The sequence below is a fragment of the Mustela nivalis genome, assembly GCF_964662115.1.
Source record: "Mustela nivalis genome assembly, contig: HAP1_SCAFFOLD_749, whole genome shotgun sequence".
Classification (NCBI taxonomy): domain Eukaryota; kingdom Metazoa; phylum Chordata; class Mammalia; order Carnivora; family Mustelidae; genus Mustela; species Mustela nivalis.
This window is the reverse complement of record NW_028135914.1, coordinates 3,971-75,693: the sequence shown is the minus strand read 5'-3', so window position 1 is coordinate 75,693 and position 71,723 is coordinate 3,971. Positions and strand designations below refer to the sequence as shown.

At 40.4% G+C, this 71,723-nt stretch overlaps 1 protein-coding gene and 3 pseudogenes across 5 annotated transcripts; 2 read left to right on the top strand and 2 right to left on the bottom strand.

The window, feature by feature from the left end:
- Window positions 1-235: 235 nt before the first annotated feature.
- On the bottom strand, window positions 236-1,866 carry LOC309857464 (mitochondrial import receptor subunit TOM20 homolog pseudogene; annotated as a pseudogene). Its single transcript has 2 exons — window positions 1,815-1,866; window positions 236-802 (listed from the first exon to the last, which is right to left on the bottom strand). The product of its transcript is annotated as a mitochondrial import receptor subunit TOM20 homolog pseudogene (transcript).
- Window positions 1,867-4,725: 2,859 nt separating this feature from the next.
- LOC309857468 (14-3-3 protein theta pseudogene) lies at window positions 4,726-6,122 on the top strand (annotated as a pseudogene). Its single transcript has one exon. The product of its transcript is annotated as a 14-3-3 protein theta pseudogene (transcript).
- A 23,668-nt stretch (window positions 6,123-29,790) lies between these two features.
- Window positions 29,791-64,564, top strand: LOC309857466 (ligand of Numb protein X 2-like; annotated as a pseudogene). The gene is made up of 15 exons (XR_014316521.1): window positions 29,791-30,121; window positions 33,055-33,244; window positions 34,721-34,756; window positions 35,192-35,239; window positions 37,050-37,199; window positions 37,842-37,979; window positions 39,826-39,938; window positions 44,348-44,370; window positions 45,493-45,558; window positions 48,715-48,962; window positions 50,221-50,426; window positions 54,327-54,698; window positions 58,126-58,266; window positions 62,102-62,279; window positions 63,375-64,564. The product of XR_014316521.1 is annotated as a ligand of Numb protein X 2-like (transcript).
- A 783-nt stretch (window positions 64,565-65,347) lies between these two features.
- On the bottom strand, window positions 65,348-71,401 carry LOC309857467 (ral guanine nucleotide dissociation stimulator-like). Of its 2 annotated transcripts, none has more exons than XM_082750157.1 (6): window positions 70,586-71,401; window positions 70,079-70,186; window positions 68,506-68,699; window positions 67,864-67,923; window positions 66,734-66,933; window positions 65,348-66,482 (listed from the first exon to the last, which is right to left on the bottom strand). In XM_082750157.1, the coding sequence occupies exons 1-6, from the start codon at window positions 70,721-70,723 to the stop codon at window positions 66,172-66,174; spliced, it is 1,011 nt and encodes a 336-aa protein (XP_082606283.1). In that variant the 5' UTR covers window positions 70,724-71,401; the 3' UTR covers window positions 65,348-66,171. The 2 variants fall into 2 exon arrangements, with proteins under 2 accessions (XP_082606283.1, XP_082606284.1); XM_082750158.1 differs by having other exon boundaries at window positions 71,059-71,401.
- Between the last annotated feature and the right edge of the window lie 322 nt (window positions 71,402-71,723).

Genomic DNA, 71,723 nt, shown 5'->3' with positions numbered 1-71,723 from the left:
ATTTTGGTAACTCAGTGTATTTATAAAATGAAAAGCTTTCTACCAAAATACACTTTTCACTGGGAAAAATAAATAAAACAGACAAATGGATCTACACAAAGTAAAAATTAACTTTGGTAGATTTCAGTGTAGGACAGTCCGTAACAAGCCTATTTGCCCTTTTTCCCCCAGAGCTGCTCATCTTCCAACTTAAGATTTTAAAAATATTTTTAATTGAGATTATGTTGACATGTTCTCATTCCACCTCATCTTCAGCCAAGCTCTGAGCACTTAACAATTCTCTGACTAATTGTTGGAAGCTTGGTCAGAAGCATCTGGAACACTGGTGGTGGGAGAGTCCGCTGTAACCCTTGCAGCAACTGCTGTGGCTGTCCACACACAGCAACGGCATTTGTCAGATGGTCTACACCTTTCTCATACTCGCCTTGGGCTAGCAACTCTTCCCCAAGTTGTATTTCTTCAAGGAAGAATTTCTGAACAGCTTCGGCATCTTTAAGGTCAGGTAACTTGCAAAGTCCGGCTCTCTCCTTGGCAAGCTTTTGTTTCTTTCTTCGTTCTCGAAGCCTGTTCTCGAAGTTGGGGTCACTCGGCCTCTTGCGGTCAAAGTAGATGCAGTACCCGCCGACGAGAGCCCCGCAGACGCCGGCGGCGACGGCGCTGTTCCGGCCACCACCTTCCCACGGCCCAGACGCAGGAGCGAGCGCGGCGGCGGCGGGGCCGGCGAAGAAGCTGTGGGCCGGGAAGCCGCCCACCACGCCGCTGCGACCGGACGCTCGCCGCGGGAGACGCGGAAAGCTGCTCTCTGTGTTTTAAGTGATTTTTCTGTAAAGTCCGTTCTTTGTTGTGGGCACTGAAGTCTCTGTTCTGGTGCCTTAGCAGTCAGCCAATGATTGATGGGAGGTTGAACTAAGAAGTCTCTCAACCTTTGCTGAGGGGCTTGGTATACTTGTCGGGGCGTTCCCTTAGTGCTCCACCGCGCAGTTCACAACCGTCCCTTGGCCTTAGCCTTCACTTTCTGCTTGCACAGAGTCTCAAAGTCAGCCAGAAAAGAGAGCTCAGAGCCTTCTCAAGTCTTTCATGGTCATGCACTAAGCTCTTTGCATGTACATGAGCCTCTAGAATCCCAGGAATATGTGGAAGTTTTTCAGGGTTCCATGTGGACATCTTAATTCTTCAAATTTCCCTTTAATTTGTGTTTGTTTGATCAGCCTCTCATTAGCCCCAAGCGTTAAAGTTCCCTCCAACAGCTTCAGTGCTAACTAATTGCCACTGATTTTCTTTCGTAAGTGCTCCAAAGTAACACTGTTTGCACAGAGGCAGCTCTTGAGTCATGAAATAAAATGCCTTGAAAATGGAACCGTTTGGTGAGATGCTAGATAGGCAAATATTGACAGTTCTTTAGGTATGGACATTTCAGGGAATTCTAAACCTACCCTAATCCTATATGTATTGATAGGCTGCTAGTTTATCCAGCTACCAGAGTGGTGAGGCTCTTTGTTTTCATTGCTACTCCAGAACCTGATAGGGGAATGGGATTAAGAGAAAAATGAGATAACTAACTGAAGTCAATTTGCAGAGTTTGGAAAAAGATGATTCTGACAGTTTTGCCATTGTTGCTATTGCTTTTACTCCACCATTCCAAACATTAAGCTCTACTTTTTTAAAGACAGATACCATATGATTCCACTTATGTGTAGAATTTAAACAACAAAATGAATAAACAAACAAAAAGCAGAATCAGACCTATAAATACAGAAAACAAACTGATGGTGGCCAGAAGGGAAGGGCTGGGGGTGGGGCGGGGATGAACAAACCGTGAAGGAGCGTGCGAAATACAGGCTTCCGGTTATGGAATGAATAAGTCATGGGAATAAAAGGTACAGTGTAGGGAATATAATCAATGATATTGTAATAGCAATGTATGGGGACAGATAGTAGCTATACTTGTGGTATGGAAAGCATAATGTATACAGTTGTTGAATTACTATACTATTTTCACCTGAAACTAATGTAATGTGTATCCACTATAGTGAAATTAAAAAAAATAATAAAAAGCAATTCAAATAGTAGAAATAGAACAAAAAAGTGTTGTAAATAAGGTTTCTACCCTAAACACCTCGACCCTGGATCCCAAACAGAATATTTTTTTAAAGATTGTGTATTTATTTATTAGAGAGAGACAGCAAGAGAGTTAACACAAGCAGGGGGAACGAGAGAGAGAGAAGCAGAGAAGCAAGCTTCCTGCTGAGCAGGGAGCCCAATGCAGAGTTTGATCCCAGGCCCCGGTACATGACCTAAGCCGAAGGCAGATGCTTAACGACTAAGCCACCCAGGTACTCCCAGAATATTAACTAGTGTTAACAGTTACTGTGTGTCTTTCATAAATACATGCCTAGAGAAGCATGTATATAGAGAGACAAAAGATCTGTATTTCCTTTTATACATATAGAAATATACTGTATTCTCTATTATTCACCATTTTTTTAAACTTGGTAATTTACCTTAGATGTTGCTACATAGAGCTATTTCAGTTTGTTATTGTGGTTGTTGATATTGTAAGATGAATAGGGCATTATTTACACATTCTCTAGTAACAGACACTTGGATTGGTCTACTATTTTGTTATTTCAAACAATGATGGGATGAACACCATGGCATTTACATCTCTTTGACCACGTGTGCTATTACTGAAGGATAGGTTCCTAACTATGAAATGTAAGGTGTGTTTGTTTTCAGATATTGATGGATGTTGGAAAATTGCCTTCAATGATGTTTCATCAGTTTATACTTCTGTTTGTGGTAAAGGAGAATGCTGTTTCTCCTCATTGCCACATTGGATTATCAAGTATGTTTTGCCAATTTCAAAGATGAAAATTTCTCCTTATTGTTTTACTTTTCTTCTCTTATAATACCTTCTCATATATTTCATATATTCATATGTTTGTGAGTCTTCTTCGCTTCACACACAGCATCTCTTTTCATATCCTTCTCTCATTTTTTTATTGAGTTTTAATTTGTAATGCTCTTTGTGAGTTAGAGTCGTTGGACTTTTGGTCTGTTTTACATATTACAAATATTCTTTTCTCTAGCTGATTATTGGTCACATGGTGTGGTTTACAGTACTTTTTTCTTTGTTAATTTTTTTTTAAGTAGTCAGATTTTCCAGTCTTTCTTCTCCATTTATAAAAATTTCATCTCTTATTTCTTCCAGGAACCTATTGTTCCATTTAGTTATTTATTTGGGTGGCTTATTGTTTGTGAGTGCTAACCAATTGTCTCTGCATCATTCCTCTCTGATTTAAAACGCCACTCTTCTTAGGTACTAAATTCCTTTATGTAGAGAGAATATTTCTGGACTCTCTATTCTTTTCCATTGATTTCTTTGCCAATTTGTCCTTTCTGTAGTGCCAACATTTTTTTTAAATTAAAGTTTTATTCATTTGACACACAGAGATCACAAGTAGGCAGAGAGAGAGAGAAGGAAGCAGGCTCCCTGCTCAGCAGAGAGCCCGATGTAGGGCCCGATCCCAGGACCCTGGGATCATGACCTAAGCCAAAGGCAGAGGCCTCAACCCACTGAGCCACCTAGGCGCCCCTGTAGTGCCAACATTTTAATGGGTATTTTTCCATATGACCTTTAGAATCAGCTTGTCTATTTCTATTTCCCTGTTGAGGAAAAATTTACGTTGTTACTTTTGTTAAAATTACACTAAAACGGGTGCCTGGGTGGCTCAGTGGTTTAAAGCCTCTGCCTTCGGCTCAGGTCATGATCCCAGGGTCCTGGGATCAAGCTGAGCATCTGGATCTCTGCTCAGCCGGGAGCCTGCTTCCCTTCCTCTCTCTCTGCCTGCTTCTCTGCCTCATTGTGATCTCTGTCAAATAAATAAATAAATAAATCTTTTTAAAAAATGACATTAAAACAGGAATCTCAGATTTTTGCATCTATCAGTCAGAATCTTGCGGAAAGCTTGCTAAAACATAGTTGGTGGGGCCTCACCTTCAGAGTTTCTAATCCACTGAGTCTGAGTTGAGGCTTGGGATTTGTGTATCCTAAAATTCAAAGGGTGATGTTGATGCTGCTGGTCTGGGACAACTCTACTTTCGTGAAGTAAAAATGTATTCATTTTAAGAGAGTTGTTATCCTTCCAATATTCATTCTAACAGCAAGGTATGTTATTCCATTTATGTTCTATTTTCTTAGTAGAGTTTCAGTGTTTTCTTTATATTGATACAACTTATTGTTTTAAATTTATTCCTCTGCAGTTTCTTTTTTGTTGCATTGTAATAAAGGTTAGTTTAGGGGCACCTGGGTGGCTCAGTGGGTTAAAGCCTCTGCCTTTGGCTCAGATCATGATCCCAGGGTCCTGGGTTCAAGCTGGGCATCTGGCTCTCTGCTCAGTGGGGAGCCTGCTTGGCTTCTTCTCTTCTCTGCCTGCCTCTCTGCCTACTTGTGATGTCTGTCAAATAAATAAATAAAATCTTAAAAAAAAAAGAGTACTAAAAACATAAAGTTTAAAAAAATAAAGGTTAGTATATAATTATTATTTAATAATTATTTGGCAATTTGTGAATTATTATTTTAAATATTTATGGTTAGCAAGTCTTCCTTGTTCAACTTATTACAATGAAAGTGGGAATAATATTGGGTTACTTTCTGAGAATTTGGAGGACATATTAGGGAAAGAGAGGAAGGTGAGCTTTTTAAAAAAAAAAAAAAAAGATTTTGGACTCGCGCCGCGGCCGCGGAGAGGTGAAGGCCGTCCGCACGCCTCCTCGCGATCCGGGTCGGTGCTTGCCCTCGCTCTCCTCTCCGCGTCCCCATGGAGAAGACGGAGCTGATCCAGAAGGCGAAGCTGGCCGAACAGGCCGAGCGCTACGACGACATGGCCACCTGCATGAAGGCCGTGACCGAGCAGGGCGCCGAGCTGTCCAACGAGGAGCGCAACCTGCTCTCGGTGGCCTACAAGAACGTGGTCGGCGGCCGCAGGTCCGCCTGGAGGGTCATCTCGAGCATCGAGCAGAAAACCGACACCTCGGACAAGAAGTTGCAGCTGATTAAGGACTATCGGGAGAAAGTGGAGTCCGAGCTGAGGTCCATCTGCACCACGGTGCTGGAATTGTTGGATAAGTATTTAATAGCCAATGCAACTAATCCAGAGAGTAAGGTCTTCTATCTGAAAATGAAGGGAGATTACTTCCGGTACCTTGCTGAAGTTGCATGTGGTGATGATCGAAAGCAAACGATAGATAATTCCCAAGGAGCTTACCAAGAAGCTTTTGATATAAGCAAGAAAGAGATGCAGCCCACGCACCCAATCCGCCTGGGGCTGGCTCTTAACTTTTCTGTATTTTACTATGAGATCCTTAATAACCCAGAGCTTGCCTGCACACTGGCTAAAACGGCTTTTGATGAGGCCATCGCATAACTTGACACACTGAATGAAGATTCCTACAAAGACAGCACCCTCATCATGCAGTTGCTTAGAGACAACCTAACATTATGGACATCAGACAGTGCAGGAGAAGAATGTGATGCGGCAGAAGGGGCAGAAAACTAAATGCATACAGGGTGGTCATCCTTCTTCCCCTCAAGAAACCTTTTTACTCATCTCCATTCCTTATTCCATTTGGATTTCCTATAGCAAAGAACCCACTCATGTATATGGAATCAACTGTTTATAGTCTTTTCACACTGCAGCTTTGGGAAAAACTCCATACCTTGATTTTGTGTTTGTCTTGGCCTTCCTGGTGTGCAGTTACTGCTGTAGAAAAGTATTAATAGCTTCATTTCATATAAACACAAGTAATTTCCAAACACTTCTATAGAGGACTAAAAATGTATCTGGTATTGAAGTAATCTGAACCAGTTTTGCAAGTGACTGTGTTTTGTATTACTGTGAAGATATGAAAATGTAGTCATTACAATTTACAAAGTGTTCTGCATAACTTCTTAATTTCTACATTCCTTCCTTCCCTCTTCAGGGGTTTCCTTTCCGTAAGCAACTTTTCCATGCTCTTAATGTATTCCTTTTTGGTAGGAATCCAGAAGTATTCGATTGAATGGAAAAGCATTTGGCATTTCTGCGCTGGGGGTCACAAATTAAAATGCCTCCTGTGTCATATATGATGGAGGTCTTGTGTATCAGGAGGTTTCCTTATTCATTCTTCATTTGCTGCTGTTTAAGTTGACAACTTCCCTTCCCAATAAAAATTCACTTACACCTTAAAAAAAAAAAAAAAAGATTTTATTTATTTATTTGACAGACAGAAATCACCAATAAGCAGAGAGGCAAGCAAAGAGAGAGGGGGAAGTAGGCTCCCCGCTGAGCAGAGAGCCCAATGCGGGGCTTGATCCCAGGACCCTGGGATCATGACCGGAGCTGAAGGCAGAGGCTTTAACCCACTGAGCCACCCAGGCGCCCCAAGGAAGGTGAGCTTTGATAAGAAAATGTTACTAAAACTTTTTCCACTCGTGGCTTAAAAAATGTTTCCTTCATGTGATTCTAGGGCTGGAAAAATTAGTTGGAATAATTAGTTTTTCTAAAGTATAGAAAAAGCTCTGAAAATCCGCAGGCTTCACTAACATGTATGAGGAATCACTAATATCAAAGATGGGTTAGGGGCGCCTGGGTGGCTCAGTGGATTAAGCCGCTGCCTTCGGCTCAGGTCATGATCTCAGGGTCCTGGGATCGAGTCCCATATCGGGCTCTCTGCTCAGCAGGGAGCCTGCTTCCTCTTCTCTCTCTGCCTGCCTCTCCTCTCTCTCTGCCTGTCAAATAAATAAATAAAATCTTTAAAAAAAAAAAAAAAAAAAAAAAAAAAAGTTTAAAAAAAAAAGATGGGTTACATTCAGATAGCTTGAATTTTGGTTATATATATAAATTAGAGGCCAAAGGACATTCCTAGGAAGGGTGAAAGTGTAAATTGCAAGGGCAAAGGGTGAAGGGATGAATGAAGACTAACGAACAGATACTTTAACTTTTATAGAAAGTAAGCACCTTTCCGGACCATAGCATATGCCCCTATGTTTTATTGCCTGGACTGAGGATATCTGAAGACTACTTTTAAGATCTGCAAGATAAATTTTAAAAATTCAGCCTAAATATTTCTGCAAATAGTATAATCCAAATTAGTATTTCCCAATCAGCGTAGTATCTTTTTCCCTCTCCTTCTATTGGTAAAAAAGAAAAAGAAAACGAAATGGAGAACACATGTTCTCCATCCTGTTCTCCAATCGTAGGAACATACTTTGCTATAGGTGAGAATTTTCTTATTTACTGTGGTATGCAGAATACAAGTTCCCCAAAGATGCCTATGTTCTGATCTCCAGAACCTGTGAGTATGTTACATTACACAGCAAAGGGGAATTAAGGTTACAGATAGGGTCAAAGTTGCTAATCAGCTAACCTTAAGAGGGAGAGTATTCTAGATTATACAGGTGGGGCCAGTGTAATTACAGGGGTTCTTTAAGGTTTTATTTATTTACTTGACAGACAGAAATCACAAGTAGGCAGAGAGGCAGACTGAGAGAGAGGGAAGCAGGCTCCCTACTGAGCAGAAAGCCTGATGCGGGCCTCGATCCCAGGACCCTGAGATCATGACCTGAGCTGAAGGCAGAGGCTTTAAACCACTGAGCCACCCAGGCGCCCAATTACAGGGGTTCTTAAAAGAGCAAGAGGAGTGCAGGAAAGAAGGTGAAATATATTTCATGTGATAAAGACTCATTCTGCTCTTGTGGCTTTAAAAATGGAGGAAAGGAACCATAAGCCAAGGAAGATGTGCCATCTCAAGAATCTGGAAAAGGAAGGTTCCCCCAAAGAGCCCATAGAAAGGAATGCAGCTGTCCCCAGCTTTAACTCAGTGAGACCTATACAAGGTTACTTGACCCTCTACAACAACAAGGTAATAAAAAGCATTGTTTTAAAGTATGAATTTATGGTAATTTGGTAACAAATTGGAAATTAATGCAATTATTAAACTATTATGACAGAGTACTCACAAATACTGATGCTACCTCTTTTTTTCTTAAATTGTTAGCATTTGTCCAAATATCTAAAAGGTTAACTTTTTTTCCCCAATTAACAGCAAATTTTTGGAAGTTGGATATCTCAGAGTTCATTTAGGGCAATACTTATCCGGAAATCTGGTCTATCTGCAAAGTGACTAAGGACCTCATTGGCATATCACCCTGGAAAACAGCTGAGTCTGAATTAAGATTAAGAGCATTGGAGTTGGAGGCTCAGAGACCTAAAACCTCTGCTAGGACTGAATATGTGACATTGGATAAGTTATTTACTCTCTCCTCTTTTTCCTTATACTAGAACTTAAATCATAAGGTTATGGTGAGGATTACCTGAGAGGATATATGTATAGCACTTAGCATGGTTCTAGCCCATAGGCAAAAAAAACACCATAAAATGAAGACACAGATTCTCAAAAAAAAAAAAAAAAATTCATAGTGCCTTTCATCATAAAAGCAAAAAAATCTAAATGACTCAACTGTTCCCAAAGGCATAAATACAGCAATTGACATTCATAATGGCATTCCTGAATGATCAAGTATAAGGTTTTTTAACAATTCTTTTAAAGATCTTTAAAATATGTGACTTTTGGTCTTTAAAGTGGCAAGATTTTTGTACCTCAAAAATTTATGCATGTGGAATTTACATCAAGAGTGTCATATGAACAAAACATTTTATAAGGTATATTTTTACTAGGACTCAAACCTTAGCTCCTCCACTTTTTGTTCATCTGTAACATATGAAACACTTCATCTTACTTAGCCTAAGTTTTCTTCTATAAAATTTGGATAATAGGAGAGGTACTTGGTAATGTGGTTGGGAAGATTAGCGATAGTACATTTGAATCACCCCCTTGAATATACCTATAAGTGATTGTTCAATAAGTGGTGGATATTCGTCATTGTTACTTTGTGATCCTCTAAAACTGCATTGACTAAAGTCAGTAGTAACCTAATTATGAAATACTCTGGGTATTTCTCTTCCTTTATTATAGTTTGTCTTACACTGGAAACTACTGAACCTCTTAAAATTCTCTCCTTTCTCCTTTTCTGGTGGTGTTCTTAGCCCTTTTTTTTCCCCTAGGTTATTTATTTATTTATTTATTTATTTATTTATTTATTTATTTGACAGACAGAGATCACAACTAGGCAGGGAGGGAGAGAGGAAGGAAATCAGGCTCTCCGCTGAGCAGAGAGCCCAATGCGGGGCTCGATCCCAGGACCCTGGGATCATGACCTGATCTGAAGGCAGAGGCTTTAACCCACTGAGCCACCCAGGCGCCCCTTTTGCTTATTCTTCTTCCTTTGCCCAAACCTTAAATATTGGTGTTTCCCAATTTCTATACCTTTTTAAATTTTTCTTTTTCCCGTGCACATTGTTTATGAGTATGATAATGCTTCTTATACTAGCTGAAACCTTTTCCCTGAGCACCAGTTGTATTGCTCAGAGACCTCTTTCTTTTTTAAAGTGAGAGAAAGGAATGCATTTTCTTTACGAGTTTGCTTCATTTATAGCCTTAAGTATTTATATGGTATGTGGGTATACATTTGTATTGTGACTTTAACCCAAAAACATTAATTAGGTGAGTCTTTTCCAAATCTTTAATCTCTACTAATCTACTAATGGTTGAAAAATGGTACATGTAACTGTGATGGACATGTCTTTAGAATTAGTTAAACACATTTGCAAGTTTCTGAACCATTTACTTATTTTTCTGGGCACTACTTTATATCCTTTGTTCCTTTGCTTCTTTCTTTCCTCCATCCTTCCTTCCTCCTCCCTTCTTCCGTCCGCCCCTCCCTTCCTCCCTTTCTTTCTTTTTTTAAATTTCAAGTTAGGTAACATAGAGTGTGGCTCTGCTTTCAAGAACAGAATCCAGTTATTCATCAGCTGCATACAACACCGAGTTCACATTCAAACCAGTGTCCTCCATAATGTCCATCACCCATCTAGCCCATTTTCCCACCCACCTCCCCTTCAGCAACTGTCAGCTTCTTGTCTACATTAAAGAGTCTCTTGTGGTTTGCCTCCTTCTGTTTTTTATCTTATTTTATTTTTCCTTCCCTTCCTCTTTGTTTATCAGTTTTTCTTAAATTGCACATATGAGTGAAATCACATAGTATTGGTCCTTCTCTGACTGACTTATTTCACATAGTGCCCTCTAGTCCCATCCATATCATTGCAAGTGGCAAGATTTCATTCATTCCGATGATACCAAGTAGTATTCGATTGTACATCTTCTTTATCCATTCATCTGTTAATGGACATCTGGGCTCTTTCCATAATTTGGCTATTATTGATAGTACTGCTATAAACTTGGGGTGCATGTGCCCCTTCTAATCAGAATTTTTGTATCCTTTGGATAAATAACTAATAATACAATTGCTGGGTCATAGGGTAGCTCTCATTTTAACTTTCTGAGGAAAATCCATACTGTTTTCCAGAGTGGATGCACCAATTTGCCTTTTAACTAACAGTACAGGAAGGTTCCCCTTTCTCTGCACCCTCACAAACACCTGTTGTTTCTGAGTTGGTAATTTTAACCATTCTGACAGGTGTGAAGAAGTATCTCATTTTGGTTTTGATTTGTATTTCCCTGATGATGCGAGATGTTGAGCCTCTTTTCATGTGTCTGTTAGCCATCTGAATGTCTTTTTGGGACAAGGTTCTATTTAAGTCTTCTGCCCATTTCTTAACTGGATTATTTGTTTTTTGGGGTGTTGAGTTTGGTAAGTTCTTTATAGATTTTGGATACTAGCCCATTATCTGATATGTCATTTGCAAAACCCTTCTCCCATTCCATCGGTTGCCTTTTGGTTTTGTTGATTGTTTCCTTCAGTGTGCAAAAGCTTTTGTCTTGATGAGGTCCTGATAGTTCATCTTTGTTTTTGTTTCCCTTGCCTCCGGTGATATGTCTACTAAGAAATTTCTATGGCTGAGGTCAAAGAGGTTGCCACCTGTGTTCTTCTCTAGAATATTGATGGTTTCCTGTGTCTCAGTTAGGTCTTTCATCCATTTTTAACTTATTTTTGTGTGTGGTGTAAGAAAGTAGTCTGGTGCCATTCTTCTGCATGTCACTGTCCAGTTTTTTCCAACACCATTTTTTGAAGATAGTGTCTTTTCTCCATTGGATATTATTTCCTGCTTTGTTGAAGATTAGTTGACCTTACACTTGTGGGTCCATTTCTGGTTTCTCTTTTCTGTTCCTTTGATCTATATGTCTGTTCTGTGCCAATACCATACTGTCTTAATGACTGCAGATTCGTAATAGAGCTTAAAGTCTGGAATTGTGATGCCTCCAGCGTTTCTTTTTTTTTTTTCTACATCACTTTAGTTATTTAGAGTTTTGTCTGGTTCCATACAAATTTTATAGTTGTTTGTTCTAGCTCAGTGAAAAATGCTGGTGTTATTTTTGATAGGGATTGCATTGAATATGTAGATTGCTTTGGGTGGAATAGACCATTTAACAATAGTTTTTTTTCTTCCAATCCATGACATGGAATGTTGTTCCATTCCTTTGTGCCTTCTTCAGTTTCTTTTATATGTGTTCACTAGCTTTCACAGTACAGAACTTTTATTTCTCTGGTTAGGTTTATTTCTAGGTATCTTATGGTCTTTGATGTAATTGTAAATGGGATTGATTCCTTGATCTCTCTTTCTGCTGTTTTATTATAATTGGTGTATAGAAATGCAGCAGATTTCTGAATGTCCATTTTGTATCCTGTGACTTTGCTGAATTCATATATCAGTTCTAGCAATTTGTTGGTGGAATCTTTCAGGTTTTCTACATAAAGTATCATGTTGTCTGAGAAGAGTGAAAGTTTGACTTCTTCTGTGCTAATTTGGATGTTTTTTATGTTTTTTTGTTGTTGTTGTTGTCTGATTGCTGAGGCTAGGATTTTCAGGACTGTGTTGAACAATAACAGTAAGAGTGGACATCCCTATCATGTTCCTGACCTTAGGGGTAAAGCTCTCAGTTTTCCCCATTGAAGATCATATTAGCTCTTAGTCTTTTGTATACAGCCTTTATGATGTTGAGGTATGTTCTTCTATCCCTACATTCTTGAGGGTTTTTTTCGAGGAGGATGCTGTATTTTTTTCAAATGCTTTTCTGCATCTGTTGAGAGGATCATATGATTCTTATCCTTTTATTAATGTGGTGTATCGTGTTGATTGACCTGCGGAAACTGAACCACCCCTGTAGCCCAGGAATAAATTGCACTTGATCTTGGTGAATAATCCTTTTAGTTTACTGTTGAAATTGATTGGGTAGAATCTTGTTGAGAATTTTTGCACATGATCATTGGCCATATTGGTCTGTAATTCTTTTTAATGAGGTGTTTGTCTGGTTTTGCAATCAAGGTGATGCTGGTTTCATAGAATGAGTTTGGAAGTTTTCCTTCCTTTTCTACTTTTTTAAACAGCTTCAGAGGAATAGGTATTAATTCTTCTTTAAATGTTTGGTAGAATTCCACTGGGAAGTCATCCAGCCCTGGACCTTGTGTTTTGGGTTATTTTTGATGATTGATTTAATTTCTTTGCTGGTTATGGGTCTGTTCAGTTTTTCTATTCCTTCCTATTTCAGTTTTGGTAGTTTATATATTTCCAGGAACTTACCCTTTTGGCATATAATTGCTTATAAGATTCTCCTCTAATTATTTGAATTTCTTCATTGCTGGTTGTGGGCTCTCCTGTTTCATTTGTGATTTTATTTATTAGTGTTCTTTCTCTTTTCTTTTTGGTAAGTCTGGCCTAGGGATTTAACAATTGTGTTAATTCTTTCAGAAAACCAGCTCCTACTTTCATTGATGTGTCCTACTTTTTTTTTTTTTACTTGTGTATCATTTATTTCTGCTCTAATCATAGTTATTTCCCTTCTTCTGCTGATTCTGGGCTTTATTTGCTGTTATTTTTCCTGCTTTTTTTAGGTGTAAGTTAAGGTTGTGTATTTGAGACATTTCTTCTCGAGAAAGGCTTATATTGCGATAAAATTCCTTATAACTGCATTTGCTGCATCCCAAAAGTTTTGGACTGTTGTGTTTTCATTTTCTTTTGCTTCCAATTTTTTTTTAAATTTCTTTAATTTCCTGCTTAACCCATTCATTCTTTAGTAGGATGTTCTTTTACCTCCATGTATTTGTGGTCCTTCTAAATTTTTTCTTGTGGTTGACTTCAAGTTTCCTAGCACTGTGGTCTGAAAATATGTATGGTATGATCTCAGTCTTCTTGTGCTTGGTGAGGCCTGAATTGTGATCCAGTATGTGATCTCTTCTGGAGAATGTTCCATGTGCACTCAAAAAGAATATGTACTCTGCTGCTTTAGGATGAAATGCTCTGAATATGTCCCTTACGTCCATCTGGTCCTGTGTGTCATTCAGTCATTATTTCCTTGTTGATCTTCTTAAGATGATCTGTCCATTGGTGTGAGTGAGGTGTCAAAGGCCCCTCCTACTATCATATTATCACTGAGTTCCTGTAAGATTGTTACTAATTGATTTATATATTTGGCTGCTCCCAAGTTGGAGGTATAAATATTTGTAACTGTTAGAGCTTGTTGGATAGACCCCTTTATTATAATACAGTACTCTTCTTCATCTCTTACTACAGTCTTTGGTTTAAAATATAGTTTTTCTGATGTAAGTATGGCTATTCCAGCTTTCTTTTGATGTCCACTAGCATGATTCATTAGCACGGTGTCCATTAGCCTGGTCCTCCACCCCCTCTCTTTCAGTCTGGAGGTGTCATTTGGTCCAAAATGAGTCTCTTGTAAGCAGCATCTTGCTGGTTTTTTTTTTTTTCTTTTTTAATCCATTCTGAAGCTGTGTGTATTTGGATTAGAGCATTGAGCCTATTTACATTCAGAGTAATTATTGATAGATATGAATTTAGTGCCATTGTATTACTTGTAAAATCGCTGTTCCTGTAGATTGTCTGTGTTCCTTTTAAAAATGGTTTAAAAAGTTCCTGTCACTTTTGGTATCTATTTCCTGCTCTAAGAATCCCTTTTAGTATTACTTGCAGAGCTGGTTTAGTGTTCATGAACTCCTTTAGTTTTTGCTTATCTTGGAAACTCTTTATCTTTCCCTCCATTCTTAATGACAGCTTTGCTGCTTGGCTGTGTTATTTTTCCCAGTCAGTGTGTTGAATATATCATGCTGCTTATTTCTGGCCTGCTACGTTTTTGTGGACAGGTCTGCAACTAACCTTATGTGTCCACCCTTGTAGGTTAAGGACCTTTTGCCCCTTGCTACTTTCAGAATTCTCACTTTATCTTTTTTGTTTTGTGAGTTTCACTCTAATATATCTTGGTGTTGAACTGTTCTTTTTGGGTTTTGAGGGGAGTTCTCTGTGACTCTTGGACATAAATGCCTGTTTCCTTCCCCCAATTAGGGAAGTTGTCAGCTATAATTTGTTCAAATAAACTTTCTGCCCCATTTTCACACTTTTATTCTTCTGAGACTCCTGTGATACAGATAATATTGCACATTGTTGAATCACTAAATTCCCTAAGTTTGTATTCATGATGTTTTCTTTCCCTCTTCTTTTCAGCTTCGTTATTTTCCATAATTTTCACTCTGTATCACCTATTTCGTTCTCTGCCTCTTCCATCCTCATTGTGATTACATCCATTTGGTTCTGCCTCTCAGCTATAGCATTTTTATTTCAGCATGACTAGTTTTATCTCTGCAGTGAGGATTTCTCTGGTGTCTTCTATGCTGCTTTGAAGCCCAGGTAGTATTCTTATGACTGTCATTCTAAATTCTTGTTCAGATATATTGCTTATATCTGTTTTGAGAAATCCCTGGCTGTGATTTCTTCTGCTATTTCTTTTAGGGAGAATCCCTCTGTCTTGTCATTATGTCTAGGTTTCTGTCTTTTGCATGTCATGAAAGAATGTTATGTTTCTTGCTCCTGAGAGGAATACTATATTAAGAAGGGGTCACACACTGTCCAGGGTCTTGCACTTCAGGAAGTGTTTCTGTTGTATGCTGTGTGCACTCTGATGTTGTGTTTTGGCTGCCCTTTTCCACAGGTCAGTTTGCTCAGACTTCCACCTTGCTTGCAGTGGGAGGTGGTTGAACCTTTCACTAGGTGTGCTTTGATTTGTTTGTTGAGATAAGCCTAATTAAAAAAAAAAACTAAAAAAAAAAAGGGGGACTGATCTAAGAAAAGAGAAAAGGAAAAGGAAGAAAAAACAGACAGACAAACAAATATAACCATGATTCCAAATAATGAGAAAGAAGAAAGGAAAAGGGGGGAAACAAAACAAACAAACAAAAAAAGGCTAATCCTACAAAGGAAAAAAAGAAACAAACCAACAAATGAACAAAAAACTATAAGCCTAATGCCAAAGGAATAAGAAAATAAAGAATAAAGAAATAAAATAATTCTTAAGAAAAGAAAACCTGGTCCTATTTCCACCAGAACTGAAGCTGATGCTTTAGAGCACTCTGTGATTAGTAGACCTGGTACATGTGGGGCAGCGTATGTTGTTCTGAGGGAGAGGCCCCCTGTGCTGGTTCACAGTCAGACCTGCCTTAGGAAACATGCCCCTGCTGGGTGCACAAGGGCAGGGTTTGATGTAAGGGACTCCAGCCTCCCCTGGAGGTTCTGTTTCTCTCTTAAGTCCAACCATGGTGGTGGGGGGAAGGGAATGTGTGGAAGATCCTATCACCCCACCCTCTCAACCTGGGGGAAAACTCACAGCTGCTACTGTTTAGGAGGCCCTGATAAAAAAGTAAACAATTTCTTCTCCTGTGTTCCAGGCTTTCATCATATCACTGCACCTCAACTTCCCTGTGCCTGGCCATCTGCACACCCTATGCCACAGTTATGTGTTTTATCTTTGTCCCATGGCTGGTATTGAAAACTCCAAATCTTAAAGGACCCAGCAAGGTGTGGACCTGCTTCTCTCCCTAGGAGGAGAGGCTTGCAGCTTGCCCAGCACCATTCTGTCCCATAAAGGCAGTCACACGGAGTGGAGTCTGTTGGGCCTCACAGTGGAAAGCTGTGACCAGCATATCTGCCCTCTACACATGCTTCTGTCCCCTGCTGCTAAACAGCCACTCAGTGGCTCCTAGGGGGCCTTTTGTCCTCAGAAAAGCAAAATCCCTCTTCCACATGTACTCCAGAAGGGGGACTGATTTCTCTCAGTGCCATTCAGGGGATCCCCTCACCCCAGCATATTGCAGGAACCCTATATGCTGTTCTTTCTCCTGCCCTCTCCCTCTCTCCCTGGCTTCACTCTAAAAAAATGGCTCCCTCCCTTTCCCAGCACCACAGCTTTTCTCTCCCCTAGTTCATAGCTCCAAACCTCACATCTGCCACTTTCTCTCCCTCCAGTTATGCAGATTATTTTCTTAATCCTCAAATCTATTTCCTAGTTGTTCAAAATGATTTGATGTTGAGATCCTCTGTTTGAGGGATAAAGTAAACCCAGGGTCCCCCTGCTACTCTTCCAATTTTATCTTTCTTCTCAGTGACCTCTTCTAATTGAGCATATTTAAAAGTGCACATAATCATTTTCTGCATACTTTTTCCCCACTCTGTACCGATGTTGATGCTACTGTTAATTCACTTGTTCAATCATTAATTAAACATATATTGAATGCCTACTATGTCCTAGGCCCTGAGGGTACAGTAGTGAAGTAAACAAATTAACAAATATTTACCCCTCAGGGAACACATCTGTAGTGGAAAAGAGAAAGCAAATAAATATGTTGTGTGTCTGATATAAATTCTGTGGGGAAAAATAGAGGAGGGAAGAGGACCAAGGAGAGCCAAGATGTGGATAGGGTTATAATTCTAAGTGGGATGCTCAGGGAAGCCATCACTATACAGTTACCATTTGAGCAAAGATCTGAGGAGGTGAGGGAGCAAGCCATGGGGACATTTGGGGAATATTTTTCCAGGATGAAGGAACAGCAGTTGCCCATTGTGAAGCAAGAGTATGTCTCGCATTTTGGGAAAACTGAGGTAGGAGCAATAGGAGAGAGGTCAGAGAGAGAGAGTTTATAGGCAACCATGTCCTAACTATTTTCTTAAAAATTGGTAACTATCCTTCACTACTTAATCTTTTTCCTTTTTTTCTTTCCTCTTTAACTCTGGTAAGTCACCAAGTTTTAGTGATCCTAACCTTCTTCTGTTCAGATCTTTATCATTGGTCACCCAATTGATCTACTGCTAGCAGCACCCATTCAAGAGCTATTTTTCAAACACTGTCTGTATTGCAGGGCTGCACTAGGTACACAGGCCATCAAGCTTGCCCTTAGAAAATTCACAGTATCTGGAGAGAAAATCAACAGGGAGTTGGTCATGTTACAGTGAATTAAGTGCTTTGAGAAGTGAAGTACAAGCAGACTAAATACCACATGGTAGATGGGTAGCTCCAATTTTTGAGGGTTAGTGCAAGCTTTCCAACAGAAATTATCTTCCTGTTAAGCTCTAAAAGATAAGTTGAAGAGTTAGACCCTTAAAATGAAAAGAAAGAATTTCCAAGCAAAGGGACCACTTGTACAAATGCCCAGAAAAGAGAACCGAATGTGGTTTAGTGTTACCAGATAGAGGACAGAAGAGGATGACTCAAAATCAAGCTGGAGAAATACAAAGGAGCCAGATCATGTATGATCTCTAGAGGCCCTTTTAGGGTGTTTGGTTAATCCATCTGTTACCAACATCATCAGTTTCAAACTTGAATATAATACATAGTTTATCTCCGAGAACTGAAACCCACCAATGATTCCTTACTGGCTTTATGCTGAATTCAAACTGTAACAGGCACACGTGAGGTTCTCTAATCTGCCTTTGCCTCTTCAGCCTCAGGTCCCACAGGCCCCACTCTTACTTTATACACCAGCAGTGCGGGACAGCTTATAATTACATGCCAGGAGGGAGAAGTCTCCAGGACCTACAAAATGCTTGGAATGCTCTTTGGCCCTTCCCATTCTCATGAATTCATATTTATCTTTCAAAAATAATCTCAGAGGTCATCCCTTTTTTTTAAAAATATTTATTTATTTGAGTTAGAGTGAGTGAGCCTGAGCAGAAGGGGCAGAAGAAGAGGGAAAGAAAAACTCAAGCAGACTCTTCACTTAGTGCAGAGTCTGACACAGGACTCCATCCGTCAACCCCAAGACCATGAGCTGACGTGCAAACAGGAGGTCGGTATTCAACTGACTGTGCCATCCAGGTGCCCCTCAGAAGTCATCTTCTATTCGAATCTTCCCCAGAAAATTCAAAGGAAGTTAATCTTTACTCTTCCATGCTACCACCCCACTTCTGTGTGATCTTTTCATTGCAATCGCCTTCATCTGTAACAGGTTGTTTACATATTAAACTTCTCCACTGGTTTGAGCTCTTTGAGGGTCTCTGGGTTTGGTTTTGTCTGTGTATCCTTAGCCTGACAGTTAGTCACACTTAATAAGGCTCGATTAATTTGCACTAAAGAACAATGAGAATTATCTATAGGAAAGAATGAACACTAATTTATAGCTCATTTAAGTCACACAATTGTGATAGAGCTCAGCACATCTTAGCAAAAAAATCACAGACTTTTTTTAATTCTTAAATTCAGTTTAGTTAGCATATACTGTATTACTATTTTTAGGAGTAGACTGTAGTGATTCATCAGTTGCATATAGCACCCAGTGCTCATTATATCAGGTTATGTCCTTAATTCCAATCACCCAATTACCCCTTCCCCCGACCAACCTCCCATCCAGCAACCTTCAGTTTCTTTTCTAGAGTTCAGCCTTTCTTATGGTTTGCCTCCTTCTCCATTTTCATTTTGTTTTATTTTTCCTTCCCTTCCCTTATGTTAATCTGTTTTGTTTCTTAGATTGCACATATGAGTGAAATCATATAGTATTTATCTTTCTCTGACTTACTTCACTTAGGATAATACTCTGTAGTTCCATCCATTGCAAAAGGCAAGATTTCATTCTTTTTGATGGTTGAGTGATATTCCATATAACACATGCACACACACATAACAAATCTTTATCCATTCATCTGTTGATGGACATCTGGGCTCTTTCCATATTTTAGCTATTGTAGGTATGGCTGCTACAAACACTGGGGTGCAGGTGCTCCTTCAAACCACCATGTTTGTATCCTTTGGTTAAATACCTAGTAGTGCAATTTCTGGGTCATAGGGTAACTCTCTTTTTAAATTTTTGAGGAACCTCTATACTGTTTTCCGGAGTAGCTCTACCAGTTTGCATTCCCACCAACACTGTAAGAAGGTTCCCTTTTCTCTGCATCCTCACCAACATTTGTTGTTTCCTAAGTTGTTTATTTTAGCTATTCTGACTGGTGTGAGGTGGTATCTGGTGGTGGTCTTGATTTGTATTTCCCCGTTGGTGAGAAATGAGCATTTTTTCATGTGTCTGCTGGCCATTAGTATGTCTTCTTTGGAGAAACATTCATGTCTTCTGCCCATTTCTTGACTGGAATTTTTGTTTGTTGGGTTTGAGTTTGGTAGGTTCTTTATAGATTTTGGATACTAGCCCTTTATTTGATATGTCATTTGCAAATACCTTCTTCCATTCCATAGATTGCCTTTTAGTTTTGTTGACTATATCTTTTGCCATGCAAAAGCTTTTTATCTTGATGAAGTCCCAGTAGTTCATTTTTGCTTTTGTTTCTCTTGCCTTTGGAGATGTGTCAATCATCCAGAGTTTTGTCTTTTCTTAGTCTCTCAGTTCTCTCATCTGCTAAATGAGGATGATAATACCTATACCCTAAAATATCAGTGGTGATGAGATTTGGAACATACATGACATAAACTAGAAACTTAGTTAGATGTTCATGACCGGTGAGATTTTTATGAGTTGGACAAAATGTTATTTTATCCCTTTCAGACCTATAATCACTGTGATCACATTATTATAGATTGTCCCATTCAACAGTAATAGGAGTCTAGGTATTATGGATTCTGAGCATCTGACTTATGAAGACATAACTAAAGCTGTCTTTGTACTGTGCTCATGCTGTGTTCCTCTGGAGAGGAGGGCTTATTCCTTGAGCCTCCATGTTGCCTTTATGCCAGTGGCCATTATCCATGACAAATGGAAGACAGTTTCCCAGCCTCCAAACAAGGAACCTAGAAAATATTTTCTTATAAAAACTGTGCTATGAATTCTATTAATTCGTTATTAAGGTTTCCCCCCCAAAGCTATTTTATTTTTAACATAATCAGTTGTGCATTTTTAAACATACAAATGTATTCACCATATTTTTATTGAAAATTGGTCTTTTTATCAAGGGGATCCAGACTAGTTTATCATCCTCCACATGTCGGTCTTTATTCTGAGCTAGCATTTCGAAGACTGAAACTTCCGTCGGTCTGTTCCATGTCCACAGCAAAAGATTCTGTACCCAGAGGACTTGTAATGAAGTAGTATTACATTGTTGCTTAAAAACTTTGTATGGATTGAGGAAGAACTTTTCTCATATTATTTATATGTAGTTTGGGGAAAAGATGAGAAACAATGAAAATGGTAGAAGGGTAAAGGACTTTCAATTAGAGTGCTGGGTAATTTTCAAAAAGATTCATGTTCACTTCCCCTTTTTCATAATTTGCTTGATTTTAGAAGGTATGACTTTTAGAAAATAGGTCTATCTTTGAGATTGATGGTTGCTGTAAATTTTTAAAATTGTAGTAATTCAGATGTATTTCATGTTAATGAAATTGGTAAGAATAGTCTAAGGCAGCATTCTTAATATATACCTATATAGAAACATCTTTTCTTAACTGTTCTTAGTAAAAAAATAAATTAAAAGTAGAGAGGTACAGATTTGAAATATGTTCATGTTGGGATGTGGTGCAATGCTTATAATATCTCCTACAAATATTATTTATGTGAAAATGTGTTGTGGAGCTCAAATGAAAAGCTCTGCAAATTGGAAAATTTAATATTTCAAAACTATTTGTGTTAAGGACATCTGAGAGGAAATGATGAGACCTGTATCCTAGCCTTTTTATCACTGACTATGACCTCTGGCAAGTCAACCTTTTAGCTCTGTTTTCTCTTCTTAAAAATGAAGGCAAGGTCTAGGAGAGTACTAAGTTTCCTTCCAGCTGTAAATTTCTGTTATTGTTACTAAATCTTGATATGAGGAATTAGTCATGCTATACATAAAATTGTTTTACTCAAGAATTATTAACAGCATGAAATTTAATATTATAAATTGGTCTTTTAAAAAATAAAAATTTGAGGTTTTTTTCCCTAAATATTTGTTGTTTTATACACTATATTTCTTTAGCAGACTTACTTTTTCTGAGAAAGAAAAGAAAATATTCTTCTCCTCTTTTTTTTTTTTTTTTGAAAATATTCTTCTTAGGTAAATCTCTTACTCTTCATATTTCCTGTTGCCTCTCCCTCTGCCTACCTCCCCCCCACCGCAAGCACCTTTCCCACGCATACACACTGAAAGTAATCCTGACAACCACACAACCCACAGAGTAATAGCAGAGGTACCCTGACAAATTCCAGGCACTACTCTCTGCAGTAGAAATAGACCAATACTTGGCAACTGTGTTGTGAAAATACAATTTAGAGGAAGTAAATACATGCACAATTGTCTCAAATAGTATGATTTATAGCTTTGCACAGTTTAGGGGAGAAATGGCATTTCTTCACTTACACACACACACACATTTTAAACCTTTTTTCTCTATTCTCTGTAAAAATAATGAGCAAATTAGTTTCACATCTACAAATATTAGTTTTGGGTACAGATACATAGTTTACATACACTTAGCTTTTTCACCATATTTAGCTTTCAGAAGATTATCACTCTTGAATAAACCCACTTTAGTGGGCAGTAAGTGACCAAAAGTGCCCTTAGGCACTTAGTCCATAGGGCTCAAGTCTTAGCCTTCTAGTCTGTTGTTGCAGTCCAGAGACTGCAAGGGCTAATCCAGTTTACAGAGTCAAGATCCAGAAATAATAATCCATCAGACTTGCATATCATTAATTATGAATTAGGAGTTTTGGAATTATGGTGAAGCCAGGACTTGGACCTGGCTCTCCTAGTTGCCACCTATCACCTGACCTTGAGAAACATAATTGCTATGGCACACTCCAAAGAAAAGTCTTTGAGAGTCAAGTCAGACAAATACTGAGAGGAACCAGAAAAGCTTTAAAGATGAGAAAGTATTAAATCAGAAAAATTCTACTTAGGTTGGAGTAGCATTTCTTGGAGAAAGTGCTTGTGGATTCTCCAAATGACTTTAATCCATAGTTCATTTATTTTGTAACATGTACCTTCAAGTTGCAATAGGAATGTACCCATTTACTAGTAAATAGTTTGGTTATTTGAGATGATGTTTCACATCTCTTGTTCTGGTGGGTGTTTGTCCTTGCTGTGGTTTGGTACATTATAGGGATCATGAGGATACATTCATTTTTTCCTTTAATTTCTGGTTTATTAGTTCTCTCATCAAAAATCTGCACAATCACCACAGATGAAGTCACTGCCAAGTGTTTCTCCTTCTGTTGTTGAATCTCCAGTTCACTTTTTGCCAGCACCATATTGGCTTTTTAGTCCCCCTGACTTTCTTCATTCTGCTCTTGCATTACTTTCACTGTTTTCGTGAGGTCTTTTTCTTCTCATACATCCTCTGTCTTGCAACTCAATTTTTGGGTTCATTTTTCTTTGCATTATCCAAGGAATCCTAAGTCATACCAAAGTCAGTTGTCTTGGCACCACTGAAATGGGTTTTGAATCCAAATACAAAGATGCCATCTCTTGTGGTCTCATACATTTTGGCTAGTTTTTCCCAAACTTTTGTCTCCTGTTCTGCTGCCTTTCTGGAGTGAAGAACATCAATGACCATTTGTTTCCACTGAGATAGTCTGATGGTGTGAACTTCCTGGTCCAGATAGTTATTGTGTCATTCATGATAGTTAACCAATCTTCAAGAGCCAAGGAGGAAACCAAGATTATTTCTTCAAAGAGTTAAATCATGGGCTGATATTATTCCTTGAGCTTGTTTCCTAGTGTCTCAGTACCCGGCCTCCTGTTTTGTTAGCATTTTGAGTAGAGAAGTTATACACTATACACTATAAGAAAGTGTACACCCAGAGAGGTAAGCAGAATAGTGAAATTGTGGCAAAAGGGCCATTTATATTTCTTACAGGACATAAAATCCAGACGTTAAAATCTAGGGCCTAATGAATGGGGAGTCAAATGAGGTACTCTTCCTCCATAAAGCCAGGGACATATAAAAATACAACCAACCCAAACCATAGAATACATCAGAAAATTTGCGCTGACATTCAGAAATTCCTGTCTTGGATATATCACAACCACAAAAAAGTTAATAGATGGATTTGCAACCTATATTCTTACTACCCAAAAAACTTCTCCCAAATGTCAAGCTGTGCATATAATAGAAAGTGTTTGCAATTAGTAGTGCCTAAGAATTTTATTACAGCAAATACAAATTCTTTTTGATTGGACTGTCTCTCTAGGTTTCAAATAATTCTCACAATTAGTTTTCAAAGGAAAATAATTCATCACAACAACAACAACAAAACTAGTACACAAGGAAACAATTCTCAAGAGATTATTGGCAGTTACAACCTTATGGCAATAAAAGATTTTATAATTATCAGGCTTTGTTTATAAAGCAACTGTTTTATTTCAAGAAATTAAAGACCCTTAAAACATCTGCAGTGTATGGGAAAATGATTTTTGAATGATATAGAAAATATGAAGAAGAGCCAAATATAAGTTCTACAACTGAAATACAAAAATTGGAGTGGAAAGCTCATTGGGTGAGTTTAACAGATGAGACAAACTAGAAAAAGAATTAGAAAACTGGAAGTTACTAAAAGAAGTTTATCCACAAAGAAAAGGAATACAGAGAGACAAAAAGATTATATGAAAAGAGGTTAAGAAAAATGAAGGATAGAATTAAAAGATCTAAAGCAAACTTGATCATAGTTTCACAAGAATAGGAGAGAAGGAGAGCAACTGGGGCAAAGATAATATTTGAAGAGACAATGCCTCATTTTTTTTTTTTCAGAATGCATGATAGACACCAATCCATGGAATAAAGCAACCAACGAATTCCAAGTATATTAAAAAGAAATCCAACTCTAGACACAGGCTAGTGAACTACAGGTTCACTATGGTGAATTCATTACGGCAACACCAAAGACAAAAATGGGGATTTTAAAACCATTCAGAATAGAAGTACAAATTACCTCCAGCAGATCAACAATTAAACTTCCAGTAGACTTCTTATCAGCGATAGAAGCCATGGAACATTGCAATGGTATCTTCCATATACAGAAAGAAACAACTGACAATCTCAAGTACTTTTCCCAGGGGCACCTGGCTGGCTCAGTCAGTGCGGCATAGAACACCTACTCTCAGGGTTGTAAGTTTGAGCCCCATGCTGGGTGCAGAGATTACTTGGGGAAAAAAAAATCTTTCAAAAAATGAATATAAATAATAAATAAATAAAATACTTCTCCCAGGAAAATATATCTTCCAGAAAATAAGAGTAGGGAGGAAAATTCATTTTTCCAACAAACAAACAAACCAAAAGATGGAGTTTGCCATGATCCATACTAAAGCAAATTCTAAATTTATACTTCAGAATAAGTAAAATGATCAGAGATGGAAGATCTAAGCTACAAAAGAAATGAAGATTTTTTTAATGTAAAGAAATGAATAAATGTAAATAAACACTGACAGCATAAATCAATAATACTCAAGTTTTATAAAATTGAAAAGCAATTTAAATATATGAGTGAGGACTGAAATAAAGTATCTTAGGATCCTTGCATCATCTTGGTAGAAATTAGGAATGCTAGTTAACTTTCGTCTTAAAAAGTTGTGTGTAGGGACGCCTGGGGGGCTCAGTCAGTTAGAGCATCTGATTTTTTATTTTAGCTCAGGTTATGATCCTGAGTTGTGAGATCAATCTTGCTTAAGATTCTTTCTCTTTCCCATTTCCTCTGCTCCTTCCCATATATCCCCACCCTACTCTCTCCTTCTCTTTCTCTTTCTCAAAAAAGAAAAGAAAATAATAAGGCTGTTTATAGCTTTTAATTGCTAGGGAAACTGCTTTTAGAAATAAAATATAAATTCCAATTGAATAGAAGATGAAAATGGAATTGTATTTGCCACAGCATAAAAATAATGTCAGATGTCAATGAACAAATTTAACAAAATACATGTAAGATATTTATAGAGAATGTTATAAAACTTCAAAATGGATGGATGAAAAGATATGTTGGGGTAGATCTATCTCAATTTCCCTCTCTCCCCCTGCCAACACACACACACGCGCGCACACACACACACACACACACGAAGACCTAACTAAATTGAAGGGATGCACTATATTCATGGAATAAAAACCTCAATTTTAAAATATATGAATTCTTTCCAAACTAATCTATCTATAAATTCAGTGTATTCCCAATCACTATCCTAACAGGTTGGTGTGTGTATATATTTTGGGGGTGCAGGGATTTGTCAGTATGTATGTGTAATGAGCTGATTCTACAACCTATATGGTAATGTAAAGGGTTAAGAATAATTCTGAGGAAGAACAAGAAGGCAAGACTTTCCCAAATTATAGTACTTAAGGTGGCATGTTACAAGAATAGGCAAACAGAATGAGAGTCTGGAAATAAAACCACATATATGTAGCTATCTGGTTTATGAAAAAATGTGATATTACAGATCAGTATGGGGAAACTCTCTTTTCAATACATGGGGCTGAGAAAATTTGCTATCTATATGGGTCAAAAGATGAAATTTGATTCTGACCCCACACTATCTATTCCTATGTTGATTGAAGACCCAAGTGTGAAAGGCAGCATTATAAACTTTTGGAGGATAAGTGAGAAGAGTCTCATGACTTTATTATAGAGGAAATTATTTAAAACAGACTATACAAACATTGTAGACAATAAATTGAACAGTACGTAAATTGTACAATTCTATTCCTTAAAAAAAGAAGACAACAATAAAGCAGTACAAGGACAAACCATAGAGTGTAAGGCAGGTTTTTAAAAACTATTTTATTTATTTGAGAAAGAGAGAGAGCATAGGGGGAAGGAGCAGAGGGAGAGGGACAAGCAGGCTCTGTGCCGAGCACAGAGCCCCACATGGGGCTCGATCCCAGGACCCTGAGATCACAACCTGAGCTGAAATCAAGAGTTTGAGGCTTAATCAACTGTGCCACCCAGGCACCCAGAGAGTAAGGCAGTTTTAATACATATAATATACAAAGGATTCATATTAAGAAAATATAAAGAACTTCTATAAATAAATTAGAAAAAGGCAGAGGCTCCACAGAAAAACGGGAAAAACATTTAAACAGGACTTCACAAAATAAGACAGACAAAAGTTCAGTAAGCATATATGAAAGTAGTTAACTTTATTTTTAATCAGGAAAATTCAAAAACGTTGACACTAACATGTTTTGGCAAGGATGGATAACAGCATGGACTCTCAGACCATGGTTGCTGTTGGGGTGTAATTTGTTACAAAACCTTTCAAGAACAATTTATCTTCCTCTTATCCAGTGGAACACATACATAGCCTAGGAACCATCAACTCACTCCTAAATGTGGATGCTAGAGAATTTTAAACATATGCAATAAGATACATGTCTAATGTTTATAGCAACCCCATTCTAATAGCCCCAAACTGTAAACAATAGCAACAGTAAAATAGGTATATTTCTTTGGAGTTCTAGTTCTGTAGAATGAAGGAGGTAAAGTGTTTTCTTTTTGCTAGTATGACAAGCAGAAGAATTTCTATGAGAAAAGGTCTTTGAGGTCCAGTCTTACACTCGGTGTATCTGGAGCCATGTTATAGATTGTAATACTGCTGTTCATTAAGTAGTCTGCTTTCCATCCCTGCGGCCCTCCTCTCCGTGGCAGCTCAGGGGTTACTTCTGCACAAGTTAAACTACTCTGCCAGATGCAAGACAAAAATGCCATACTAAAACTTTTATGAAGTTAAAGGAATACTTTATCAATTTGAATGGCTCCCCCTAAACTCAAACTTTTATCTAACTCAAACTTCTCACTTTCTTTTATAAACTTATATTTTATTTATTTAGTGTTTTTCAAATTAGACTTCACACCCAACATGGGCTTGAATTCACAACCCTGAGAATCAAGAGCTGCATGCTTTACCAACTAATCCATCCAGGTGCCCTTGATAAACTTATTTTTAAAACTGTTTAAGATTTACAGAATGATTGAGAAGTTAATTCCGATATGGCCCACATCAGTTTCCCTTATTATGAATATATATTACTCCCTACTACATTTTTACATGCACTTTCCTTCCAGCTAACCTTACATGTTTTATTAATCAACATATAAACTGTATGTGCCAAGCATTTTTTTACAATATTTTATTTATTTATTTAAATGACAGAGAGATCCTGAGAGAGAGCACCAGCAGGGGGAGCGGCAGGCAGAAGGAGAGTGAGAAGTAGGCTCCCCGCTGAGCAAGGAGGCTGGTGCTGGGCTCCATCCCAGAACCCTGGGATCGTGACCTGAGTGGAAGGCAGACACTTAACTGACTGAGCCACCCAGGTACTCCTAGGCCAAGCCTTTTGAACTTACTAATTTTATGTTGATAGTCTTCAAAAGTTGTGGAAAGAGTACACAATGGAATTAAAAGATGTAGGGAGCCACATTCTATCTTCCTCCAAAAATCATCCGGATCTTTTTTTTCCAGTCTAAATACCCTACATTTTTTTCCTCATAGTCCTCTTATTAACCATCTTATAAGTTATCACTGATAATAGCATTTTCTAGATCACTGAAGCTCTAAAATCCTTGATATTTCATTTTTTCCTCCTCCTGTTCAGTCACTATGAAATTTTTCTTTAAATTACAGTTCAAATGCATCACTTTTTAATTATTCTTATAGTGATATCTATCATATCTAAAATGCTATTTAGGTTTTTTAATTAAACACCCACAGAGGTAATGTGTAAGCGCTCAGGCTGCTATAACAAAAAACTACAGTCTGGGTGGCAACCGAAATTTCTCAGAGATTTGGAGGCTGAGAAGTTCAAGATCAAGGTGCCCATCAGCTCTCCTCTTGCCTAAGAAGGCTGCCTTTTAGCTGTATCCTCAAGAAATGGAGAAAGAGGTCTCTAATGTTTCTTCTTATGAGGGAATCAATCCCATCATGAGGGCCCCACCCTCGTGACCGCATCTAAACCTAAGACCTTCCACAGGCCCTATTTTCAAACACCATCCCATTGGAGGTGAAGGCTTTAACACATGAATTTTAGAGGGACAGGATTCAGTCCACAGGAGGCAGCAATGCCCAACCTCAACACTAGAGAAAGTGCTGCATTTAGAGGAATTGTGAGGCCCGAGCTTAGATTTGTCTTATGGAGGACGAATGCTAGCCTAAAGGGCCACTGGGTGTTTCATCAAGGCAGTGCAGGGGTGAAAATGGTGTTTAAGGAGAGCAAATCTGGTGCTTGCTATTGGGATGAATTTTACTGGAAGAAATCACAAGTAGGAAAAGCATTTGCGGGAGTAATGTAACAATCTCTGAATAAAGACCCATATTATGATGACAGCACCTTAAATGCACCAGACATGAAGCTTCTCCTGATGCTTCTACAAGAGGGGATCTCTTCCTTAAATCTACATTTTTCTTATGTTTAGGGGTTGCTCTTGGAACTCTTAAATTCCGCACTATATTGTGCTTGTTTCTGTACTTAGCCCTTCCACCTGGCAGTTCCTCTGGTAGGTAGCAAAGAGGCGTCAGAGCAATGCAAAACCCAAAGCCAGAAGGCAGCCATCGCCACGATGGGCCTGGAGAACCAGACTCCTACCCAGCAGGATACGCTGCAAAAACTTCGTGGACTTGGGGCGCCTGGGTGGCTCAGTGGGTTAAAGCCTCTGCCTTTGGCTCAGGTCATGATCCCAGGGTCCTGGGATCGAGCCCCATATCGGGCTCTCTGCTTGGCAGGGAGCCTGCTTCCTCCCCCCTCTCTCTCTGCCTGCCTTTCTGCCTACTTGTGATCTCTGTCTGTCAAATAAATAAATAAAATCTTAAAAAAAAAAAAAAACTTCGTGGACTTGACCACATCGCTTGACGTCCAGGGGGTTTGCTCAGCGCCTCCAACGGGATCGGCCACCCCCCACCAAAGGACGCTCTCTGAGCTTCCTGGCTGGCAACTCGCAATGACTGCGCTTATCGGGCTTCAAAAGCTGTGGAGCGGATGAATGAATTGCTCTCAGTTCATTTCCGAACTGTCAGGGAAAGACAAGCTACCCCTCCTCCTCCGGGAAGGGATGGCAGCCTACCATGGACTGAGCGCGCCTCCTTTCCTCTAACAGGGCTTGGACTGCTCAATAGGGTCCTCCCCACTTTGGGATTCCACGCATCCTTTTACCAGTAAGGAAAGACATAAGCAATAATATTCAACATCCATGAAGTACAGATTACATCAACACGTATGCAAATACAGACCTAAGGGAACGGTTTTGCTGTTTAACGCCAAGCGCCTACCCTTTAAGAGGACCGGAGTCCCACCCCCACCAAGCGCGCCCCCCCAGGCCACGCCCCCCGCAGCCCCCCCCTTAACCACCCCTCCGCAGCCCGCCCCCCCAACCCTGACAGCCCGACACCCTTCCCCCCCCCCCCAACCCTAACAGCCCGACACCCTTCCCCCCACCCCCCCCCCGCCGCTCGCCCCCTCCTAGGATGCTCTGCTCCGGCGTGATCCACTGCTCCCATCCCAGGGTGCCTTGCGCGGCGAGCTCGCTCCCGGTTACGTGCGCGCGGCGGGAGCCGGATTGTGCTCTCGGGTGGTTGCCCCACCCACCTCGGTCTTGTTTGTTCAGCCTCTGGGGTTTGAAGTTCCCGCCAGTTCGCGGCTAGGCAAGAGCGATGCTGCTGGGCCCGCCTTGGCTTTGAGGAGAGAGGAACGTCCAGAATCCCTGCTGCTTCCTTTCGGCGGTGAACCCCGGCGGCCATGTCCACGGGGTTCTCCTTCGGGACCGGCACGCTGGGCTCCACCCCTGTAGCCCCCGGCGGGACCGGCGCAGGCGGCGGTTTCTCCTTCGGGACGGGGCATCTAGGTAACTGCGCTTCTGCGCCTTCCCGGCCTGGTCCTCTCCGTGAGACTCCCGTGGGTGGGCCCGTCCCTCTCCCTTCGCGCTGGGTTCCTTTCTAGTGGGTCTGCGAAAAAGAAAGACAGACTTGCGCAGCGCCAGCCTCATAGTCCTGCCGTTTGGGGGCCTGGTCGGGAGGGTGGTCACAGGGGTTGTGAGGTCCCCAGAATCCACAATGGTTCACCCAGTGTCCCTGTCGAGTGGGGTCTGGCTGGGTGAAAGGGCCTGGGGTTTCACGCTGAGCCCTAGCAGTGCGGCAGTCTGAGGCACAGAACGGAGAACGACATTGTGGGTCATTCTGGGGTTTCAGAAAAAGACAATAGAAAAATTTTAAGGGGGACAGTTACAGTTGTATCGCTGATAATTCAGAATTCATTGCAGGATATACGGCTTTGGACATTCCACTGCTTTAATGATTTCGTGGTATTCTAAACGAGCTCACCTCTTGGTACCTCATGGTCCTTTGTTACTGCAGGTTTTTGTTTTAAATACGTGTTGCAGCATTTCTTGGTGGTCATTTTGAACAGTGTGCGTAGTAGTATTCGTGAGTGTTATGGTGGAATGACTCACATTGTCTTCTAGTTACACTGAAAACTGTAGGTAGCATATTTATCGTTTTTGTGCAACCTGCTAAAGCACCGCTTCAGGCGATGACGAAATACAGTCAGCAGAGGTTTAGAAAGAGACAATAATAGTCAAAGGTCATTTTCATGGTGAGAGACTTAATTTTTAGAACTTTACCTTTTTAAGGTAAAAGGGGAGGAGTTCATTACATCAAGAAGTGTGCATAGAAAATGTTACAAGGTATCTATCTCCTGAAGCTTGAGGGTTGTCATTGTAGAGTAAAAAGCCAAAAGTATCTTCCTTATATTAAAAAGGGGAGGTACAGGGGCGCCTGGGTGGCTCAGTGGGTTAAGCCTCTGCCTTCTGCTCAGGTCATGATCCCAGGATCCTGGGGTTGAGCTCCGCATGGGGCTCTCTGCTTAGCAAGGGGCATACCCCCTGCTTCTCTGCCTACTGGAGAGCTCTCTCTCTCTCTGTCAAATAATAAATAAAATATTTTAAAAAAATAAAAAAAAACATAATTTACCAAGAAAAATGGGGGAGGTACAGACTACACAGTCAAGGAAAAAGTCTGGGAATTTCCCTTAATACCTCCTTTTCTCTCTGCACCCTTAATCAGCAAGGCCTGCTAATTTTAATTACCTCGTTTCCATTTGCTTCACTTCCAGTGCCACCGCCCTGTTGCAAGCTCTTGTCATTCATGGAACAGATATTTATTGAACACAGTTTCATATAATGGACTCTGTTTTAGATGGTGAAATAAATAAGGGTACAGCTCTTTCTTCCAGGTTTTCAACCAGTAACCCTTCTCCTATTTGGCGAAAACTATTCCTATCATCTCCTACTTAGATTAGTTCAATGGAATCGCAATTGCTGTGTCAAAAATATACTTTTTTTTTTAAAAAGATTTTATTTATTTGTTTATTTGACAGACAGAGATCACAAGTAGACAGAGAGGCAAGCAGAGAGAGAGGAGGAAGTAGGCTCCCTCCTGAGCAGAGAGTCCGATGCAGGACTCTATCTCAGGACCCTGGGATCATGACCTGAGCCGAAGGCAGAGGCTTTAAACCACTGAGCCACCCAGGCATCCCGATTTGGTCTCTTTAGGTAAATCATTTTAGGGAAGTTACTCTCCAAGCCTCAGTTCCCACATCTGGAACAGAGATGCTGATGAATAAAGTACTTAACATCATATCTGGCACTTGGTAAGTGCTCCCTAAATGTTACTTTCTAAGTCCACATTAGGGCATGCTGGAGAAGTTAAAACAATATTCCTGACCTGTTGGAGTCAACAGTAACACATTCTGATGAGCCATTGGCAGATAATAGTGGGTTGAGGCAAAACGTGGTCCTGTTTGGGGTAGCTTTTAAATAAATTTCTCTCCTGTAGAGAAATTTCTCTTTTGCTTTCTTGAGTAAGAAGATACCACTTTGATGTATTTCTTCGGTAATGTTTTCACATTTAATTATGAAACAGTGCCTTGTGTCTTCAGGTATCCTAAGTTGTCAAAAAATTTTAAATATTTAGTCTAAAAATACATAATTTAAGAAAAAATAAAAAAAAATTTTATTGTGCGTCTTTCTATATTTATGGAATAGCAGTAAAACCAAATGGGATCACTGAATTATTTGGGAGGGAGGACAGCATAACTACCATTTCCTTAATTTGAGGTCTTCAAAATTTGCCAATAACATTTATTAAAATACCTTTTTAGCTCAGTTGATTAAGTGTTCACAGTTTTGTGCTTTGTTGGTAATACCTTAAACCCTGTTTTGCCAACCTTCTGTACTTCACATACCCATGTTCCTAGAGATAATTTTAAAATCAATGATAAACTAAGACACCGGGCCCGCTCCATTTTTTTTGAAAGATTTTATTTATTTATTTGACATAGAGAGATCACAAGTAGGCAGAGAGGCAGGCAGAGAGAGAGAGAGGAGGAAGCAGAATCCCTGCCGAGCAGAGTGCCCGATGCAGGGCACGATCCCAGGACCCTTTTTTTGACCCCCTACTCTGTGTTGATGACTGGTTTCAAGTTCTGTTCTCCTCACAGTGATTGGCTGGTGTAATACATTGTATAAAATGTGTTTAGTTGAATTTATTAAGTTCTAAGTAATAAAACTTAGAGAAGGAGAATATGTGATACTGTTTATGATTTTCTTGGGATCTGAAATCTTTTGTATGTGACTTATTTTTAAAGAGAACAGGAGAGTATTTGAATTGGGTTGGTTAAAAATAAATTGTTAGTTCTTTTTCTGTTCTATGGCAATATATTGAATATGGGAAAAGAAAGAAAGTGTTTAATCTTGAAGAGTTAATTTTTATTTTTCTTTAGGAAATACTGGCTCCAGTAGACTTTATTTTGTGTTCTTTATAAATAAGCAACCCTTCAGTGGGTCTCAATTTTGGAACTCTTGGAAGCACTGCAACTCCTGCCACGACATCTGCTCCTTCAGGTGCTTTTGGAACCGGGCTCTTTGGATCGAAACCTACCACTGGGTTCACTCTGGGAGGAACAAATACAGGTAAGGAGGATTGTCACATTTCAGGGAGTAGCTATGGGATATTCTTTTTAAGGTTCTGGCTTGTATCTCTGCTCTCTATAGGGATTGTCATTGGTGTCAGACCTAGAAAATGGTAAATATTAAGATGAAAAAATATATAGGGATGTGGACTTAAGGGCCAGTGGTAGGCCTAACATTGGTTATGATCTATTCTAGTGTAAACGAAAACACCCATTTAGGGGTTCTTGGATGGCTCAGTTGGTTAAGGGTCTATCTCTTGATTTCCACTCGCGTCATGATCTCATGCTTGCAGAATGAGACCTTCTTTGGGCTTTAAGCTCCTTGGGGAGTCGGCTTGAGATTCTCTATTTCCCTATCCTCCTGTTGCATACTGCACCCCTCTCCCCCAAGCTCTTTCTCAAAAATAAATAAATCTTCAAAAAAGAAGAGAAACAAAGTTGAAGAAATGCGATTTTTTAAAGAAAGATTTTATTTATTCATCAGAGAGAGCAAGAATAAGCAGGGGGCGCAGGTGGCAGAGGGAGAGGCAGGCTCCTCACCGAGCAAGGAGCCCATTGCAGAACTTGATTCCAGGACCCTGGGATCATGATCTGAGCTGAAGGCAGCTGCTTAACCAACTGAGACACTGAGGCATCCCAAGATGTCTTTTCAAAATAACTTCTTTTTTGGTATACTTGACACAAAAAAGATATACCTCTTGAAATATAAAGAATTAATTTAATTTTCACATGAGAGTATATAATGCAGTGTTTCACCTTAGTGAAGATAAATCAAGTTTACCAATTTGGGTGTTCATTTAATTAAGCATATATGGGGCAGTCAGCATCCTTTCTTGCTATAACATTATAATTTACCTTCCTAAGAGACGTTTTAAGTTTTTATATTATTAAAAGAGTTGTTTCGATGGGAAAAGGGCAAGAGGTCAAGGTTTCTGGTAGACATTTCGATAATAAAAATCTGTTTTTTAATACTTAAAGATATTTGGTTATTAAAAATATGTGTCAGTAATGCTGCCATTTCAAAAGCTTATTTCTTTATTTACTCTTTATTCTGTACCCGCAGGGCCTCTTGGTCTCTGTTACCACTTTATGCATTGACATTGCAGCTTTGATTGAAACTTTTCACAGCCACACATAGAAAATGTAAGAACTGCAGGAATGCGGGAGCCTCCAGTGAGCTCCTTGAAACGACTTTGTGTGCCAGTGTTGGCTTAAAGTAGCTTTTTTTCTCCTTGCCTAATGTTATAAGCAGTAGTTGTTTGCATTTATAAATCTTATTCCCCATATAATTATATATAGCCGGTAATATGAAAACCAGTGCTCTAGGAAGAACGTTTCTATTAGCGGTCATGGTAGAAGATACTGGTTGTTGTAGTATCATATCCTGAGGATGACTCTAAGTCTTGCCCTTGTAATAACCCCCCCAAAATGTCATCTGCCATTGATGATTAAATTTTATTTCTCTTTTTGTCCCCAGGAATAGCAACAAGTATAACTACAGGATTAACTCTGGGTAAGAATTTTTTGAGGAAAGATCCCAGATCTGTGGTTTTCTTCTCTTCTCTTTATTATCTCACAGAGCTGGGGTATAGAAGGAAGCATGTAAGGAACCTAATAGATCACAGACACTGACTCATTATACAGCCTTTCAGTACTGGAGTTTTTAAAAAAGTCAATGACTGTTGAATTCAGAAAAAAACCTTTAAATACAGCAATGGTTTTTTTCCTCTTGAGGTTATTTTACATTGTATTTTTATAGTCATTTAAACCCTGTTAGTGGGAAAAAAAAAAAAAAAAAAGCAATAAACTCTAGACCAGAAGTCTTAGAAGTAAGCCCTGGTTGTAATTCCAAATCATTTTGAGGTCTTAGGTAGTCATGTAGTATCTGGCAGCTTTTGGTTATCTGTAAAACAAGGGTAGGACTGAAAAGTTTTTGTATTTCTTCCAGCTGAAAAACGCCATGGTTCTCTGTAGCGATACGCCAAAGGGAATGTGAGTAAGTAGTATGACAGTTAATAATGTCAAAGGAAATGAATGAATGAAAAGATAGTATGGAAACTCAGTTAAAGTTAAATTTATTAATTTAATTAACATTTGAAGTAGACTAAAGATTGGTGGACTTTGTTCATTTGGATGCTACTCACCTGTGACCAGCAGAAAGTGTAACCCATCTGTTCACTACCAGAGTTTTGGACAGCATTGGCTTTGGGGCAAGCAGTTGGATTCTCTTCTTTTCTGAGATTTTAGAACCCATACAGGATTTCAAAGCACTGTACCCGGGCAGGAATTTCTGGTTGTGGTAAGGGCAATCCAGAAGTTTAATTTCTGGCAGCTGCTTCTCTCAGTGCCTTTAGGGAAAGCCAAAATGCAGGTCATTATGTATTTCCTCATTTAATAGTTTGGAATAGCTACTACTTCCTAACTCTGTGGCCTTGAGTATACATAATGCTTTGAACATTTAGTATTAGCTGTGGTGTGGTGTGGTACTGGTGGTGCAGGTGGTACTAATGATGTCAAGAGCATCAGCATGAGTATGAGTAAGGCATTCAGTGGGTGATGAGGTGAAGCTGACTGGCAGGTATAGTAACATGTTCTTGTATGACCTGATAAGTGCTCTAACATGTATGAAAGGCACCAAGGGAAGTAGAGGAAGATAAGAGTAGAAGTTTATTTGGGGGCAGGAAACATCATTCCTGATGGAGACGTGCAACTGCCCAGTCATAAGGGGACTCAGGGAAGTAGGAAAAGTACTTGGTTAGAATTTAGGATTCAGAAGTGGGAATGGTAGGGAGAGAGGGGGTGTGAAGAGCAGATTGGAAGTAGATAGGAAAGGTGGTTGTGTGCCATGCCTTTTGACTCTAGTGTACAGATAATATAGAGCTAATAAGAGCCTCAGTCAGAGAGAATCACCAGGGTATTATATTTGTTGGTGTTCTCGCGTCTTCTTTTTTAAAGTAACTGAAATAATTCCAAAAATAGATTAAAGTTTAGAGGGACTGATAGCACAGAAACAAATTAAGAGGTTATAATTCTTCTTGAGTGGAAGATGACCTGAGCTAAGGGTTTTGAGGATGCTTGTAATCCAGAGCTATTTCTGCAGTAGAATCAGCAGGATTCATGGCTAGTAGAATTCAGGAGAGAGAAGGGATGTCAGGGGTGATTATGGTTTCTGGCTTGAGCAACTGAGTGGACCACGGCAGGGGGTTTAGGAAACGTTTTGTGTAGGGAGGCGTAGAGGTGGAAAGTTAAGGGACATCCCAGTAGAGCTAACCAGTGGAGACTCTGGTAGGTAGTTAGACCCGTGTTGCCCTAGCTGAGATTCTGTACTTGGGAAGTATGGGAGCAGGCCTGGAGCCATAGGCAGTATCATTTAAGAACTGAACAGAGGAAGGAGATGGACAAAAGCAGACTGGAAGGAGTAGCCAGAGTTGACAGAAGTAAAGGAAGAGGAAACAGTAGAGAATGGTGGTTTATATAGCATTGGAGGGGAGGAATATTTTTCTGTTGAGTATAGAGCAAAGGAAGGGTAAGTGCTGTTTTAGGTAAATCCAGGGGTAGAACTGAAATTGGATTTCAATATGACCACATTGATGGGACTTTTTCTTGCTTTTCCTAAGATCATAGCATCCTCTTTTAATTATTCACCATGATTTGGCTCCAACTTCTATATTTTCCTTTTTCATACCTACCCACGTATCCTTCTGGCTACAAAAGTAGGGTCACGAACTTTTAGGGATCCTGATTGAAACCGGTGTAATACTTATACAGTCATGGTAAAATAGGATTTGTTTGTTTGTTTGACACAGGAACGCCAGCTACTACATCTGCGTCTACAGCACGTTTCAGTTTAGGATTCAGTAAACCTGCCGCATCTGCCACACCATTTGCTCTCCCTATTACTTCTACCTCAGCTCGTGGTCTTACTCTTTCGTCTGCTCTGATGTCAACTCCAGCAGGTGAGGCAGAATGGAAAAAGTCACGTTTTGTGGTTGAATTTTGTTTTTGGCTAGTGAATATAGGGATCCACCTTATTCAAGATAACTTCAGTTTTGGAAAGTTTTTATTTTAATCACTCAGCAATTAGGATGCTACAAAGATCATCATTGGCTTTAAAGCAGCAGGAGCCATCCTGGAAGTTGATCTCTGTTTACAGAGCAAAGCAGGGACAGGGTGAGAGGTAAAATGTAAAACTATTAATATACACTTTGTTTTCAAGGAGCATTTTGGTGACAAGAAAGGATAAAGAATTTGCATCAGCCTTGCCTGCCTTAGGATTCATTCCATTTTGAAGGTGAATTTGGCATCCTGGATTGAAAACTCTTTATTATTCTCTGCAATCCGTTACCTTACACTATTCTAGTGTTACCTAGAACTCTTATTTGTGTCACTAGCGTTTCCTTACGGTCTTATTTCTCTTTATTCTTAAGTATATGTAACTTTATCTTTAGCAAGTAGTTTTTTAGGAAAAACTAGAGTGAATTTTGTCATGGACGTGAGGGCTGTCTGTTTTGGTGGTGGTGGGGAATGTTTTGTATTTTCTCCAATGGTCTTAGAAATGATGTTTCCTTTTGAAGCCTTTACCGTTTTACTTTCTATAGGTTCTACAGGATTTACCCTAAATAATTTGGGCGGAACAACAGCTACAACTACTACCCCATCAACAAGCATTTCCTTAGGGGGAGCCTTAGCTGGTTTGGGAGGTTCACTTTTCCAGAGTTCAAATATAGCCCCATCAGGTAATTAATGGTATTCATTTTCCAAAATAGTAAAATCATAGCATTCCCAGTAATACATAGGTTCATGTATAATGGTTATTTTATATCAGAAGTTTTACTCAACACCTCGTACGTGTCTAATACTTGGTCGTGTGGGAGAGATGAAGGAGAATGACCTAGTGTTTTCTATTAAACAGCTCTTTCATGTCCTCCGTTCAGGTACTAAATTTAGTGAAGAAACTCTGGGTCAGTGGAAGGGGAAAAAAGGAGTTGGTGAAGATAATCTGTAAAAATTGGTAGCATTCAGGTTTGCATTATCTTTCAGATACTTGTCTTTGTCACTGTAGTCTCACCTTGTAGGTATTCAGAATATCTCCTAATAACTGAATCACTGGATGACTGTAACATACATTTCTTTGTAGGATAAGTGTTTAAACATCTCTCCTAAAGAGTCCTATGAGAGCAAAACACAAAAATAACAGAAAGGGGAGGTGGAGGATTGTTTTTGTGTCTTTCTAATGAGTTTGTAGGCCTGCTACAATTTTTCTTAGGCTCTAGACACACGTCAGTGCTTGATTTATGTTTGTGCTAACTAAACATACCCCTGTATTTTTTTTTTTAATGGACATTCATTTAGCTATATTTTTTTTTCACACATTGTCAGTATTTAAATCCACTCTTCATATATCCCCTGCTTTTATTCAGTACCTGTACTGTTTCCTCTGTTTAAATTAAATAGCATCTGTCCAAAAAGAACCACAGTTATGTGTGCTTGGTAATGCATGGACTTAGATGATTTACCAATGCGTGGTCTTTAAAATTTTGCTACTTGATTTACAAGCATACCTTCATGACTTAAGATTAACTGTAGTTTAGCCCCTTCAATTCCTTTTGTCAGTGAGGTAGGATTTAAATAAATGAAGTCTATTTCTTTCATTAAATTTTTTTTGAAAAAGCTTGTGAGTATGAAATTTGATGTTTGAACTGTAAGGCTTCTAACTCTCAGTTCTTTAGATTTCATGAAGAATGAAACTATTGGCTTTATAAGATTTATAAGATTTGCTGAAATCTTATAAATCATTACCGGATTATTTTATTATGTAATTTATTTATCTGTTACCAGCTTTCCTGAGGTATAATTGAGAAGTAAAAGTGTAAGATATTTAAAGTGTAGAGCATAGTGATTTCATATATACATGCACATTGTAAATGCCCATCAAGTTAATTAACACATCCAATACTTGATAATTTAAAAAGTATCCAATTACAAAGTATGACTAGAGGACAAGAAGTATTCACCTGGAAATATACAAACTAAAACTGCTTTTTCAGGAGGATTTAAAAAAAAACAAGTAGTATGTTCACATTTATTGAATTAACAGATAAACTCTGACCTTTTTAGTAAAGAAAAATTAATAGACCCATAAATACAGAGAACTGATGGTTGCCCGAAAGGGTAGGGAGGACAGGCAAAATGGCTGACGGGGAGTTGGTACAATCTTCCAGTTATGGAATCAGGCACAGGGATAGATATAATCCGTGGTATTGTAATAAGGTTGTATGGTGACAGATAGGGTAGTGACACTTGTGGTGAACATAGCATGTATAGAGTTTTCAAGTCACTGTTGTATACTAATGTGACATTGTATGTGTACACTTTAAAAAATTACCTAAAACGTAAAGAAGTTAAAATTATATTATCCAGACTACATAAACCATTAAATCCCAGCTTTAGACTTATTCCATGTTATTTGCTTAAAGCAATTATGAAGAAAAATGGGATCCAGCTTGAAAGCATTTGAGAATTTTGTCCATTGAGGGAAAATCATTGTAAAGACTTTGTAAATTATATTTGGTTTATTTGTAGGATTTGGACAGAATGCTTTAGGCTTGACTTTGGGAACCACAGCAGCTACTTCAACTGCAGGCAATGAAGGTCTTGGTGGTATATATTTTCGTACCTCATCAGATAAAAAGAGTAAATAATGTTCTGTTCTAACAGTAACTTAAATTTCTATGTCAGTAAGATTTTTAGTTACATGTTCAGTAGTAAAGTTTTTACTTTTATATTTACTTTATATCTCACAAATTTTTTTGTATTATGTGTTTAAGATTTTATTTTCATAGAAAACTGAGTTTTGTTTATGCATACGGTTATGTAGCTGTCAGTGTGTGTATTAATATATGTTCTTAAGTTGGGATCATGAACACATGTATGGTATATAAGTTGATACTTGAACAACATGCTTTGAACTGGTTAGGTCCACTTATATGTGAATTTTTTCCAGGAAAAGTGGAGTCGTGTAAATGTGTTTTCCTTACGATTTTCTTAATATTTTCTTTTCTCTATCTTACTTTATTGTAAGACTGCAGTATGTAGTACATATCACATACAAAGTGTGTGTGAATAGACTATATATTGTCAGGAAACATTCTGGTCAGCAGGAAGCTATTAGTAAAGATTTTGGGGAGTCAAATTATGTGTAGATTTTCAACTGCCTGGGTGTTTAGGACCCTTAATTCCTGCATTGTTCAAAGGTCAACTGGATTGCTTTGTAACCTGTTCTTTCTCATATGTTATATCACCAATATTTGTCAGTTCAGTAATTCTTTAGGAGTGTTTTATTGCTGCTTACAACAGCTTTATGAATCGATACATCATTAATCAGCCGTCCTTCCATTATTAGTGTTTGTATTCAGTTCGTATATTCTAGGAAGTATCAACATATTGAGCATCTTTATGGGGAGAGGCAATGTGGTATTGTAGCTTAAGGGGATAGACTTGAGCTGAAATCTGGCTTCAGATCCCCTCCACTGTTGATAAGCTCTGCGAGCTTGTTCAAGTTATTTATCCCTCTGTGTTTAGTTTCTTTATCTGTAAAGTGGGGGAAAAGAACAGTAACTACTTGACATTGTTGGTCCAAGGATTATAGTTTATAAGACTTCAGTAGAGCCAGGCACATAATAAATGCTCTCTATGTGTTTGTTTTTCTTATAAATTTTCATTCATATTTTTTTATTATTTTTTAAAGACAACCTAGAAACTGAATCACTGGCTTAAAGAGAGGGGAGAGTTTTGGAGACTCTTGGTAAATATTGTAAAATTACTTTCTAGAAAGAATTTACCAATTGATTACCCACCAGCCAGTATGAAAATGCCGTTCTTACTGTGCTCTTGCAATGCTGAATATTCTTGTTAAAAAATTACCAATCCAGATTCATTTTGAAAGATGTTTTAGTTTTGTTGATTCCCTGTACATGATTTTTTGTTTTGTCGATTCCCTGTGTATGATTTTTTGTTTTGTCTTGCATTGCCTCTTCTGCCTCTGATGAAAGCATGTTTCACGTATTGCTTTGAATCCTCTGAAAAACCTAGAATGAGTAACAGATGAAGGAGTCCATATATCTGTGTAGGAATTTTTTATTTGGATGTGGTTTTTATTATGTAGACGATTCTAGGGTGACATACTGTTTTAAAAGCTGGCTATCCTAAAATCCTTTTAAACTTAGAAAATGTAGGATAACTTTGAATGAGAATTGATTTTTATTTTATTTTACTTTTTTTTTAAACTTTATTTGACAGAGAAGAAGAGACAGCTAGAGAGGGAATACAAGTGGGGAGTGGGAGAGGGAGAAGCAGGCTTCCTGCTGAGCCAGGAGCCTGATGCAGGGCTTGATCCCAGGACCCTGGATCATGACCTGAGCTGTGGGAGATGCTTAACAACTGAGCCACTCAGGCGCCCCGAAAATTGATTTTTAAACATAGGGGTCTGTCTCTTGTTTTTACTTAGTTTTCTTTGTAGCCGCATCAAAATTAGAAGGAATTATCTTAGAGGTTTTAGCAGCTTATTTTTTAATCAGCTGAAGCAGTCTGGTACCCTTGAACTACTTTGATTTTAATTATGAAACTGGTTCTCTCTTTATTGTAATTGCTTTTAGGCTCCACGTGAAAGACTTGATTGAGGCAAAGGAGTAAGAGAAATATAAGGAGTTAATCTCCCTTCACGCCCTCCTCCCCCACCCCCCGCTCCACTCCACCTTCCCCCATTGTCTTCCTCTTGTGTTGTGCCTCAGAGTTGAACCAAAGGAGTATGTAGAATAAGTGCACATGACCTGATATAGCACATCCAGTTCCTTTTAACCTGCTATACGTGTCCAGGGGTTCTTTATTAATCTAAAGGATTTCTCTGTTTCCCTAGCAGCTGCATCAGTTAGCCTGGACCTGCTGTATTGGGTTTGATAGATGAAGAGGGGTAGGAAGCAGTGGTCTATAAGTGGGGGCAGCATGGAGTAAGATCTAGAGACAAGGATGATCTTTACTCTTTTGAAGAACTGCTGGAAAACCGGCGAGCGGCAGCATGGGAAGATCAGATTCCAGATGTCATAAAGGGAAGGGCCGTGTATGTCATCTTAAAGAGTTTTGTAATTACACGGAGGACAGTTGAGACCCACTAGGGGTTTGATGTGAATAATATGACATGAGATACGTGTTTGAAGAAGAGCATTCTGGCAGCCATGTGGAAGATAATGTGCAGGAGGGCAGGAACAGAGGTGGAGTGCTGACAGTGAGCTTTGACAGCAGTCCACAGGTATTACAGATGCCAAGCTAGATGGACTAGTCAGGGCCCACGGTCGGCCAAAAACAGGCCTAAGTTTTCTATATGCAGGTTTGTGTGTATAGAGACTTCTGGAAATATAATAAAAATGGAATATCAAAGAGAGAGCAAAATAGGACGCTAATGAATAAAAAAGTTGAAGTCTGTGGGAAAAAAATTAAATCCCTCCTTTATCTTACTGTGTCTCACCCAGTCAAAGGCTTGCATCGGTAGAACATGGATATCAATTTCAGAAATGTTAAACTATGAAAGAGAAATATCAACATACAAAGTAAGGAAAAATAAATTGTAGTTAGATTAAAAAGGTAAACAAAAGAAACTCTATGGACAAAGGCAAAAGGTAAAGGACAGGTTGGAAGTAAAATACTGCTGTTTCGATGCTTTTTTCCTTCACATTTTAACATCCGAAATTGAGATGTATCTTGAAATGAAGTTCTCATTTTAGAAATAGACACATAAAGTATATGTATGAGATAATTAATATGCTTAATGTTGAAATAGCTCTGAGAAGTCAGTGAGAAACATACCTCAGATATACCTCAAATCGCCTGAATAGACCATTCACTCAAGGAGAAAAAGACTTGTCTAATTAATATTTGAAATGTTTTACGTAGTACTGTCAGAAATATGAATTTAGATGATAATGAAGTGGCATTTCTCACCTATGTACTGGCAGTGATTGTTTCATAAAAATGTACATTGTTGTAGATGGTGTGACAGAAAAATTACTTATTCGTAGTAGGTGGGAAGATAAATTGGAACAGTTGTTTTAAAGGATCAGTTTGATAATACGAAGGTTTTCCTTGATGTAATCTTTGACCTATAAATTCCTCTTTCTGTGGAATACAAATAAAGTCATGCACAAGTATTTGGAGATAAAGGCATTCACTGTAGCAGCATCGTTTATATAGTAAAGGCGTATATGTTAAGAAGAGGGTTGGGCATAAAGGTTCTGATACAGCTATGTCATCAATATTCTGTGGTCATTTAAAACCATATTAAGTGACATGAAAAAGACTTAATTTCAGCATCCTGAGAAAATATGTGCACATAACTTATGGTCATCCCGATCACATTTAAAAATGTGTGTGTAAGTGCCAAAAGAGGTTGAAAGAGGAACCATTAAGGTTCTCTTATGGGATGAAGTTTTGTGTGTTCCTGTATTTTCTTCATTAAGCAGGTCTTATTTTGCAGTGTGAAGTAAATTCTGGAAAAGCAGAAAGTGAGTCACTGCATTTTGCTGATGGAGCATTTTTACTTTTCTACTTTTAGACATACACTATTAATGATAACCACTAAATAAGTGTTCATGAGAAAGCTTTCTCATGTTGATCTATCTGCACACATTAAAAACATCATCTTAAAAAATTGCTGCTTTTGTAAAATATTTAGAGACATCCGGGTAGTCTGACATATTTTAGTATTCTGAACTGATAGAACCTAAGAAAGCATCCAGTAGAACTTGCCAGGAGGTCAACTGTGCTAAGCAAGAATATTTTTCATAGAAGATAGTTGAAAGAGGAAGAATCTTGCCCTTGAAAGAAATAGATACAAATCACCTACGTAACTATCTGTTTATGTGTATACAAACATGTCCCCATAGTATGTAGTTTGGAGTTTGTGACAAGTGACCTCACATGATGTCTACGAGGCTGTCCGAAAAATGCTTAGAAGTTTCTGTTTATACCTAAGTTTGTGTTAAATTGAAACTTGAATTTGGAATACATTGTTAAATGACCTGTTTTTATATAAAGCTTCTTGAATTTTCTAAGTGATAAAACAGGAACAAGACCAGAGTAGGTTTACAATTTAACTTTTAAAGTATTTTATTTGAAGAATTTTATTTGTTAATTTATAGGCAGGTGGTCTCATCGGAAGTAAAAGAAACTACATAGACATTTAGAAGAAAAATTCTTTGAATCAGTTTTTGTCTAAAGTAAAATAATAAACATATGCTCTGGAAAGATTTTGGCAGGTCAGGTCTTTAATTTTTAATCATTAGGAAAGTTATAACCAATTCTTTCTGGAATACTTTATGATCAGTTTTAGGTATATATACCTTTTCTATATAAACTACTATACCAGTCCCATTTATTTTCTGATGATGAAGAGGGAGATAAGCCTCTATCTATAATATACATCAGATAGGTTTGAAGATCACTATTTTTACTAGCACTTACATTTTCTCACGTAATTTGTATTATATTAGATAAAACATTTGTAAATAAATGATCAAGTTCATGCCTCCAAAATATCTTCTGTATACTTTAGCCCTATTGCATAAATGAGAAAGCTGTAGGAGACTGAGGTTTGCTTCAGGTTCTATCAAGGAAGTAGTAGCAGATCTGTGACTGAGTTTTAACTCATAATTCCATTACAGCATGCCACATTTCACCTCTTCCTATTCTCATTAAATATTTATGATTCCCTTAGTCTATCCCTAGGTTTTATTTTGTTGAAGAATAAATTGAAATTCTAAAAATCAAGTAAAATATAATGAGCATCTCATTATGAGAAGTTTGTGGACTTTAATGAATGCTTTAATATATTTGAATGAAATAAAAGGTTAGTCATAGAGTTTTTGAGCCAGGGGAACTTAGTTCAATATTTAATCTCTTGTATTTTCTAATTTTTTTTCTTAAACATTTGGTCAGATGCATTTATATGTACTTATGATAGGTGCCAGTCCTTCTAAAAGGGAAATTAGAAGAGAAATCTCCCTGTCAGATGAATTGTCAAAGCTATTTTAAAGGTCAGGAAACAACATTTTTTTATAAAGAGATTTGAAATCAACCATAAGAGCTATAAATGGGGAATATTTGTTTTACCTCCTCCCCTTTAACCCTTATGTAGTGGAACTCAGCTGTCAGCTTTTTAGAACCTCAATGGCTTTAATCTATCTGTGGCATTTTTCTCAGGGATAGTAAAGCACTGAAGGATGAAAATCTCCCTCCTGTCATCTGCCAGGATGTTGAAAACCTCCAGTAAGTGTGTCATATGTAATTAGATATATCATGTTGAAGAATGTTAGAATCTATTTTAAGGGGAACATCTCTTCTTCCTCTTAAACATTTTAACTTGGGTGTTGGTAAAAATTTTAATATTTTTATAAACAAAGCAGAATAATGGGAATTAAAATTCTGTTATTGTCAGTCTTTAAAAAGCATGTGAACTGTGCATGAATTTTTAATATTTCCTTTTTAAAAAACACTAGGACTCTGACCAGCCTATAGTAAATATGCTTTTTTCCTATAGGAAACCAAAGGTGTATTTTTTGGAATTCAGTTTTATGTATCTTTTTAGGAAATTTGTGAAGGAACAGAAACATGTACAAGAAGAAATTAGTAGAATGTCTTCAAAAGCCATGCTTAAAGTAGAAGAAGATATTAAAGCTCTGTAACAGCTTCTGTCACTGGCTGCCAGTGGATTACAGAGGAACACCCTCAGTATTGACAAGTTGAAAATAGAAACTGCTCAGGTAAACTAACTTAAAGTAATTTTATTGTAGGGTTTTGTTTCATTTTATTTAAGTCTTATAGGTTATAAGACTTGATACAGATGTACTGTAAGAAAACTGTATAGCATGTGTGCTTTTTAAAAAAAGATTTATTTGAGCGAGAGAGAAAGAGAGGATGAGGGGGGGAGGGTCAAAGGGAGAAGCTGACCCCTTGCTGAGCAGGGAGTGAGTTGCAGGACTCAGTCTTGGGTTTCAGGATCATGACCTGAGCCGAAGGCAGTCGCTTTACCAACTGACACCCAGGAGCCCTAGCTTGAGTACTTTTAAGTTGCTATGATACTAGCAGTCACTAGTTTGTATTGAGTTCTGATTATTTATGAGGCAGTATTTTACACAATTTATATTAGTCCAGTTTAGTTTTCATGACAGCTCTATGAGTTAGGCCGTCTTATCTTTGTTATATAAAGAAGAATATGGGCAGAGAGGTTGTTAATAAATGAAAGAGGTTGTCAATAAGTGGAAGAGCTGATACTCTTAACTAGTTTGTTTCCTAAGAGTACTTGCTGGCTAAATTGCTCTATCGTACAAGCAAGGCAGAAAAATATGTTTTTAAAAATCTGTCATCCATTAAATAAAAACCATATTAAGCTTTTTAACTATTAAAAATTCTGATGACTTGCCAGTCTTATGTCTTAGTTATAAATGTTAATGAGGCTCATGATTTTTGCCATTCATATGTACTTGTTTTTTCTTTTTTTTTTTTTAAAGATTTTATTTATTTATTTGACAGACAGAAATCACAAGCAGGCAGAGAGGCAGGCACGGAGACAGGAGGAAGCAGGCTCCCTGCTGAGCAGAGAGCCCGATGCGGGGCTCAATCCCAGGACTCTGAGATCATGACCTGAGCCGAAGGCAGTGGCTTAACCCACTGAGCCATCCAGGCGCCCCTGTACTTGTTTTTTCTTTCTATGGTATAATCTATGTCATTTTTTCATTGTTGTCACTCTTGCCTCCCTTGTGTAGTTTGAAGTCTTTCATCGTCTCCTCCTGGCTAGTTGTTCCGTCTCTGTGTGCCCAGCTCCCCATCTGTTTAAAGGTGGGTGTTGCGTAGTCTTCTGTAACCTTCCTGAGTGCTAGGTGAATGCGTTCTTCCATAGTTCTCGGTGATATCACACAAAATACCTGTCTTTAGTCCCTCTTAGCAATTTGCTGTCCCATTGGGATGTAAGTATACCTGGTTCTTTACCTCTCTAACAACTTCAGGGTTCCAGTTTTAAATTTATTCTTGGGGACACCTGGGTGGCTCAGTTGGTTAAGAGGCTGCCTTCCACTCGGGTCATGATCCCAGAGTCCTGGGATCGAGTCCCACATCGGGCTCCTTGCTCAGCAGGAGGCCTGCTTCTCTTTCTGTCTCTGCCTGTGCTCACTCTCTCTGACAAAACAAAAAAAAGAAAAGAAAAGAAAAAACAATTTATTCTGCTTTACAGTTACTTAGTTTGTAGGATTTTGTAGTTGTTAGCTAGGCTCTTTCCCAGCTGTGCACATTCTGCTTATGTTTCCTTCCCACTTCCTGTTCCTAGTCTGTTTCTCCATCGAAGACTGGCTGTTACGCACATGGATACCAGTGTGTGATATGCATTTGGAGAATTGAATCTTTCCCTATAGTTTTAGTCTCAAGTATTGTTTTATGATCCACTTTTTGTCACCATTTTTTTATTGAATGAAATAGTTTTAAAATGCATTTCTCATGCAATCTCCTTACTTGACAAAAATAATTTTTCTCAGTGATACAATATTCCAAGTTACTTGTCAGGTCCTTGCAGGAACATTTCCTGGAGTGCGGCACAACAGTGCAGAAGGGAAATCCTTTGTCCTCTTTCTTAATAAGGTGATGAGGAAACCGGGAATGAGAAAAAGCTGGATAAAGAAATTCCATAGCAATCTTTTTCGAGAACTTGAAACCCACAACTTATCTTTAGTTTGTGAGGGGAGATTCATTACTTTTACAGCTAAGGGATAGCTTCCAGTTTTCAATAAATTTATCCTATACTTGATTTTTCATGAAATTTGAGATTTTAAAAAACACTATCATTGAAGTCTGCAGTCCTAGACATAAGACCGCCACCCACCATACGCAGCCTCTTGAGCCTTTGCTCTGCTTTTCTGCAAGTGGCAGAGCCTCAGATGTATTGTTTCTCACTAATAAATGAATGTGTACTCTTGGCCCTGAGATTGGAAAGGAACAATGTCACTCAGGGTCTAAGTCTGGATGCAGGAGCACATTGTGGAAGAAGACTGCTGTTTCCACTCCTGTTAAGGAGTTAAGCCATCCCTGTGAAAAGGGGGTTATGCAATCAGGATCTCAGAATAGTATTTGCAGGGTACCGTCAACTGTGCTGGTGTATTTCTGGGACTAGTATGTATCCGAATACAGGTTTTTATTGAAGTATTTTTTGACACATGCACGAAGCCACTATTTGTGCCAACGCCTGTTTTAAGTTTGCTACACAGTGTGGTAGGAATTTAGTTTGAGCAGAGGTTAAAATCAGAATTACCTGATTACCACTTGTGGATTACCTCTAGGTGAGTTTGGCATTGAAGCAGTGGCTATTCTGTTGTTGGGGCACAAGCTATCATTTTTCTTTTCAAATCATCTGGGAACCCCCTAATGCTCTCTCTCTAGATGTCCTGGAGCTTTTCATCGGAGACTTGCCCTAGAAAGGAGGAAAACTGATAAAGCTCAGACAGAGATTGAGAATGAAAATGGAACCACTGTAATAGATCTTCCAGGTACTTTATCCCTCGAAACGGACTGTTCAGGGACAGGCACAGCACCTGCTGAGCACAGGTTGATATCAGCGTCTCTGCCCCCGTGGCCTGAGGAGCCTGGCCTGGACAACCCCACCTTCAAGGAGAACATGGCCACTGACAGTATGTGCTCTCCACCTTGCATTTGCTTTTCATCTGTTTACAAATGAGATATTTCCTTTCTTCTCAGTACTGCCTATTACTTTCCCTACATGGGGTGTTGTTGTTGTTTTTCCTCTTCAACAAATAATTTTACTGAGATATGCTTCACATATCACATATTCACCTTTTAAGTGTACAAGTCTAACAGTTTGCCGGTTAGAAACAGAAAGGGAGTCTTACCTTGAGGCTTATCCTTCCCCCTCCCCCTCTTCTGTTGTAGTCCACAAATTCACTGGTCATCAGCAAGCTTCTTTTGTTTGTTTGTTTTGATGCCTATTGCTTCTTGACTAAGAAATCCACAGCATCAAGAAGAACAAAAATAATACCTCAGCCTACGTGCTTATTCTGTGTCAGCACTGTGCCAAGCACTTTACATATATTAACTTATTAAATGCTTGTACCAATACTGGCTTTTTTTTAATGATGAGGAAACTTAGTGAGGGAGTCATTGGTCAAAGTCTGAGAGCCACGAAATGGCTAGGTATGTATCTGACTCCCAAGGCCATGTGTCTGACTATTGCTGTTTTCTGGTAGCAGCCACTGATCTGTCTACATGACCCACCAGGAAACAGGCAGAAAACCTCTAGTCATAGATCTTGGGCATATCTTAATAGTTGGCCCTTTGTCTTACTTTTAAATAGGTTTATCTCTTATGAAAATTCCAATTTTTCTACAAATCCCAGTTTTCCCAGCCATGGCTATAACAATTCTTCTATCTCCTACTGCTCAGATCAAGACCCTCCTCTTCTTGCTTAATGTGGTTATTTTGTCAACCACTACGGTGATTGTATGTCACAGAGTTTGTCTTTTTTATTTCATATGTACTGCCTTGCACTGTTTACAGCTGTTTCATGGGTCAACTGACAAGATGATATTTTGTATATTGATATTTTGTCAATCTGATCAATTAGGACAAGATGATATTTTCTGTATATTTCTTTATCAGATCACTGTGTGGTCCCTAGTGATCTGATGCATAGTAGTTATTTGTTGATTATTTACTGATCACCTTTCAAAGAGGAAGTGTTTTGCTAATCTTACCTATTGGTGTTTTGGTCATTCTGTTTTTCTTATCCCGTGGTATTGCTTTGTTATGAATCATCTATTAACATAAGGTCATCACTAATGATAGACGATAACTTACTTACGTGAAGATAATCAAAATATAAAACATTTTTCTTTCCACCTGTTTTTCTCCCTCTTGTTTTTAACTTGGCAGCTATGCAGCAGCTGGTTAGTTTTCCGGAAAGCATAATTATAATTAGTACAATTGAAATTCACCAGTCTGATCCTTATATTCAGCTAGGAATTAGCATTGTGGGCGGCAATGAAAGGCCACTGATCAACCTTGTTATCCAGGAAGTCTGTCGGCATGGGGTGATCTCCAAAGATGGAAGACTTCTTGCTGGAGACCCAATTCTTCAGGTATCAATTTTTTAAATTATTTTGTTAACTTGCCTCTTTTGTTGCTCTTATTCATCAATTTAAAACTTAGGAAATTAGGGTACTGTGGAATCTGACTTATAAAAAGGTAAGTTTTACTGTTTTTTTTTTTAGTGCTAAACAGATCATAATTTATCTGTAATTTCTCCGATTCCCCCCAAACTCATGGAATGTATTTTTACCCCCATCTTAAATTTGATCCCGCATGTGCCTCAGTGTGTGGCTCTCCAGGCCAGCTGGATTCCTCCTGGCTTGGTCTCCACGGTTGTCTATTTCTGGGCCACCTTCACTGCTAAATTCTCTTGTCCCATTGGCTCTATCCCTAGTCCCAGGGTACCATCCATCAGTTACCTTCGTTGTCTGATTCATCCTTCTCTACACGGATTTCTATAATCTAGAAAAGACAGGTCACACAGCACAAGTTACTTAAAACTTACAGCATTGAATTTAAGATAGAATTCGGAAATCATGACCACCTCTTGTTGGCTCTCAAACGCACTCTCATCCACAAACAGCCTGACTCTGCACTAATCCTTGGTGCTACCCTCTCCCTCTTCTCTTTAAAAAGAATGAGCTACTCCAACAAATGAACTTGCTTTGGGCAAGATGATGTTGTGTGTGAGGGCATACTGATGAGCATGAGATGGCCAGAATTCTACTGTTCATGTGAATTCTAGAGTGTATGTGAAAATTGACCTGGATATATGACCCATACAAGTGTATGTGGTACTTGAAGCTAAAAGAATGGATATTTAGGAGAGAAGAAATAGGCATGAATGAGAAAAGATGTCTTCTAGGAACCCAAGCTCAAGGACTCTTGCCTCCTCGATTTCACTGCTGGGTCCTTCCCCACGATCTGTTGGTATTCACCCCTTCTCTTTTCCCTGCCATCTCTCTGGTCTGTGCCCTCACTGCTTCATGTCTAACCCAGGAGAATCAAAACCCCTGCCTCCCTACTCTGCTCTGAAATCCGGTACGACATTGTCCGGTTAATTCACCTGTGACTCTGCTTTCCCTGGATAGATTGGACCAGAGAATCAAGTCCATACTGATTAATCTAATAGTCCAGGTCCTCCTTGAACTCTTACACAACCTGTCCCCTCAGCCTTAACCCTTGCTTTTTCTTTCAGCTGTAGCCATCGGTGTATTACTGAAACATCATAGGCATGGTGGTCAGAGCTGAGGGTATAATTAAGAGCAAAAAGCAACCCCTGCCCTCATAGAATGTATAATGTAGCAGAAAAGCCAGACATAGCAGTCTCCTTGATTCCCTCCCCGTTCCAGCCTGTCCCCATTGTGCTACAGCTTCCCCACCTTCATCCAGAAAGCCCTGCCCTGCCATTTTCACCCATTCAGACCTCTTCTCACACTAAGTGCTGAAGACATTCCTTCTCTTCACCACTTAATGCATAATTGGTCACAGAGAGTTATTCAAATGCAGTGTCTTCCTTTGGGGATGGCAGCCGCCATTATTACATACTATGGGACAGGCTTCTCACAGAGCTGTGCCTGGAGTCGATACCCAGGACAAACTTGCTGAGTCAATAAAAGAGTGGATTTGGTTATGATATCCTGTTGGGAATAGCTGTCTTCTTCATTAAAACCAAACTTAGAACCTCTAGGATTTTTAGTTCTTCAAGAGAAATGTCCAGAGGGGAAGACAGACAAACTAGGCTCCAAGAGCAGCAAGGATTGACCTTTCCACTGGGGGTTCCTGGCTTTGGTTTCCACACCCATCTGTATTCTGCCTCTTGTAGTTTGTGATTTCCACTTCGACACTTGGGCCCAAAACCCCTCCTTCATTGCACTTGGCCTGGCTGACACAGACTGAACTTGCAGTGTTTTGTTCTTGACTAAATCCAAAGAGGCAATAGGAGAATACAGGAAACATAACTAATCCAGCTTATGTAAAATCCAGTTTCTGATCCTACCATAGCTAGCTATTTACCGTATTCCTGTGTTTGCTGTCCTTTTATGATATTAGTAGTATTCTGGTTGCATGAGGTTGGCACAGCTCTCTGGACACCTTACCCTGTATTCCTTCTACCCCAGCTCCTAAACTGATTCTCCGTGGAGGAACTCTTGTAGCTGGTTTTGACCTTTTGACACCTTTGTGGCCAAGACAAAAAGAACCAGATTGCCCTTTTTTGCAGCTTATACAGAGAGAGAGAGCAAGCACAGGCAGACAGAGTGGCCGGCAGAGGCCGAGGGAGAAGCAGGTTCCCTGCCGAGAAAGGAGCCCAATGCGGGACTCGATCCCAGGATGCTGGGATCATGACCTGAGCCGAAGGCAGCTGCTTAAGCAACTGAGCCACCTAGGTGTCCCATCACTTTTGGTTTTTAAGGAAAATAATTGCAGTCATGTCTTGACTGCATTGGTCCAAAAGATAATTAGCTAAAGATGTGGTAAAGTTTACTCTGTTGGTGCTATTTCTACAACATCTAGCAACAGTAGTTTATTTGGTCTCTGCTTTCTCTGTGTTTCACTGGCAACCACACTTTTGTGAAGGGAAAATCTCCGATTGGAGGATATTCCACAACCCACGTCACAAAAATGGTGTGAGGCTACATACTCGCACGTGGCTAGCGCTGGATTCCAGCCAGATGTTTGTAAAGTCATTTGTGATAGATGTGAATCTAAGACGGAAAAATAAGAACCTAGAGATAAGTGGCTTTTTAGCTGAATAACTAGAAATGATGAGTTTTGACTAATAAATCCACGTCAGGCTGGTTTTTTAGAAGCTGCCTTAAAGTTCTATTCTTGACCCTATGTTACTCAACTTTTTCATCAAGGATCTGGATGGCAACCAAATGCACAGATGTTGCAAAATTGGGTGAAGAGCAAGTTTATGTGTGAGATCTATTGCATTTGATGCCTGAATTTTAAAAGATGTCCACAGGCCCAAATCAATAAAATTCAAGTTAGTGGTGCTCAAAACTGTCATCCCGAGATGAGTAGGAAGGGGGAAGGTTTTCCTTAAGATAGACTCATGTGAAAAAGATTGAAGGCTTTGGGTAATCACAAGCACCTAACCCAGAGCCTGTGCCACATAACACATCCAAGAGAATGTCGATTTCCTGCTTGCTGTTGGTGCAGACAGATGAGGAGAGGAATTCTAATTGTGATAAACACTCAGAGTTGCACCAACCTCTTCCTCTGACTAGGTGAATAACTGAAGCTGGGTGTATTTTCTTAGTCCTGTTCCTGTCCCAGGATCAGTCACTATATTCCTTTCAGGGCCATAAGGTTTAGTAAATAAATGTGCTGTGAGTACTGAGTTAAGCTTGTTGTATTAGATAGATGTTACATTGAGTGCTAAACAGAGTGAAACTGTAATTACCTGCTTTTCTTTAAAGTAAAAATGACTGAACTGAGATCAGGTTGTGTATCTAGAATCTGTCCCTTTTCTTAGATTAAAACTTGGTGTATTTTTTCCAGGGTAGGTGTTTTTCATTTGGAAAAGCCACATCAATCCAGTAGAACTTCAGTTTCTATTCCACTAGAACTAGTATTTTGTTGGCACTTGCCACATGCTGCTGCTGTCTCTGCATTCTCCTCCTGGTCCCTTGAAGCGGAGAGTAAACCCATCTCACCACTCAGGGGACACACTCAGACATCCCGCTACTGGCAGGACCAGGGACTCTGATTCAGCACCCTCGCTGAAGCCTGAGATCCTAACTGCCATTCTCTACTTCATGCTAGTCATTGTGAGTGAAGCTTAGGAACTGTGCATTTTAAAACATCTTCAGAGGGCTTTTCTTTGTAAATAATGACTGTATGTCATTTTCCAAAGTCCGTTTCTTTTGGAAATGGCGTATAAATGTTTACCAGTTGAGAGGATAAAAGATTGTCCCACCTCAGTCATAATTCTTTTCTTCCAGGTCAACAACTGTAACACCAACAATGTGTCTCACAACTATGCCAGAGCCGCCCTTTCCCAGCCCTGTTCCACGCTGCACCTAAGCGTGCTGCGAGAGCGGTGCTTTGGGGGCCGGACCTACAGCCACCCCGACGGTAGCTCTCCCCGGGAAGAGGTCTTCCACCTTGTCTTTCACAAACGGGACTCTGGTGAAAAACTTGGCATTATCCCATTCAAAGGACCGGTGAACCAGGTGTTTTTATCCTTGATCTGTTGGAAGAGGGCCTGGCTGGCTGCACAGGATTGAAGGCTGAGCAGCAATGACCGAGTGCTCGCCATCAATGGACACGACCTGAAGCTCGGAACCCCTGAGCTTGCCGCCCAGATCATTCAGGTACACGCGGATATTCATTCCACGTGCTCAGCCTTTATGTCGATGTTTTCGTAACATGAGAACCTGAGGGATATTTGATATTTCATGGGGGAAATCAAACACGGCTCCCCAAATCCTTCAAAATGCACAAGAGATGATTTTATCATTACAGATAAAATCCTGTCCGGAAAACTGTATCCCTGTGAACATTTAGCCTTGCTCTTTATAGAGTGAAGGCTCTATTTTTGCACATGGGTTTTTCATTTGCTCCATGGGCTCTACCTAAGCCCACACATAAAAAACACATTTATGTCCACATTTAACAGGTGAGACAAGCAAAGCTTGAAGGAGCTGTGGTTCCAAAGTTGTGACTTCCCTGCTCTTGTAACGTTCACTCTCCGCTTCACCTCCATACAAGTGGGGAAAATCAATTTTTATTAAAAGAACTCATTATCTCTGTAGTGCCCTTTTTATAAAGCATTCAGAGCATTTCAAACACATTATAACTTGTGTTCTTACAGTATCCCTGTGAAGTAAAGATGGTTATTATTAGAGAAAAAAAATTTTCAATAAGAACATTAAGGTAGGTAAAATAGAGGGGCACCTGGGTGGCTCAGTCATTAAGCATCTACCTTCGGTCAGGCATGATCCCAGGGTGCTGGCATCCAGTTTTACATCGGGGCTCTCTGCTCAGCCAGGAATCTGCTTCTCCCTCTCCCACTCCCTCTGCTTGTGTTCCTTCTCTTGCTCTCTGTCAAATAAATAAATAAATACATAATAAATAAAATCTTTAAAAAAAGAAAACAGCTTTATAATTTTTTTTAAAAAATAAGATAGAAAAAGTAGAAAATAATCCAGGCCAGACCTTCCGGTTCTATAACCTACCAGAGCATTTAATGATATGGGTATCTCCTACAATGAAGGGGTGAAACAAAGATGTGTATGGTGTTTTATTTTGTTTGTTTTGTTTTGTTTTAAGTAAGCACAAGAAAACACTCTGGCATAAAGGAAACCAAGCAGTAACATAATCGAGCATCAGGAATTAAAGTAGGTTGATAGTCACTGGGAAATGTGTATAGTAAACAGAATTAACAATGAAGATTTAAGTACTGTGTAAGGAAACTCAAATTTAAATCCCATTTCATTACTCCTTTTCACAAATGCTTGGTTCATTATAACTATGGGAACATACACACCCGGTAGCCGTCTTGCATTAGGAGGGAGATTCAGGCGTTGGTCTCTTGTCCCAGACTTGAGATTTAAAAAAATTGAATACAGATACTTATATATGATACCAAATATAATATATTGCTCAAGTTGTTTCTTTGTGAAAAACATCTTAATGTTTTGGATTCTGAGAATAACATGTATTCCGTGTCTGAAAAGGAGACTAAGGAAGACAAAATACAGAAAATGAAGAAGGAAATCAAAATCACAGTCAGTCTAAAGTCCATAAGATAGTGACTTTAAAGTTTTGAAGAACATCGTCATTTTTCTGTATATGCCTACAAATAAATAGGTACCTATTTACGTAGGTACTTAGACATGCAGTCAGCTTACAAATTCTGAGTTTGCCACCCTTTCTTTATGTCAGCTGTATGTTGTGGCCTTCTTACCCTAAAAATAGATGCACCATGATATAGCTGTATAGTAGGTGTGTTGTGCTAAAACTTACGTAAACACTCCCCTGTCAACAGACTTTAATGTTTTGTTTTCAAGTTTAAGACATTTTGCTTAACTTCCCTCTAGAAAGATCATACCAGTATATACTCCCATCAAAAGGGCATGCCACTATTTTATGAAATACAGGTATTGTCATTTAGGCATCCTGCATTTTTAAAAATCTTGACTTTAACAGAATTCTTTTGTTGTGCTTGAAACCCTGAAGAGTTAGATAGGCAGTTGGCCTAAACCCAAATGTTGGCCCATCGTTTAAAGCTTATATGTCCACTTCCATCACACACCCAGAATTTTGTCTTTTAAGAAATCAGAAAAGATCAGGGATTTGTTTGTTAATAGGTTTGCATGAGCAGGGGTCTTCCCATAAAGCTAAATTAGTGGTTATAGAGTATTTGGTAGTGGGGAGGGTTAGGCAGTAAAGCAAACAATTCTTAATATTGAAATGAGATCACAGGTTTTTCTCACCCTTCACACCGTGTGATCTAATACTGGGAAGTGTCAGAATCTCAAATATCTGGATTGTAAGCGTTCTATTTGGAATTTGCCTGTTAGATAAAATCCCCAGAAGTGTTATTCTTTCAGTTATTGGAAGAATTGTCTGAAACTAGTTTAATGAAATACTTGAATAAGTAAGTGACTTTAATAGGGCCTTAAAATTGGTTATCACTCAGGCACCTGGGTGGCTCCGTGGTTCAGCATCTGCCTTCGGCTCAGATCCTACATCGGGCTCTCTGCTCTGCGAGGAGTTGGTTTCTCCCTCTTCCTTTGCCCTTCCACCCTGCTCTCTCGCTTTTGCTCTCAAATAAATAAATAAAATCATTTTTTTAAAATTATGGTTTTCACTCCTTTTCCAACTTGACTGCAGTCATGGGGGAGGAGTGCTCTACTTTCCACCACAGCTTCTTGAAAGCAGGCTGTCAAATTTTCCCATAGAAATGATAGTAAACTTGGAAAGTTGTAGTCATGACCAAGAATCAGCATCAAGTAGACCAGGCCTGTACGTTAAAAGCAAAGCTAAAATAGCTTTAAAAAGTGTAATAGATGTGAATCTGTGTTTCAGATCTAGATCTATAAATACAGAAAATGGACCTCTAAATTCAACGTGGTTATCATCACCTCTTAAATTACATTTATGTGTGAGTGCACATGTGGCATATATACGCACACAATTTGTGATGTATATAAATACTATTCCTGTTTTACAGGACCTTTGTTATCATTCTTTTCAGGACTGTTTAAGCTGATCCCTATTTTCGATTCGAAGCTGTAGTGTGTGCAAACAGAGCTACACGTAGTTTCATTGATTATCAGTCTCAAAGTAGCCATCTTGGAATTTATTTCAGAAATCACAAAGGATTGTAATCTAGTTTAGAATCCGTTCGTCCTTTTATCTTCTTTGCTCTCTTTCTCTCAGTGCCAAGGCCAGTTTTGCAGGGGAGGGAAGTATAAAAAGACAGTTACCCTTCAAGAAATCATGGGGAGATCAGAACCCAGGCTTTGCTTTGGTTATATCCTTGGTATTTCCAGGATTAGGGAAGGTTTACCCAAGAGGTCTGTGTGTGGCTCTTTTACCTGCAGAAGTTTTAAAGTATTAGCTCCTGAAATGAACTCCCTCGTCTGCCCCACCCCCAGCAGGGGCCTGCAATCCCCACTCAGGTGAGGCTCTGATACAGCGATGATAAGTGCATTGAAAATGACCCTCCCTATAATTTTTTTAAGTGAGAAGCATCATTAATGACTGGTGATTATATATGTGTGTTTTCTCCAGGCTAGTGGCGAGAGGGTGGATTTAACAATTGCTAGGCCGGGGAAATCCCAGCCTGGTAACCCTGTCCAGGACGCAGGAGCTCAGAGTAGCAGCCGGCACCATGCACAGCCGCTGTACCACAACAGTCCCAGCTCACACAAGGTGAGGCCTCGAGTTTGCATGTTTTCATTCATCTGCCCTCAGGGAATCCTTGGTATGATTTAAATGAGGGCTGTTACTCTGTTGGAAAAGGTGAACACAAGGTGTTTGGGGGTGTGGAATGTGTGTTTGGCTACCTTGAGAGTCCCTGTACAGTCTGTTTCTCAGCCACTAGGGGTGGTTTCTTAGTAAGAAGGTCCCTCTGCCAGATTGATGAGAAGTGTTTGATCTTCTAGAAAGACTTCTTTGTTTGGTCCTGCTTGAAAGTGGGATTTATCTTGGTTTGCTCATTCAGTTGTAACAGGAGGTTATGTAACTGAAAAAAAGACAATGACCAACAAGTCTATACTTAGCGGTTGGGCAGGTTGCCTACAACAACAGAATTCCCTATGTGAATATGAAGCATAAATCATACTTTCTGATACGTACATGCAAAACACATAAAGCATTTCTTTTTATGTTACAGTTCATAGGAATACTACCCTAGATCATTTTAAATTCCCATATGTTGAGCTTTTTGCTGCATCTTTCATATTTCAGTGCTTTGATAATATATTCGTAGGTCATTTATCTGTGCCAAAAATTCTGATGCTGTCTCACTTTGGATGCAGAAATCAGTAGAAGTCAAAAAACAGTGGCACTTTACTGTGTTCTCACTGTTATTTACTTCATTTGATCTTTCATTTGAACTCAACTTCTAGTAGGCCAGAATTTTTACAATGATGCTATTTACCAACTGTGTGAAAATCACACATCGGAAACTTCCTATCGATTTTTTGTTTGTTTGTTTGTTTTTACTTCCTATAGTTTTTAAGTAGACCAGTAAATAAGTTTTAATTTAGCAAAGCAATTTAATTTTACTTAAGGAGAATGACTTGAGAAACACATGTTTAGCTTAAAGTGGCTTCTTAATGTAAGTACAATTTGAGAGAATAACTCTGTAATGTCATAGGAGCCCAAGAAAGCATTATTTATTTTTGTATTTATTTATTTTTAAGATTTTATTTATTCATTTGACACACAGAGATCACAAGTAGGCAGAGAGGCAGGCAGAGAGAGAGAGAGAGAAGCAGGCTCCTCGCTGAGCAGAGAGCCCGATGCGGGACTCGATCCCAGGAGCCCGAGATCATGACCCGAGCCGAAGGCAGTGGCTCAACACACTGAGCTACCCAGGCGCCCCAAGAAAGCATCATTTAAAGGCACAAGTATTTTTGGTCCATCAGGTTTATCTTGTTTTCTGAGCTGAAGTATAAACTTGTCACTGGTCTTTGTTCACTTAAAACTTTTAAGAAATTATAAGCACAAACTTCATCTTATTTTTGAACAGAAAATGAAATGTGTGAAGGGAACCTATAATTTTGCTTTCACAATGATGACTACGAAAAGCAGTTATTGTTTCGAAAAGGAATTTGAATAGAGTTGTTCATATAGCTGGTCCTTGATTTACAAGTTACCTATATATACATATTCATAAAGAATCATAATTAAGGCAAAAGTTGGTAACTGAATCCATGAATACTACAGAAAGTGGAAATATGGGTGCTCAAAGACAACGCTACAAATTTAAGACTGTTTTAAGAACTACTTAACCATTTCAGTGTTCATATAGTGGACGATTTATGTCCTTTTTTTTGTTTTGGGCACAAATATTTTTCTTTTTACTAGTTCCTCTTCCTTAATTTTAAGTGGTGGTGTTTTAAATAGCAATGCTGAATTCTTACTTTAGGTGCTCTGTAAACCTGCTTGTTAGAACAGCCACATGAAATGTAATTTTAAGCATTAATTTAGCAATTTACCATTAACATACAGCATTTGTGATGTCAAATCCTACTTTAAAAAAATAAAGGTCTCCTAGGGAAAACAAATACAAATTCATCAAAACAACCTGTTCAGAGGATAATCATTGTTAAAAATTAAAGCACACATTACTCTATTACTAAGCCCCTGCGTAGCTCCTGCTTGGAAACATTCATCCAGTGTTAAGCCCTTAGAAGTTTCCATGAAGTATACCAAGAGTAATCTGTGAAGTTTGGCTAAAATGCATACATCTCAGCCATATGGAGGAATAAAACAACCACCTCTAATTGACTCTATACCTGACAGACACAAGCGTTGAAGTCAATGTGCTCCCAGCTGAGTTTACCTGGATTGTCTTCATAATCACGTGGGTCTTGCCCAGTTTTGAAGGATGCGAACATAGATGTCATATGCTATGATACCACCTGTGGACGTTTACAGGTTTTCTATGAGGTCAAAATTCTAGGAACTCTAGGCTATTTAAGTAGTGCCCTCAAGAAAATTTCAGAGTGTTGGTTTCAGGAGCAGAGAAGAGCAGACACCCCTGCCGGTGCAGGGCTTGACTGACACGTCGTACCTGTCCGCTCTGAAGCAGTGTCACTAAAGGAAATGTTACAGTTCTAGCAAAAGAACTCATCTAGTTCTGCTGTTGATATTGTTAGTCGTGGTAATAGTTATCTTGTTATCTACACTATGCTGTTACAGTATATGTGTTAAGGAACCTTTTGAGATAGGAGCTTCCATTATTACACTTAATGGGATAGCACCATTGTAGTGTGGATGCATATAGCATCATGCTGTATAAACATACACAACTACATATGAATACATGTTTATGTATATACACTATGTGTGTGTATGTGTATATTTTTTAAACTTGAATCACCTCAAATCCCAGTGTGATCATGCGTAGCTATATAATTTGGAGCAAATTACATGAACTTTCTTTTTTTTTTTTTTTAAGATTTTATTTATTTATTTGACAGACAGAGATCACAAGTAGGCAGAGAGGCAGGCAGAGAGAGAGGAGGAAGCAGGCCCCCCGCTGAGCAGAGAGCCTGATGCGGGGCTCAATCCCAGGACTCTGAGATCATGACCTGAGCCGAAGGCAGTGGCTTACCCCACTGAGCCACCCAGGTGCCCCTACATGACCTTTCTAATAAGGCTATTCCCTTGTTTATAAAATGGGGCCAACCATAGGATTTATACTCAGGACCATTGTAATGAAATGTAATGAAACCATGAAAATGAAATAATACATGTGAAGCCATTTGCTTTACACATAGTAAATCTTCAATAAATATAGTTACTATTGCTATTTTAATATTAATATTGCATAGGTACCCAGTGTTTTTTATAGCATTCTAATTTAAAAAAAGGTGATGTTTTAAATTTTCCTTTTCTTCTAGGATTGTCCCCATAAATAGAAACAATCAATATCGGTAAAAATTGCTTTTTCCTGAGAACACACTTTGTTGGAAAATTTTTCTCTTCCGTAACTTTTTCAAAATTCAGTTATTTCATATCCTTCTAGCTTTCCGTGAAGGTTGTGAAGATGAGTTTGCACCCATTTCATGACCGAGCATTCTCATGAGTAAGAAACAGAAGATAGATCTATAGCTTTTTTCTGGCAGTTACCAAAATCCGCACTTTACTTTTGTACTATTCTGTCACCATTTCTCTCAAAGAATAGAGGAGAGAGAGAGAAATAAAATTAATTAGCTTGTCTTCAGAATCTTAAAACTCAAGTGCATTATTTACCTTTGTAGAATTGGCCCTATTTTGACTTCCATATGTCAACAGTCCTGAGTTTTTTGTGTTCCATACATAGTCATATGAAAATACAGCCATCCAAAGTCTGACATTGTGATCCCCAGTGTTCAGTGTCATGTTTGTACCATGAGGAACTGTGTATTATTTCTACAGTAACTGATTTTAATAGTGACTTTATCATTGCCATGGTATTTTTTCCTTCAGTTTCCTTACTTTACTTCAGCTATGTATTATTTATTTTGCAATGAATTTTCTTCTCCTGTGTTAGGATCTTACCCAGTGTGTTACATGCCAAGAAAAACACATTACTGTAAAGAAGGAACCACCTGAGTCCCTGGGAATGACAGTGGCAGGGGGCAGAGGAAGCAAGAGTGGTGAACTGCTCATCCTTGTAACCAGTGTGCCAGCTCATGGCTGTCTGGCACGTGATGGCCGCATCAAAAGAGGTAAGATAGGCAGGGCTGGGAACAGTGAAACTCTTCCCATCTTCTCCCTGCATGCAACTCATGTTTGAAAAAAGTAACAAATATTCCCCAAATTTTCTATTAAATATGATTTTTTAAAAATCTTCTAAAGTGTCTCTTCTATATAAAAGTGTAAAACCTCTCTCTAAGGTTAGAAAAATGCCTAATGGGAAGGAAAATTGCTGCAGTTTGATGATGTTTCCGTTCTTTTTTTTTTTTTTTTTTAAGAATTTTTTTATTTATCTGACGGACACAGATTACAAGTAGGCAGAGAGGCAGGCGGGGGGTGGGTGGAGGGGAAGCAGGCTTCCGGCTGAGCAGAGCCCGATGCGGGCTCGATCCTAGGACCTGGGATCATGACCTGAGCTGCAGGCAGAGGCTTTAACCCACTGAGCCACCCAGGCACCCTTTCCATTATTTTCTAATGTTTATTTAGATCTTTGCATTATTTTATGTTGGAAAAAACCCTCTAAAAAATAGAACACTCATCTTTTCCTTCCTAACCTTTTATATAATCCTCGTTGCCCTTTTTTTATTATATTACTTGGCAGGGCAACAAACACTTTTTTTCTTCCTTAAGCAAAAGATGCTCAAATCACAAGTTTCATTTCTTTGTGTAGACCCAAGGATCTCTTCTCTTTAAGTATTCTGATACATCCACGCTGAACAAACTCTGTAGGACTATATCTATAAAACTGTGTAACTCTAAAACAGGATATGTTAAAAATTCATTTCTAAGAGCAAAAGATCAAATTATTTTTGAGCAGGAAAGAACTATAGAGATCACTGAAGCCCAAAGAAGAGAAATGAACATGCCCAGGTCCTGCACATTAGCAAAACCAGGTCTAATGACTTGGACATCCAGTCAAATCACAGTGCCTCAAGCCACATTTTTTCCTATATATGATGAAATTATCTTAAAGTTTTGAGTTGTTTTGGAATGTTTTCCATGAATTGGATTTTTCCCTCGATATCGTAAGAATGACAGAGATGTGAAAAAATTACAAATCACAGGATGTATAGGGAAGATAATGACTTGGTAGCTCATCTCATTTTCTTGTTTATTCCTTTGGACAGGTGATATATTGCTGAATATCAATGGCATTGATTTGAACAATTGAAGTCACAGTGAGGCCATGGCTATGCTAAAAGCCAGCGCCGCGTCCCCTGCTATTGTCCTGAAAGCACTTGAGGTCCAGACTGTCGAGGAGGCAGCCCAGGCTACCGAAGAGCAGCCAGGCACCTTCAGTGAATATGAGTAGGACTCCAGCTGGTCCCCGTCGTGGGTCATGTGGCTTGGGCTTCCAAGGTACTGACAGCATTTCAGCAGTTTCATGGAATAATCATAGTGACAACATTTCTCAGTATGGAACACAGTAAATTCATTCGTCCAGGGTGTGAGGGGGAAGGTCCTTGTCAGAGATGAAGTGGCAATGGCATATTAAGTTATAGAAGAAAAGGGTATTTTTTTCCTTAGATTATTATATTTTAAAAGATAAATTTAAGGGGCCTCTAGGTGGCTCAGTCGGTTAAGCATCCAACTCTGGATCTCAGCTCAGGTCTTGTCTCCGGGCCATGAGTTTGTAAAAAAGATTTTTTTTAATTCTTAAAAAATTAAAACATTCTTAAAAAATAAACCCTTTACCTTATTAAAGGTAAATTTAATAGTAAGAACTAAGCTAAAAAGACTTGGTGTATCTGTTTATAAAAATGAATAAAGCCATTCTGTCCATGACTATTAAGAAGGTTCTCAAGTGGACCAGCCATGAGATTTGGATGTTCATGCTCTTGCTTTAGAAAAGCTGTCATTTACCACATGTGTACATGCTTAGACTTCGTGTGCACTTTTCAGCAGAAAAAACAGGTCAAAGTGTGGGGCCTTTTGAAAAGCTTTTCTAAAACCCCTTTCTTAATCTTGTTAACTCTCTCTAAAAAGGCAGGATGTCAGAACTCAGTTTTCATTGGACATGAGAGACTCTTTAAGCCAAACCACTGGTGTCCGAGAGTAGGTCTTCTCACCACCTTCGTGACTGTAACCCACCAAGACATTCTGTAGTTGGTCATTGTCTGCTCATGAAAGTGTTTCAGCTCCTGATGAGTGTTGTATATACTTCGGTTTTGAATTAGGAAGAATGTGTATTACTGTCTTTGTTTCTAGATCACTTTAGAGGAATCCTAAAACTGAACTATGATGAAACTTTCTGATTCTGAGCCAAGTAGGAAAATGACTGATTTTTTTTAAATAAAAATAAACAATAAGAATGCCAGTTTCTGAGACATCTAGCTTCATTTGGATGTAATTTGTAATAACTAGCATTTGTATATTGCTATGTGAGATAAATATCTATATCTATAGATATAGATATAGATATATATTTTAAAAGTACTTTCACGTAAAGAATACCAGAAAAATCCAGGATGAATGGAATTCATTTGTCTATCATCTAACTTACTGACTTGTCCTTGTGGTAGTGAAAAAGACCAAAAAGGCCTGAAACAGTAACAGAATTCGTATCTCAGGGCCCTGTAGGCATAGATTGGAATGGTTGCTATGAAACCATGGCCGTTCTACCTAATGGTGAGGGCTCAGCCAGCAGAGGGAACTCATTTATCCTCTTGAGTACTCAGCCTGATACACTGACCTGTCACTTGAAACCCAGCATGTCAGAAAGGCCCGGTCCCACTGGGGGAAAAGTGGTCTCCTCAGCGGCGCAGGAGCCGAGCGTGTGCACACCACTGCTGGTGGCAAGGCCATGCTGGCGCTCCTTTAGTTCTTGTTACCTGTTGTTCCGGGTGTCCAGCTCCCCTAAGAAGTCCAGAAATGCTCACCCCATTGATCAAGGACTCCCACTCCTAGTGGCTTTTGGCCAGCCTGCAGTGTGGGAGCAGGCCTGTCTTGGGCAGCACTGCCAGGTCGCAGGTGGACAAGGAGTCTGACTGGTCTCGGACAGGAGCTGGCAGCCCAGGACCCAGGTTCCCACATGGGTTCCTTGGGATTTTTGTTTGGATGCGTACCCTGTCCTCTAACTTCTCTGCCTCCATATCTGTCCCCAGGGCGGAGCATTTTCAGGTGAATCACAAAGAACAATGATATTTCAGATGAACAGTACACGGGATAATGAAATCTATGTGGGGGGTCTGCCTGTATCGAAAGGGTGTCTATCAGTCCAAGGTCACTATTCTGTGGACTCCTGGGGTTGTGTGTTGTGTGCAGACCAGTATACACAACCAGGTATTGGGAGGGCCACTGCACTGTGGGTACCGGCGGCTCTTTCCAGGATGTCGCACACCACACAGGGTAGCAGCTCTGCTCTTTATCAAAAGGGAGGGTCTTTCTCTGCAGTTAGCTGGCGGTGTACCAGACAAAAGAGTTATTTGTTTTGTGTTGTGCTGTTTCATTGTTTGTTTTGGCAGAAGATTCAGAAAAACGAAAATACCTATATCGTCTCTAAAAAAGTTTGAAAAGAGGGGAATCACTCTTATGTTCTGCAGACACACACAAAAGGCCATATTGTAGTTTTCCAGGCAGAGTAAAATCCAAGTTGAGGTGAAGTGGCCGAGACAGAGAGAAGAGCAGTGGTTGCAGGGACTGGGGGAGGGACAGAGCAGTGAGCGATGAGGAGCGTGGGTGTCTCTTTGACAGAAACGTCGTAGAACGACATGGTTGTGCAACACTCTGGATAGACCTAATGAGACCTCCATATCCCACTGCAAAGGATGCAAGTAAAATGTTATATAAACTCAAATTCTACTTTATTTAATAAATTAAATCTATGAAGTAATTATAGAGGTGAGCACAGAACACAAATACGATAAAGAAGGAAATGATGGGGGAGGGGGAGTCATGCTCTGGAGCTGCAGCCAGCACAAGCTGCTACTCGGGGGCCGAGCCTGCTTGCTCCACGGAGGCAGGGGGCGGCAGCTTGGTGGCAGGACCCTGCTGGTCATCCAGGAAAGTCAAAAGGCCTGGTGGCTCTTCCGTGGCAGAGAAGTGAACGAGGGCCCTGACGACCATCTGCCCTGGCCCCAATGGGTCAGGGGGGGTCACTGGTCTTCCTAACCCATAGTGAGCAGCCATAGCAGGGATGGCGGGGGCCAGCTCAGGCCCCAGAGGTGCAGCAGGTGCCAGAGTGGCTGGTGGAACAACTTCCCGAGACACATCCTGATCTGGCTCTGGGGCCGGTGCTGTAGCTCCAAGAAGAGAAAGCATCATCAGCTTGATTGACTTCCCTTTTGCCTTTCCCTTTCCCCACCACTCAGCGTGGCCTGCGTTCAAGACCCAGCCCCCGGAAGGTGTCCCCGATGGAAGCCCATGGGGACAGGGATCTGAGACGCCTCACTCTCTTCAGCCCAACTACAATCTACGGAGGCTTCCTCAGGGTGGCCCACCCTGCCTCCGCCTCAGGCCCACACCACTCACCCCCAGTCCTCCTCACCCCCAGCCTCTGGCTCCGTGTTCTTTTCAGGAGCGCATTGCCTTTCTGGAAGCAGAAGCTGGGCACGGCGCTGCAGGTCCGAGCCCGGCACATTGACCTGCAGGTAGGCCAGCAGCGTGTGCAAGCTGGGAAACTCCGGAGGCTGCACAAAATCCCCTGGATACTTTTCCACCCAGGTGTTAAGGATGGTATAGACGGCCCTGGGGACAGACATGGAGGCAGAGAAGTCAGAGAATAGGGTACGCATCCAAACCAAAATCCCAGGGAACCTATGTGGGAACCTGGGCCCCTGGGCTGTCAGCTCCTGTCTGAGACCAGTCGGACTCCTTGTCCACCTGTGACCTGGCAGTCCTGCCCGAGAAAGGCCTACTCCCACACCGCAGGCTGGCGAAAGCCGCTAGGAGTGGGAGTCCTTGGTCAATGGGGGGAGCATTTCTGGACTTCTTAGGGGAGCTGGACACACTCCTCAGTCTCTCTCCTTGCCCACAAGCCACTTGAATTCAACTGCTTGTGCCTGGGGAGGGGTGGTGTCTGACCTCTTAATTACCCTCACTGCACTTGCCTCTGCTCCGTGAAGATCCAACCGAGGAGGGAACAAAGGGACTCTGTCTCTAGCCAGGCCTTCCCAGGACCCTCCCCATACCTCCACCGTTACCTCCTCTGCCCAGTCACTAGGTGCCATGAGAGTGGGTCTGTTTCCACTGACACTCACCTCCCACAGGGTGTGGGATGTCTGCTGCTCCCTGGGCTCTACTGGGTCACCACTCTCCCTGAGCCCCCTCTGAGCACCCAGCGTGCAGGTGCCAACACTGCTATGCGATGGTTCCTAAATCCTGCGTTCTGGGTCCCAGAATTGGGGCAGAGAGAGGGCTGGGAGGGGGCAGGGATGGAGCATGACCCTCTCAGGGGTGGAAGCTGTCCTCCATCCCCCTCTGCTCTCCCACAGTGCTCACACACCTACCCCAGTTCCAGAGGGCACCTTCCCAATTTCCAGTAGAAGCTCTCAGACATTTACCATAAAGCAGAATAACGAGGTGAGTCTGAAGGTCCGGCAGCCCCTCAAACTCACAGGACCCTCACTAACCTGGTGGAGAGGGAAGGCCCTCCTAAAGCCGCCAAAGCTTACTCACATGTTGCGCTGCTCCTGGGGTCCGCCGACCTCATCATAGCTGGAATAAACACATCCGAATCTAGAGGAGACCAGGGGGCATCGCATGAGATGTCTGTGGATATTGGCTTTCACCGCCAGACCCTCGACTAGCCTGCAGCCCTGGGGTGCTCTCTGTTCTGTGCAGGAATCCCATTCAGCTCCTGGATAATCGCCTCCACCTACCGGGGCTTCCTGAATGCTTGCTGAATAAAAGGGCCCCAACCAGCCCATCTCCGACATCTGAGTGGGCCTGGTCCCTGCTCACCCCCAGGGATGCTTGCTCTGGATTCAGCCAGACACAGGCCCCAGGAGTCTAAGATCTCCCTTTCAGTGGCAAGGAGCCCAGCTCAAGATCATAGTGAGAGTCAGGGATGAGGCAGAGGCTTCATCATGAGGGGCACAGGAATGAGCAAAGAGCATGCCCACAGGCCCTCCAGTAGAATTTTCCACTGGCGCAGGCTCCCAGGTGTCCTTTCCCTACAAGACCCCACTGAGTCCCTATAATACCTCTGCCCCAGTTAGGAGCAAGGGAAGCTTGGGGAAGCTTGGGGACCTGCCAGAGTCTCAGAACAGGAATTGGCCAAATCTCACAGAGCAGTTAGGGGCAGGGGAGCGTGCTCACCTTGCAAAGAGGAGGTCCAGCACCTCCTGGGTGGTGGCCAAGTGACGGTATGTGTCCAGAAAGGTGTGGACACAGTGTAGATCTTGTCTGATGATGGCAGGCACCAGGTGATCTATTGCAGCCTGCAGCTTGTCGGCCTGCTTGGCCATCAGCACCGAGGTCTTCCTCCTCTTCCTGGTTGAACGATTTTTCCCCTGAGGTGAATCAGAGGAGACATGAGTCAGTGCTGTGGCCACCAGGAGGGTTGGGGCTTGGAGGGCAGAATGAGCCCCCAGATCTCAGGGACTTCGGCAAGAGGTGGGACAAGAGAGCCCAGAGTCCGAAAAAGAATCGGGTGACTCAGTGTCTCATTGGGTTCAGCCTAAGGCTCTTGGTTTTGCTTCAGGTCATGGTCTCCGTATTCTGAGGCTGGGCTCCTCGTAGGGCTGTGTCCATAGGGCAGTGTCTGCTTGAGGATTCTGTCTCTCCGTCTGCTTCTCCCCACTCTCCCCCTGTCTCTCTCTCAAATCCATCAATCAGCCAATCAGTTAAGAAGCCTTTAAGGCAATGAGAAAATGTTCTTGGTATCCATACAAAGAATTGAAAGAAATGATGTCTGAACTTGCTAGTATCTGAGGTCCCTTTGTGAGCGGAGTATGGATAGCACGTCCCTGCATGAGTGGCATGGATCCTGTGATTTCTGATAACATAGCCCATTCTTTTTACTTTTTTGAAAGACTTGTTATTTATTTATTTGACAGAGAGAGAGGTGACAAGTAGGCAGAGAGGCAGCCAGACATAAAGGGGGAAGCAGGCTCCCCGCTGAGCAGAGGACCCCACGCCCCCGACGTGGGCCTCGATCCCAGGACTGTGATACCCAGGAACCATGACCTGAGCTGCAGGCAGAGGCTGAAACCCCTGAGCCACCCCGGCACCCAACATATCCTATTCTTGAGACGAGAACACAGAGATGTTTAAGGCGAGAGGGCTTAGGATAAGAAGGAACGGAGGCTGTAGGATGAAGCACTGTGCCTTGGCTAGAGAAGGGGATTACATCCAGTCCTGCCCCAGTAAAGGGCTCCATGGCTGTGATCAATGACTGGCCTTCCGGACTGCCGTGCAGTGCAGTGCAGTGAGGCCCCTGTTCCTTTTCCTTGGGGTGTGTGGGGGGGCAACAATGTGTTCCATCAATACCAAAGCGCAGAGCAAGAGACAGAGTACCATGGGCCCCATGTCCCTTTGGATCAAAGTCTCCCAATCCAGACTTGCAGAAGCTGAGGAAGGACTGTTGGGCCAGTGGGGGCACCTGGGAGCACGAGTTAGGAAAATGCCTAGGCCAGGGCAAAAGGAGTCTAGATCAATGGGATGAAACCTGGTCTAAAGTCTCTTTAATGATACTCCTATAAGTATGTGGACAATGGCAGTGCTTCTGTCCAAGGCGTGGGCAGGACCATGTGGGCCAGTTTGGGGAAGAGATGGGATGCAGATTCACGGGAGTACAGGACTCTAGGAGGCCAGGTTGGCTTCTAGGAAATGGGTCCCTTGGTGCTGCATGGGCTCCCCGGGGTCGGGTCTCCACAGCACCTGCACTCACCCTGAGCCAGCGCCAGACTCTGTTGGCCGTGTGCGGCTTCTTCTCCTTGGAGGAAGGAGAGCAGGCAATCTCCTCGGTCACCTCCTGCACCATGTCCTCTGGGGCATTCTGTAAATACAGTGCCCGGAAGGCAGGCAGGAGGACTTAGAGCCCTGTCTGGAGGCCTTTGCTGGTCTTCAGACCCAGGGCGCTCCATTCCAGACACACCACAGCCCAGGTGGCAGAGCCCTCCCCCAAGGAGAGAAACGTGGCCCAGCTTCAGGGCCTTGGATGTGCTCTGGCACAGCTCAGAGTCACCTCAGGAATCCCCTGTGCACCCTGCCCACCCTGACATTGGTGTGAACAAGAAGGGATCACCAGGGTATCCACTGTGCTCACCCTCCTCCAGCCCATGGGCAGGAACCCCCACATATCCCTCCTCCCCTCAAACTCCAGAGGAAGGGATGGGGCTTCCCTAGGACGGTTCAGAGGGGTGGGCATCGCCTAGTCTCCTCAAGTATTAAGTACCTTATGGCGTCTCCCTCGAAAGGACCTGCGGCATTGGGGGGGTGGTTTTAGCCAATGTCTGCAGCATGGGAACAAGTCATTTTCTTGGGGGTTCTGGTACCCAGAGCCCAAGAAACTAGGTACACAACAGGAAAACATCTTTCTGTGTCTTGGTCCTGACTCCAGTAACCCTGCTACTGGACTAGACTGGCTGCCTGGTTGCAGGGGTTCCAAGTTCTGAAGGCCTTTGTGATCCAGGCAGTGACATCACTTCCTGAGATGCCCTATCGGGGCCCACTCCTGATTGGACCCCTACATGAACAGTGCTCCTGTCTGCCATCTCCTCTTCCTCCTTCTGCATGGAAGGCCACATCTTATCTGTACACAGTGACCCCAACACACCCCTCTCCACAGGCCCCCAGGGAAGGTCTGGGAGCAGCCAGGGCCCCAGCTTGCAAACACACCTGGTTTCAGACACAAGTCTCTATTCTTACCTGGTTCAGACCCTAGATAAGCCATTGTGGCAGACAAGGATGGTCTTCTTGCCAAATATGGATGAGTCCAGCATGTCTTTCTATCAGATGTCCACAGGCATAGGTTGGATAATAGCTATGATGTTAGAGGAGTGCTGTCACATGTAGGAAATACCTCCCACCCAATTTCCTCCCTCCTGTCAACTTCTTGGAATCTGCTACTCATCAGATCCCACCCCACAGTCCCTCCTGGGGTGTGTGTTTGTGTGCACCAGCACACAAGCTCCTGTGTGCACACATGTGTTCATCGGTGCTCACATTCTGGAGTCCCAGAAGAGGACATCCCCACTTACAGAGGGCTGGGTAATAGCTTCCCAAGGTCTTAGGCTTTTTCTTTTCAATGCAAACTCTAAAGAAGGGACTGGAGCCTTGGCCCTTGATGGTCAGAATGTGCCCTTAGCCCTAGAGACCGCCTGTCCCGGGATGCAGGCCATTCTCTCCTTTCCAAAGGGTGTGATGCAGATAGGGGTCCATCCAGTGGGTCGCCATGACCCGGGATCCTCCTCAGACAAGAACCTGGGCATATGTCTCCTGTCTAGGAGACCAATAATCACCCTCAGCCCGATAACATTTCCAGGCCAACAGCCACTTCCTTCCAGAAAAACTTTTCCAGAGCCCCCAGTGAA

Coding starts and splice junctions, on each gene's coding strand:
- LOC309857467 (XM_082750157.1), bottom strand. CDS start 70,723: ATGTTTTCCTGTTGTGTACCTAGTTTCTTGGGCTCTGGGTACCAGAAC. Junction 68,700..70,078: donor GAGTCTGGCGCTGGCTCAGG/GTGAGTGCAGGT, acceptor GATTCACCTCAG/GGGAAAAATCGTTCAACCAG. Junction 67,924..68,505: donor CTGGACCTCCTCTTTGCAAG/GTGAGCACGCTC, acceptor GGTCTCCTCTAG/ATTCGGATGTGTTTATTCCA.